At 35.3% G+C, this 58,759-nt stretch overlaps 2 protein-coding genes and 1 long non-coding RNA gene across 3 annotated transcripts; 2 read left to right on the forward strand and 1 right to left on the reverse strand.

Annotated features, from left to right (window-relative positions):
- The first annotated feature begins 19,417 nt into the window (after positions 1–19,417).
- Positions 19,418–27,914, forward strand: LOC140873313 (uncharacterized). Its single transcript, XR_012147997.1, has 4 exons — positions 19,418–19,660; positions 20,188–20,450; positions 22,317–25,861; positions 27,562–27,914. It is a non-coding gene; the product is annotated as an uncharacterized lncRNA (long non-coding RNA).
- Positions 27,915–31,784: 3,870 nt separating this feature from the next.
- Positions 31,785–33,964, forward strand: LOC140873110 (uncharacterized). The gene is given in 6 exon segments (XM_073276089.1): positions 31,785–32,538; positions 32,541–32,609; positions 32,612–32,704; positions 32,707–32,858; positions 32,860–33,326; positions 33,328–33,964. Coding segments are annotated over 6 exon segments (2,172 nt in total).
- Positions 33,965–34,410: 446 nt separating this feature from the next.
- On the reverse strand, positions 34,411–35,636 carry LOC140873335 (uncharacterized). The gene is made up of 2 exons (XM_073276431.1): positions 35,436–35,636; positions 34,411–35,090 (listed from the first exon to the last, which is right to left on the reverse strand). The coding sequence occupies exons 1-2, from the start codon at positions 35,467–35,469 to the stop codon at positions 34,636–34,638; spliced, it is 489 nt and encodes a 162-aa protein (XP_073132532.1). The 5' UTR covers positions 35,470–35,636; the 3' UTR covers positions 34,411–34,635.
- Between the last annotated feature and the right edge of the window lie 23,123 nt (positions 35,637–58,759).

Below are 58,759 nucleotides of genomic sequence, written 5' to 3' on the forward strand. Positions count from 1 at the left end.
CAGGAAGGTATTAAAAGATGTGTTATAAATGAAGATTCCTCTATATTGTGGCATCGGAGATTGGGACATATCTCCATTGAAAGAATAAAAAGATTAGTAAAAAATGGAGTACTTAGTACTCTAGATTTTGCTGATTTTGAAACTTGTGTGAACTGCATTAAAGGAAAGTAGACCAACAAGTCTAAAAAGGGTGCCAAGAGGAGTACAGACATATTAGAAATCATACATTCAGATATATGTTGTCCAGACATGGACATGCAAAATTCGAAATATTTCATCTCTTTCATTGATGATTACTCACGATACATGTATATCTACTTGCTTCATAACAAAAACGAAGCTTTGGATGCCTTTAAGGTTTTCAAGGACGAAGTGGAGAAGCAATATTGTGGAAAACATATTAAGATTGTGAGGAACGATAGAGGTGGAGAATATTATGGTAGATACACTGAGAATGGACAAGCACTTGGTCCGTTTGCAAAGTTTCTCCAAGAACATGATATTGTTGCCCAATATACTATGCCTGATTCTCCAGACCAAAATGGCGTAGCAGAAAGGAGAAACCAAACATTATTGGACATGGTGCGGAGCATGTTTAGTAGCTCCAAACTTCCTAAATCCTTGTCGACTGAAGCTCTTAAGATAGTTGTGTATATATTAAACTGTGTTCCAACTAAGGCTGTTCCAAAAACGCCATTTGAATTGTTTAAAGGTTGGAAACCGAGTTTGCAACATATACGCATTTGGGGCTGTCCTTCTGAAGTAAGAGTTTACAACCCACAAGAAAATAAGCTGGACCCAAGAACTATTAGTGGATATTTCATTGGATATGTCGAAAAATCCAAAGGGTACAGATTTTATGGTCCATCTCGTATCACTAGAATTGTGGAATCAAGAAATGCAAAGTTTCTTGAAAATGACTTGAGTAGTGGGGGTGATCACTTTAAAGAAGATCACATTAATGTACAACCCTCTTATTCAAGTGATAGATTGATTGTTGTTCACACCCCTCAAGCACAAACGGGTATTAGACAACCGATCACTGAAGTTCCACAAACCACTGATCAAATTCCAATAGATCAAGTTGTTAATGAGGATCAACAAGAAATTGTTGATCAACCAGTTACTCAAAATAACAACCTAAGGAGATCTACTAGAATAAGAAGGTCAGCGATATCTAGTGATTATATTGTGTATCTACAAGAATCATATTTTTACATCGGAGCCAAAAATGATCCTGAAACGTTTTCACAAGCAATGAGTTGTAATGAGTCAAAATTATGATATGATGCTATGAAAGAAGAGATGAATTCTATGGCATTTAATGGAGTCTGGGATCTTGTTCAGTTTCCTGATGGTTTAAAAGCCATTGGATGTAAATGGGTCTTCAAAACAAAGAAAGACTCATTGGGCAACATTGAAAGATATAAAGCAAGACTTGTCGCTAAAGGATTCACTCAAAGGGAAGGAATCGATTACAAGGAGACCTTTTCTCCTGTATCTAAGAAATATTCTCTCGTGTCATTCTAGCATTAGTTGCACACTTTGACTTGGAATTACAACAAATGGATGTGAAAACAACATTTCTCAATGGAAATCTAGAGGAAGAGGTTTATATGAAATAACCTGAAGGATTTTTCTCTAGTGATGGTGAGCAATTGGTTTGCAAATTAAAGAAGTCTATATATGGATTGAAACAAGCTTCTCGACAATGGTATTTGAAATTTCATGATGTTATCTCTTTATTTGGATTCGTAGAAAACATTATGGATAATTGTATATACCAGAAGGTTAGTGGGAGTAAGATTTGTTTCATTATTTTATATGTGGATGATATATTGCTTGCAACCAATGATATGGGTTTGCTGTATGAGGTGAAACAATTCCTCTCTAAAAACTTTGATATGAAGGATATGGGTGATGCATCTTATGTCATTGGCATTAAGATACATAGAGACAGAATTAGAGGAATTCTAGGTCTGTCTCAAGAAGCCTATATCAACAAGGTTTTAGAGAGATATCAGATGAAAGATTGTTCACCAAGTATAGCTCCCATAGTAAAAGGTGACAGGTTCAATTTGAACCAATGCCCAAAGAATGATCTTGAACGGGAACAAATGAAAAACATTCCTTATGCTTCTGTTGTCGGAAGCTTGATGTATGCTCAGGTTTGTACAAGACCTGACATTGCATTTATTGTTGGAATGTTGGGAAGATATCAGAGTAATCCAGGTTTAGACCACTGAAAAGCTGCAAAGAAAGTGATGAGGTACCTTCAAGGGACCAAAAACTATATGCTTATGTTCAGACAAACTGAGTATTTGGAAGTAATTGGCTACTCTGATTCAGACTACGCTGGCTGCATTGACTCTCGAAAATCCACTTCAGGATATATTTTCATGCTAGCTAGTGGAACTGTATCTTGGAGAAGTGCAAAGCAGACATTGACTGCTACTTCCACTATGGAGGCTGAGTTCGTATCTTGTTTTGAGGCCACCTCACAAGGTGTTTGGTTGAAGAGTTTCATATCGGGGCTTAGAATTTTTGATTCTATATCTAGGCCATTAAGAATATATTGTGACAATTCAGCTGCTGTCTTTATGGCTAAAAATAACAAAAGTGGTAGTCGAAGCAAGCACATCGACATTAAGTATTTAGCCATAAGAGATCGTGTTAAAGATAAAACAGTGGTTATCGAACACATTAGCACCGAATTGATGATTGCCGATCCTTTGACTAAAGGCATGGCACCATTGAAATTTAAGGATCATACTGAAAGCATGGGACTTGGTTCCTATATGTAAATTTGTTGTAAGAACAAATTAATGAAACTCTGTTGTGATATTTTCATATTTGTTGTGTACACATTCCTTGATTCGAGAAAAATATCAATAAAGTTGGACCTCGAATAAACATACAATAAAAGTTTATTCATAAAGCTTGAGATACATAATACATTGTGATACATGGAAGATAATACTCGTTTATCAGAGGACTTATCGCCATGATTCATGTATTTTGTTTTCTTATATATATTGGCTTGTATATGTGCCAAGTGGGAGAATGTAAGAAAATATGACACATAATTAAAAACGAGATATATACGATGATGGAAGCGGTGACGACCGATGCCGCCATACTTGAACACTGTGCATATGGCGTCTCACATTCAGAAAAGTGAGACATGCAACACACACATATTTTGAATCTCGTGCTCCCGAACTCATTGATGGTATGAGAATTTGCCTATAAATACCGAGGCTCTTGAGGTCCCTAAATACACAACTCATAACAACACAAATACACCATCTGCGAGAGAGTTGGAGTGTTTAGAAGGCTTCAACTGGAGAGGAAAGCAGCACACTTACAAATTATTCGATGGCTGGAGGTAACGCTCGATCTTGCTTCCGCATATTATTTATCATATTCATATATTGTATAAACATGATTATTGAAAAAACTCTAACACCACCTTTACTATACGTATAACACAAGCACTAGAATCATAAATGCACCTATATTTTACATATGACTTTGTTCTTTTCGCAACCATTTGTAAACGTTTATATTACTTTTCACTAAAAAAATGGATAGTGATCTTATAACAATTTCTATTTTCATGTTTTAGTGTTTTACCGAGTTGCACGAGTCTTCAATCATAGAGTCAGACAGCTAATCGGCCAGCAATCAACGCAATATATATATATATATATATATATATATATATTTTGACAAAGAAATCACTTGTAATTTATTAAAATAAAGAAATATCCTTAATTATAAGATTAATCAGCCAAAAACGAAAATTTTCACGCTCCCAAACAAAAGGAGAGGTGGACGAAATAGCAAAATCGGCAATCAACGCAATATTATTTGTGCCGATTGTAGACAACACAAAAAATTTATCTTGCAGCAAATTTAACAGAGAAAACTAGTCTAGGCAACTGGAGAAATAAATAAAAATAAATAACTCAGGACAATTCTCATCATTTCGTAAGTTTTGAAAATATCATAACTTTATGTGAATTACATTACTCAGAAAACTCCAAAAATCAAAAGGAAGATGCATAAGTCACAATTTTAAGAAAACATACACAAGTGTGCTCACCGTATTTTTTTTACTTTTTTTAAACAACCTAACTCATTTTTTCTGAAAAGAAAAGAAATTGTGAAATATTTTCATTCCGTAGATGTTGTCTGAAGCTTAATAATTATATTTATGTTAGAAAATAATATTAAGAAAGAAACAACTTCACCTTGCAGAATGTTAAATAGTCACTGTTACAAACAGTTACATGATCTGTATAATACATAAACAAACACATAGACAAGGATAAAGTGAGCTTTTAGAAAAATTAATATGATTATGTTATGGCAGTGAATAAGTTACTCCAAATACTATTTTAAAATGAACCAACAACAGACATCTTAAAATAAACAAGCTTATGGTGAGTAGTGGCGCTGAAAGTAAACTTTGCGAGCACCTGAATTTCATTATATACATGGACATAAATCTAACATATCATTAGATCATTATTTTATTTAATTTTATGCTTAATCCCCCCGTTTATCGTAATTGAAGCTTTCTTAATTTGTTTTAATAATTTATTATTTAGTATTTGTTTGATATTTGACCTATTTGAGTCAATTAATAAATAGGTGTCGCATGTTCATAGAGGTGATACAAATGCATTGGAGAAATCTGTCCATTAAAAAAACAAGGAAAAGAAGCACAAAATTTTTTTTGATTTTTGCCAATCGAATCGTACATGCAAATTGCACTCTTATAGGTTTTAGTAAATACAATACGCAATTCTTTAATTTTAAACATATAAGCATGACTTTAGTTCAATGTTTTCGCCCAGTAAAATCAAACAGAAACTGGAAAATAATAAACCCAAATATTTTTAAAAAACACATTACAGCAATGAACTAACGTTACTTTACCCAAAAAGTTCAAACTTTTGGATTCAAACTATAGTGAATCACTTCCAAGTTTTAAAGGTTAATAAAAGAAACAGCTTTTGACGAGTTAGGTAGTGTTTGAGAGAGATTCTAAGAAGCACTTCTCAGCTTTTTATTAACAAAAATTTTGAAATTTTGTGAAATTTTATTGACGAGAAGCTGAGAAGTGCTTCTTAGAAGCTCTTCCAAACACTACTTTAATAGAAAGTATTGAATCAGTCAAATGTTGAATATTTAAGAAAAAGTCTAGTGGAACTAAAGCTGAACGTAGGCAGTTCCAATCTACAAAACGGACTAATGAAACACAACCGTTCAAATCCGGAAGTTCAAACAAACTAAAAAGTGTATCAGTACAACCCGATGCGCCGTATCATCAATCAAACAAAACAACCTATCTAGAAGTTGTATCATCAGTAAAAATCAAAATCATGCAAAACATACCTAGGGATGGCAATGGGGCGGTTCGGGGACGGGAATGCCTTCCCCATCCCCATCCCCGAATTCAAATCTGAACTCCATACCCGCCCCAATCTCCATTAATTCTTATCGGGGATTCTCCATACCCATCCCCGCGGGGATCAAATCCCCATCCCCATACACATACCCGAAAATATATATATTTATCTATATTATAAATAAATTTTATTTATTTATATATATATATGTATATATATGAATTAGTAAATTTTATTATATAAAAATATAAAAATTATTACTCAATTTTATAATAAAATACCTAAAATATTTTGGGTCAAATTTTTTATTATAAAACTAACTTTTAAAATTAATAAAAATATTTTAAATACAAAATATTTCTATAAATAAAAATTAATATTTTAAAAAAAATACTATGTATCAAAAATTTATTAAGATTATATATTGTTTTTAAATTTATCAAAATAAATAATATATATTTAGACTAATATAAATACTTTATATGTGTATGTAACATGAATGAGATTCAAATAATATTTTTATGTTATAAAAAACTAAGTTATCATAAAAGAATGTATTATATATAATGTATAAAAAAATATATTAACGAAATAATAATAATACTTTAATTTTAATTTTTTAATAATATTTTAGATTTAATAAAATTTTATAATTAAAATATTATTATTATTATTATTATTATTATTATTATTACTATTATTATTATTGTTATTATTATTATTATTATTATTATTATTATTATTATTATTATTATTATTATTATCGGGCGGGTTCGGGGATGGGGATAGCATCCCCATACCCGCCCCAATATATTTCGGGGATTTTTAAAAATCCCCGAACCGGAACCCATACCCAAAAATACTCCCCAAACCCGCTCCGTTTCGAATTTTCCCTGCGGATACCCGAACCCGCGGGGAAAATTGTCATCCCTAAACATACCAGTTTCTATTGTATAGTACATATTCCATCACACCACACGGACATGTAAATTGAACAATAAGGATCACGACATGCTCAACAACCCTGAATTCAGCGCCAGGTGGGGGGCTGTTTCCAGCATCAATAGTCTGTTGTGGCGGGTGGTGGCTGGTATGCAAAACATACAAGCTTCTACAGTATACTAAAGATTCCGTCACACATCCGTACGGACATGTAACGCAAAAAATAAAGATCGAGGCATTCTCGTCAACCCAAGATTCAAAGGCAGGCGGGGGGCTATTTCCAGCATCATTAGTCTGTTGTGGTGGGGATGTTTCCAGCATCATCCGTCTGTCGTGCTCCCTCTCCCGAGGCATTCTCGTCAACCCAAGATTCAAAGGTAGGCGGGGGGCTATTTCCAGCATCATTAGTCTGTTGTGGCGGGGGGATGTTTCCAGCATCATCCGTCTGTCGTGCTCCCGCTCCCATTTCTTCAGTATTACTCTGACATTATCAAGAATCACTAGATCAAACACGCAAGATAAAGAGATTGATTATATTTTTATCTTCATTTAGTGCACAATTAAATGGATAAAATTTAAAACATAAAAATTTTCATTTAAAATCTAGTAACAAAAAAAACATAATAAGTGCACTAAATATATAAAATTAAAACATACAAATTCTAATTTAAAATGTTAGAAGAAAAACATAATTTATAATAATTTAAAACATAATTAAAATGTGTATTGGATATTGCTGCTTCAATGCTTGCCTTCTTTTTCCCCTTCTGGCAATCCAAATTTCATGCTCATCTCCGGCGACGACGGTCACCACCACTTGTAACAAATCCAGTCACCACTCCTGCCACCGTTACCGTCCCACCCGATACCTCATCTCCGGCGACGACGGTCACCAAATCCAGTTGGTCCCACGATACCTATAACCAATCCTATCACCACTCCTAGCACAACTCACAATCCAGGAGGTCAACCAGTGAGCATTACTAATCCTGGGGCAACATATCCAAATCCAACACCACGACCCCGGTGGTGGCTCAGCTCGTGACCGCCACCAACGCACTCCTAGAACTTTTTTATTTAAATGATAAAACTTTTGGCCCTAAATTTATTTATTTAATTTATAAATTCCATGTAAAACAGTGTTACCACAATAAAATTAGTGCTTAGACAATTTCTGACCTCGGATTCTGAATCGTGGAAACGAAGCTGCTAAGTTTGAAGGAAAAACTGTGACCTTGGCTTTGACATTGCATCTCCTTTGGAGAGAAGAGGGTCCCAATAAACAATTGGGTAGCCCAGAAACTTGACACTTTGAAGAGACACAGCTGAAGCTCAAAGCACTAGAATGAAGAGCCATGTATCAAGTTCCAAAATAGATAACAGGAATGAAATTTCACTTATCCACAAAGAAAAACTTGTTCTTCGGAGCAATAGCCTAGCTCAATTATTGTTGACGTTAAAATCGATGTCTCAAAAAGGGGAAACTCAAAGAGGCAACATCGGACTCATCGAACTGAAAGAATTAGTAAAGTCTTGCAAGAAAAGGGATAACTTTGTTAAACATAATTTACAAAAGTTTTACATAGAAACTCTGTTTTACATGGAAGTATGGAACTGCTAGATTAACTTGCAGGCAAATTTCAAGTTTCCCGTACATCATCAAAACAAGAAATCCAAACGTATATTTGGCGAATAATACGATTATAGGGCGTCGAATATATTCACACGGGTAAGAATAATATGAATTTGAATTAAAATTATATATTGATGATTTTGTTATGGAATAAAAGTCATAATAACCGCTGACCGACGAATAATAATAAATGCCCAAATAATTGCGGAATAAAGTAATCAACAAGAACACAATATTTTTACGTGGTTCATCCAATATAGGCTACGTCCACGGAGCTGCTGCAAATCTTTTATTACCGAAGAAATATTACAAATGTATACAAAACACTTTATCTCACCACACTCAAGCCCCGAGTATTATCGAAAAAATATTTCTCTAACTCACACAAGAGATCACCGAAAAAAATAACTATTTTTTTCTCTCTTTATTCTTTTCTCTAATGTTAATACATAAGATGAAGAGAGGAATGGGATATCATAACCGAAATAAGGGAGCTTTATTTATAGGAGATCTTCTCATTCAGTTTCGATAATCTTCCGATGTGGGATTCTTCTTTCTTAATATTTTATTTAATGTGGGCCTCACCCCATTAAATCTCACCTGCCTAACAATTCTCCCACTTGAAGACTTGATTTCAATCATTGCTTCACACAGTCAATGCAGCAGCTCAGGCCTCCTCGCTTATACTTGCAATCCAACTGAAGTCGAACATAACTTCAGTTTGTCAGTGGTCACCTCCTTTGTGAACATATCAGCTGGATTTTTACTTCCAGAAATCTTTTCAAGCATCAAGATTCCATCTTCCAAAACTGATCTGATGAAATGGTATCGAACCTGTATATGCTTCGTCCTAGCATGATAAACGTGATTCTTTGTCAAATGAATAGAACTCTGACTGTCACAGTGTAATGTGCTATCCTCAAGCTTCTGACCCAATTCCTCAAGGAATGATCTCAACCATATCATCTCCTTGCTAGCTTCTGTCACTGAAACGTACTCAGCTTTAGTAGTCGAAAGTGCAACAATCTTTTGCAACTTGGACACCCAGCTTACTGTCGTACCATCTAATATTACATTTGGGTTATCGGTGAGTTCGGAATATCCGAACTGTCACTTGTCCAATCCACCTTGACACCTGGTTCATGCGGAGTTCGGAAGCTCCAAACTGTTTCGCTCCTTTCGAACTGGTTTGACTACTTTCGAACTGTTCGAGATCCCTGAGACCCTCTTTATCATTTTTGGATGTTTTGGGACTGATTTTCCACTTATTTTTACAAATAAGGATTTCTTAATCATATTTTGCCACTTTTAAAAGTATATATCATTTTCTAACATGAAAAATAAAACTCGGGTTACTACATCCTCCTCATCTTATGGTGCGTTTGGTAGCTCTAATTAAGAAGGATAGTGGGTTATAAAATAAGTAATCCCCCGTTCGATAGACTTTTTATTTAACCTACCTAATAAAAACTACATAGATTGACCTAGATAAAAAAATTAATTAAACCCTTGCAACACCCATGTATTAATAATACCTCTTTCAATCCAATTCGGGTTTTCCATGAATTCCCCTTAGCCGCCTCAATATTGCTGACAAATGGACGATGCTTAGCTGGTTTCTCTCCGAGCTTAACCCATCCGAACGCAAGTATGTCAGTTTGAAGCACCTTGCTCACGATAAGATCCAAGCTTGGTAGATAAATTTTTGACGTTTTCTTTTACGATCTCGTTCTAGAAAATTCGATAAATCAGAGGAAGCACCTTAAATTTTTTTGAATCTTTTATTGAGGAAATTGAATGTAGAATTTTTTTTAAAAAAACTTAACTCAAGATCGAGCGTCAGTCGAAAGAATTTGCAAAAGTTTAGACATCGATTATGCGAAAAGGGAACAATATATGAGTATTAATTATTGGTTTCGGCCATGAATTATTGGTTTCCGCCTTTATCTTATTTCCTTTTAATAATATAGCTAATAGGGGAATTATAGGAATCACAATATAATATATATCTATCACTTCAATTTATCACATAAACCAACACCATACACACTAATACATGTTAATAATCATTCACAACCAAACAGTACATATAATATTATTGAATTTATCCATTTTTTATCAATCAATTTATCAATCTCTCAGTTATCCCATCACACCAACTAAACGCACAATTATAAATAAATTTTTGTGAGGTATACCCATCCAAAAAGTTGATATGAAAATGACATTGATTGCCATCAAACTTAAAAAAATATTTATTCAGATACTTTTCATCAACATTTGCTTCAAATTATATATATCAAAAAGATAAATTTTTGGCACTGGGATTAATTACAATAGCACCGCTTTATCTGCGCGTAGCTTAGTGCATGCATGACAAGGTCGTGGAAAATAAGAATTTCTTAATCATATTTTGCCATTTTTTTTTACCAAATAAGGATTTCTTAATCATATTTTGCCACTTTTAAAAGTATATTTCATTTTCTAACATGAAAAATAGAACTCGGGTTACTACATTCTTGGTAGCTCATATTAAGGAGGATAGTTGGTTATAAAATAAGTAATCCCCCGTTTGGTAGACTTTTTTATTTAATCTATCTAATAAAGTCTACAATAGATTGACCTAGATAAAGGCAAGTTAATTAAACCCTTGCAACACCCATGTATTAATAATCTCTCTTTCAATCCAATTCATGTTTTCCATGAATACCCCTTAGTCGCCTCGCCTCAATATTGCAGACAAATGGACGATGCTTAGCTGATTTTCTCTCCGGGCTTAACCCATCCGAATGCAAGTATGTCAGCTGGAAGCACCTGGCTCACGATAAGATCCAAGCTTGGTAGATAAATTTCCAGCGTTTTCTTTTACGATCTCATTTTAGAAAATTCCAGAAATCAGAGAAAGCACCTTACATTTTTTTGAATCTTTTATTGAGGAAATTGAATGTTGAAACTTTTTCTGGGTTACAAACCTTTCCATTCTAATTATTTGAATACCATAATCCATTGTAGTTGACAGCCATCCAATTTAAAATATTTATCATCCAGAAGCTCCAATTCAACTGTGTTCAACGACAAAGTTTTTTTTAAAACTTACATCAAGATCGTGCGTCAGTCGAAAGAATTTGCAGAAGTTTAGACGTCGATTATGCGAAAAGAGAACAATATATGAGAATTAAACCTATATATTTTGCAGTAAGGGAAGAAGTTCAGAAGCAATGGCTCTCCACCTGCTATCAAACTTTAAAAATATTTATTCAGATACTTTTCATCAATAATTGCTTCATATATATATATATATCAAAAAGATAAATTTTTGGCACTGGGATTAATTACAGTAGCACCGCTTTATCTGCGCGTAGCTTAGGGAGTATTTGCAATAGATTGTGCTTTTGTAGAACTGATTAATTTATAGATTATAAAAAAGTTAAGAAAAATCAAAAGTTGATAGTGTTTGAAAACAAATGTGAAAATCTAAAAATCAAAGTTTGGTAGTGTTTGATAAATAAGTGATTAGAGTGATTTTAACAATGACCTTCTTATTAAAATCATTTTTGGAGAATCATAATCACCACATGACTAGCTTTTGGATTTCAATTAAGTTAAACATAAGCTAACACATAATTTAGGTTTAAGAAACACACAAAAATGATTCTTTTAAGCCAAAAGCTAACAATCATTTTGTTTAGTGATTGCAAACACTCCCTTAGTGCATGCATGACAAGGTCGGGGAATAGCTAGAGACCGGAAAGATCTGCATCAAAATCAGTCATTAAACATCTAGAATGAAGCAATAACTGATCAATGCACAATGCAGAGTTCGAGATCGCATCCATCGCTCAAGGAGAAGGCGGGGTTAATTGCTAGAAATCTCGATCATCGTACGGCAGAAAAGGGATCTTGACACCTCACTGAACTAGCAAAGGAAGAAAAGTATGTACTTTTAAAACGGTGGAATCTCTTATTTCTGAGTTTCAGTCGGTGAAAGAAGAGAAAACTCATGCCATAAACAATGATCAGCTCGCGGCTTCCAGTACATAAACTCTGTTAATAAATGCGTTGGAAAATTCTAGAAATGATCAAGAAGAGAAAAACAATAATGCCTTACATGAAGTTTCTTTAGAAGCTAGAGCTGCCAAAGAAAAAGCTATTTTCGATACTATGAAATTCAAATACAAGATCTGAATTTGGCTCTGAAACAAAAGAGTCGGATCGGAGGTATGAAAGCATGCTTAGTGATGCCCAACAAGATATCGATGGTCATGAAAGTGCAATCAAACAGTCAAAAGCTAGCATGATCTCCACGATTTGACGTTCGAGTGGGAGCAAAAGGAGCTTAATTTGATAAACAGTGTGAAGATATATATCCGATGAAGAGTGCTCTTCTTTGCAAGCTGTTGAATTTGTTAAAAATTGCTGAAGAAGAAGCTTGTATGCATATATTTATATACATATATATCCATTTTAAATTAATGATAAATATTTACAAATAATTTCACGATTTCAGCATTCCATCCATGATATTTGCTTTTCAAAAAATTGAAAATGCCACCTCTAAAATTCAAAAAAACAATAACTATAATTATGTACATAATTAAAAATTTGTAATATTTGCATATATTTATATACAATATATATCAATTTTAAATTACGTAGGAATATTTACAAACACAATATTCCATCAATGATATTTGCTTCCCAAAAATTTGACAGTGCATAATTAAAAGTTCCGTAATATTTGCATAGATTTATATACTTATATATCACACTTAAGATGATAGAAATGTACATAAATATAAATGTAGGTAATTCCATAATCTTTGCATATATTTATTTATATACAAATATATCATTTCATAATATTTGTTTTTCAAAACATTAACAATTTCACATCTAAAATAGAAAAAAAGAAAAAAAAACAATCGTGATTTTTCGGCCCATAATAAAAAAATTCTAACAATAACAAAAACACAAAACATTTCGAATCTTGAAGAGACCCTCGTTTAATGTATAAATAGAGTTAACATTTCTCTTTCAATCAAATTTTCACCACTCGATTGATACACACCAAATTGCTGGTCACAGAGTGTTTATTTCAAGAACGCATTTGACACCTTCTGATCCAAGATTTCACTTTAAATTTCAAAGAAGACTCTATCTTTTGATTGTGTCATATGCAATGATAATCAACAAAAGTCTGGGTCAATCCTTATCTCGTGTAGGATTTCTTTTGAGGAATATCGTGTTTAGGGTCAGTTTGCATACAAAAGTCATTGACTTAAAAAACACTTAAGTCTAGTTTTTAAAGTGCTTTTATTTTAAAAAATCAGAAGCGATTTTAGCGTTTGGATAAATGTTAAAAAATTGATTTTTTAAATAGAAACAGAAGCAGAAGCCAAAAATTCAAAAAAAAAAATTTTAAAAAAAACTTATTTGAGCTTAAATAAGTGTTTGTTTTAAAAATAGCTGTTGCAACCCAACGCCTAAATTTTTAAGAAAAAACCCTTTAATTTTTTTTAAAAATAAGTTTTTTTTTTTGTTGGCTTCTATAACCATACACACTCTTAGTCATGGTCAGTTGTATGTCGCTTTATCTAGAGTTATGAATCCTAAGAGTCTAAAAATATTGATATGTGATGGTAAGAGCAATTAGAAAAATTAAACAATAAACATTGTATTTAAGAAAATTTTCCAAAATTTATAAGATAATTTGTTTGTTTTCTAATAGTATATGATATATAATTCATTTAGTTAATTTGTATTTCAATTATTCATTCAAATGTTCATCCTTACTATTTTTTTTATTATCATTAATTGTATAAAATAAAATCACGTACATCGCATGACATATGCTTTATTTTTTAAATAGTATTTAAAAGTATTTTTTTCACGTTATTATTTTATCATTCCTTGTAAAATTACAATTTTTTATATTTTAATTTTATAGTCAAAATTTTTCATATGATTCATCAATTTAATTATATTACACACGAGATATAGTTCGTGCATTACACGGATAAAATACTAGTAATATTAACAATCAAGTTGTAATCAAATAAAAGAATTTAGTGGACTCGTGTTATATATGCAAATTTCAAATCACATTTATAAAAAAAAATAACAAATTTCAAACACAATTATTAGAAAAATTGAAATTGGTTTGATTTGATCATAAAACCAATAAAATGAATAAGTATTCAATGAACATGCAAGCAACAAAAGTGATTTGCTTTTGTGAATAATAAAAGCAAAAATTAGTTTGTTCGTTTTTAAAATTTTTTGACGGTTATTTTTTTTGTCAGTATAAATTGAAATAAATTTCAACACAAATAGATCGAGATCAACAAATGTATTTGAATACAGATAATATTACCTTTTATATTATATTGTATGTATTGGTATTTTTTATTTCAAATAAACTGATATCATTAAGATGTTGTTGAATAAGTCGAGCTGCAAGAATTTGGTTGTCCCATAATTGTGCATTTTCACTCAAATATAGATAATTATAGAAATCAAACACAATTTGTTAAAATATCCACTCATATAAATCTACAAATGTAAAATGGTAAATCGTCCAACTAATTTTTCAATGCAAAGCCAAAGAATATGATTTCAAATAAGGTTTATAATTAATCCCCACTATTTCACATTTAAATCTCCAAATCACGTTTGTAAATCCTTCAAAGAACTAAAAGTCGGTTAATGAAAAGCAACGCAATATGAGGACGTCATTTTGAAGTTGTAAAAACGTAGGTTATAGCTTGTGAAGTAGGCCGTGACTGAGAACAAATTTGGGTCTATGGTTTTTCAAGGTAAATTATCATTTTTAAGGAAGTTAATTAGTCTAAACATTAAATAGATCAGATTTTTTTTTTTTTGGTTGAATTTGACTATTATTAAATAGTAAGAAACAGTGGCGGAGCTACGAAAGGGTGCAATCGCCTCCCCCCCCCCCCCCCCGAGAAAATATTTCAACCCGAGCACGTTTATAAGGGGTCTACCCGATATGGCCCAACATGTCAAGGTCCATCCCAGTTTGGGCTATGTTGGACTTTGATCAAGGCTGGTCATATGGGCCGAACTGTGTTGTTTTTAATGGGCCGCATGTATCATTTTTTAATTCAAGTAGGACTCTGATATATATGAGATAAGCTTGGATCTTTTCAAATATTCACAAGATAGAGATAAATTTAAAAAGAATCCATTGGATGAAGAGTCCTAGTACATGACATGTTATAATTCGACTAGGTAACTTACTCTATTTTCCCCTAGAAATACAGATACTGTTATGGTTGTATTTATTCATTACTCACTATTCATTATTCATCAACACTCACTCTCACTTTTATATTCACGCACTCATATCTCTCAGTTTTTGCATTAATCATACCCTCTGCCTTCAAGACACTGACTTAGGCATCGGAGGGGTCACGCCGAAAACACTTTCGGCGCCCCCTGACCTAGTTGTTGCTTGTGCAGAACTCGGTGGTACCCAACCCGACCTGCTTCACAGAGGATTTGGAGGATCCATTCTACCAGACTGAACCCGAGGTAAAATTTCGACATCATCAATTGGCGCCGTCTGTGAGAATTTGAAAACAAAGGGTTAAGATGGTGAGTACAAGAGAAGAAACAAATTTTGGATTCTCGCAACGGTTGCATATCAGAAACTTGCGAAAATTATTTAAATTAATTGAACCGTCGGATCGGGTTCAAATTTTATATGCATATTCATTTATAATTTTTCTAGGATCTGAACGGTTGAGATCATGATTCGTAACTTGTAAAATCAGATATGGACCGCCGAACAGCAGCTGCTCACTCGCACAATTTCTGTATATTTTCGCATGGCTTGCGCATCATAACCTTGCAAAAATCATAGGAATTAATTGAACTGTCGGATCGTGTTCAAATTTTGCTGATATATTTATTAATATGTTTTATAGGATCTGAACGGTGGGGATCGTGACTAGAGTCTTGTACAATAGGATTTTGACATCCAAACAGCAGCTGCTCACTCGCACAGTTTCTGTATATTATGAGTATTTATAATTATGTTATCTAGTATCTGGACGGTGAAGATCATGATTAGAATTTTAAGACTTGGGGAAAGGTGGCTCAGACCGCCGATCTGCAACACAATCTGCTTGAATAGTTTGTGAGCAGTGTTCTTGAAAAAGTCATTCTAAAAAATCTAACCGTTGAAATTTTTTGAAATTTTTATCATGAGTTCAAAACATCTTGAAACACATTTTTGACGGTGGAGATCAATTTTTTATCCCTACATCAAGTATAATATGTTATCTTTCTATACATCCAAAGTCATGTCTTCGACAACCCATGAACGAGATAAATATTTCAATCATCTTTATGTTTGAATTAAATTATTAAATTTTTATTTATTATCATTATTAATAATATTGTGAGACATCTTCTACTATCAAAATTACATGTTTGTTTTCTTGTGATAAAATTTGTTGGACTTCTCTTCCCATGTATTTTTGTTTGGGTTATTTTACATCATCGGGCATGCAATCTTGCAGTAAGACCCAATTATATCACATCGGGCATGCAATCTTGCAGTAAGGCCCAATTATATCACATCAAGCATGCAATCTTGCAGTAAGGCCCAATCCTATTATATCGGGCTTGCAATATCGCTGTAAGACCCTATTTTACGATATCGGACATGCAATCTAGCACTAAGGCCTACTCTACGACTTGACACTCAGTAAGCCCAACACATCTTGGCAAACCACAAAAGCACGATAATTTCGGCACTCACCACGCCATTCGTGGTCAAATCAAAGTCCACCTCAGTAGGTCACATCAGTGGTATTCAAAGCCCAGGCAGGTCTGGCACTCAAAGCCCACCTCAGTGGCCTACATCAGTAGTATTCAAAGCCCAGGCAGGTCTGTCACTCAAAGCCCACGTCAGTGGCCCACATTAGTGGTATTCAAATCCCAGTCATGTCTGGCACTCAAAGTGCACCTCAGTGGCCCATATCAGTAGTATTCAAAGCCCAGACACGTCTGACACTCAAAGCCCATGTCAGTGGCCCACATCAGTGGTATTCAAAGCCCAGACAGTTCTGGAACTCAAAGCCCACGTCAGTGGTATTCAAAGCACAGATAGGTCTGGCACTCAAAGTCCACCCCAGTGTACCACATCAGTGGTATTCAAAACCCAGGCAGTTCTGGCACTCAAAGTCCACCTTAGTGGCCCACATCAGTGGTATTCAAAGTCCAGGCAGGTCTGGCACTCAAAGTCCACACCAGTGGTATAAAAAACCCAGACAGGTCTGGCACTCAAAGCCCACGTCAGTGGCCCACATCAGTGGTATACAAAGCCCAGGCAGATCTGTCACTCAAAGCCCACGTCAGTGATATTCAAAGACCAGGCAGGTCTGGCACTCAAAGTCCACGTCAGTGGCCCCACATCAGTGATATTCAAAGCCCAGGTAGGTCTGGCACACAAAGTCCACCTCAGTGGCCACATCAGTGGTATTCAAAGCCCAGACAGGTCTGACACTCAAAGTCCACCTCAGTGGCCCACATCAGTGGTATTCAAAGCCTAGGCAGGTCTGGCACTCAAAGCCCATGTCAGTGGCCCACATCAGTGGTATACAAATCCCAGACATGTTTGGCACTCAAAGCCCACGTCTCCCATATCAGTAGTATACAAAGCCTAGGCAGGTCTGGCACTCAAAGCCCACTTCAGTAGCCCATATCAGTGGTATACAAAGCCCAGACAGGTCTAGCACCCAAAGTCCACGCCCACATCAGTGGCATCAAAAGCCCACATCAGTGGCATCATAAATACACGTCAGTGGTATTCTCCAAAGCCTGACCAAGCTCGGCATCATGTAATCCCATACAACTCGTGGTTATCTTAAAAGTCCGATCCGCTCGGCAACATCAATTGTTATCTATAGCTCTTTATTTGAGCTCGGTTTCATCAGGTTGTCGTCTATTTCTCTTTATTCGAGCTCGGTTCTAATCAGACCTTCATCTAGACCGTTCGTTGAAAACATATCACGCGGATTCAAATCTAAGCCTTCCAAAGGAGGCTCAGGTAGTTCGGGGTCCGGTCTACATTCTTGTTCTAAACTCATTCTTCTTTTAGACCACTTAGGGAGGTACTATTGTTATCCTGAGAAAATATTTCAACCGGAGAACGTTTAAAATGGGTCTACCCGATATGACCCAACATGTCAAGGTCCAGCCCAGTTTGGGCTATGTTGGACTTTGATCAAGGCTGGTCATATGGGCCAACCTGAGTTGTTTTTAATGGGCCGCATGTATCATTTTCTAGTTCAAGTAGGACTCTGATATATATGAGATAAACTTGGATCTTTTCAAATATTCACAAGATAGAGATAAACTTAAGAAGAATCCATTGGATGAAGAGTTCTAGTACATGACATGTTATAATTCGACTAGGTAACTTACTCTATTTTCTCCTATAAATACAGGTACTGTTATTGTTGTATTCATTCATTACTCACTATTCATTATTCATCAATACTCACTCTCACTTTTATATTCACGCACTCATATCTATCAGTTTTCGCATTAATCATATTCTCTGCCTTCAAGACACTGACTTAGGCATCGGAGGGGTCACGCCGAAAACAGTTTCGGCGCCCCCTGACCTAGTTGTTGCTTGTGCAGAACTCGATGGTACCCGACCCGACCTGCTTCATAGAGGATTTGGAGGATCCATTCTACCAGACCGAAACCGAGGTAAAATCCCGACATCATCAGAATCAAATCTGAAAAAAAATAGTAAGGAATAATATATTTTCCATAATATGAAATAAATATATTTCTTGTTAACTACAACACGAACATTAAAAACATAAATATAAACACAAAAAAAATAAGTACGACTAGACCAGGCTAGGCCACCAAACCAAATGAAATAAAATGAGGAAAAAAAATAATCTTATAACATTTCTTTTTTAAAAAAATATGGTTCAAACTCTTCTATGTGAAATTTCGCGTCTAATTCTCTAAATATGTGTGTAACAAAAAAAAAACCAAATTATAAACTTAAGAATACCGTGACAAAAGTTAGAAGAGAAATGACTTCGCATGCAAATACCCGAACTTTGATCAGATCTTATATATTTTTCTGCTCTTTTTTGACAATAAAGTGTGATCAGATCCAATATATTTTCTTGCTTCATTATATTACTGATGCAACGCGATACACATGTGTGCTCTATATTTAATAAATACAAGGATGTAGGCAAACAATAATTAGCACACAAACGATTTCACAAAAAAAGAAAACAGGAGTTTTGAGAAGTTCTAAAACATAAAACTCGTTGTCTTCAAAAGCATAGAACTCGTGAATTACCCATAAAAATTCAGACAAAAAGGGAAAGGCTAAACTCTATAGCACAGTTAACAAGTCACTCTCTTTTCAATCATCTCTTCGCTTCCTCCGCCTCTCCAAATAATAGAATTATGGTGTGGACCAATATGAATCACAAAATATCTTGGAATCAAACGTTACCATTCTTCTCTATTCCGATCGTTCTGTGTTCTATGCCTTACGCTTAGCTCCGGCTTTCGCTGCCCATCGTTTTCTCCGCCGTGAATCAGGCGTTCTACCATCCTTCCGATAGTTTTGCGTCGTGTGGCCTTCGTACGGGTTCGTTCTTCTCTGTTTTTTTTTTTCCCTTTGTTTTACTTCCACCTGTTGTAAAATGTGCTCTTATCTTTTCAGATCTGCGTTTTGTCTACGCTTCTTTAGTGTACAACGCGATCTATGTTTTTAAATTTGTGTTTTTTTTTGTTCAGACTGGACAAAATCGTCCGTCTGACGGGTTTGTTTTTCTCGTTTTTTCCCTCTTGTTTGCTTCCACATGCTACGGGTTCGTTCTTCTGGGTTTCTATTTTCCCTCTTGTTTGCTGTCACATGCTGTAAAACGTCATATATGCTCTCACATTTGCACATTGTTTTGTTTATATGTTTTCGTTCTCTGCGCGTGGGCTAAATTGTTTGCTTTCTTCTATTATTTTTCTTTTTCACAGAGGATTTAAGATTTCTTGACAACGACTGTAAATTTATTGGTTTTACTTAGACTCTTGCTCTGATAAATTATTGCCCTCGTTGTTTTCGGATATACCAAGAATGTCCTGCCTGTAGGTTTGCTGATTCATATGGTTTTTGGACAGAGGCTGTAAGATTGTCTTCATAGTTGCTTGCACTTACATATGTGCTGTAGTAAATTGAAAGCATCGATATCGAGTTAGTTTCCTTCTCTTGTTTTTTCGACTTGTCTTTGTTTCTTTTTCCTGTCCTCCGCATTCTTCTTCTTTTGCCCTAGCTTCGCCTAATATTTATCTTATTTCTTTCTTGCATCATCCTCTAAATTCCTGCGACTTCGATCCTTCTTCGAGGTGTTACTTCTTCTTGGGATTGGAAAATGCCCACTGCGGTAGTTCTTCTCTTTCCTTTGTGTTTAGGTTTTGTTAAATTTTTTTTACACTTTTAGCGGCTGTTTATCTTGATTTTTATTTCGCGCACTGTGTTGTCCTCTGTATGTGCTGTAGTTAGCGTTCTTATTGATTGCCCAATAGATCAAATTGCAGTTAATATTTAAATTGAAGTTACTAAGTTCATAAATTTATCAACATCAATAATGTTATTAGGTATAAAGAGTTTGTCTCCATCAATATTGATAAAGGGTGATGAACTTTGTTTATCCTATTACTTGTGCAACCAAAATATGCTGACTAATGAGGCTGATTAAAAACTTTAGTTGACGGGGCAACTGACTGCAACACTTGCGTCATGCTATATCAGATTTTGATTTCCGACTTCATGAACCAACAAATGCACAAAACTTTTATCTTATGAGTAAATCAGACTTAAAACCTGAATTGGTATTGGAGTTGAAATCTTGGCCGGTACAGAAACTTATCACCATTTAACTCAAAGATTTGAATTTGTTTAAAATTAAACCATAATTGAAAAATAGATTAAATATATTGCCTCAAAACTGAGCTTAGTACCCAAAATCTTAAAAACAGTTGAATCCGATTAAAAGTTATGATCTTAACTTTTAATATTTCAAACAATTTCACAACCCTTGGTGGATCAGTCTTTTGGTATTTAGATTAAACAAAAAAATAAAAGGAAATTGCATTAAATGAAGGTTGTAAGATTATGGACAATAGATATTTAATCAGTTATGATTTCGGTGCATGATTATGCTAGACTTTTGGGTTGTTTGACGAGTTCATTCAAATTTCTTAAATCATTCGGATGCATTTTCATTTAAAAGCCTTGTAAAGAGGAAACCATGCCGAAGTTTCATTTTTATTCCTGATTCTTATGATAATACTCTGGTGACAGATTCATATTTTATTACTGAAGTCGGTCATACTGTGTGTCTCCCTTGCTTTACTACTTTGTGTTGATATAAAACTGGCGAAACTCCATTATGCAAGTTCATTTTGTAGTAAAACGTCTCAGATTGAGATTGAACTGCCTCTGAATGGGCAACGATTTTTGTTTAAACGTCTCAAAATGAGATATATCTCGCTCTTCTCCTCCCAATTTCCCCTGGGCTGTTTCGAATTTCGAGGGTAATTCTCCCTTTAAATTTCTTTTTCCCTTCTTTTTTAATCCTTTGAACCGTGTTATGTATAGTTTAAATTTAATTGTGTTTTCGACGCAGATTGTCGTTCACTCTAATTATTCTAGTATATCTTAAAGCATCAATAATTTGAAATGGACCAATTTCTTGTCAGTATTAGGTAAACAACAAAACACGCGTCTAGGGCTGTTGTGTTCTCGTTTTCTACTCTGCTTCTTGTGCTTGTTTTTTTCCCTTTGGTTTCTTCTTCGCCTCTTCTTATTTGTCGCAGCTTCTTCAACACTCAACAGTGTATGATATCCTCAGACTTCGATCCTTCTTCTACTGGGTTGGCTCTCTTCTTTTGTTTTGTTTTTTTTGTTTTGCTTTTTTTCATTTTTCGAAACTCTCGGTGTGCTTGGGTTTAGTGTTTGTGTTTTCTTTTAGCAAAATCGAATTAGGTTTTAATGGATACAGCTGCAAGCGAGTTAACTTGGCTATTTGTTGAATCTTATTGGCTTTGCTTGTGAGATATGTACAGATATTCGATGTGCTGTTTGAAGGTTAATCAAACAATAAGTAGATTGAATGTGATTTGGGATTTCCGTTCTATATAAATGGTTGCTTTGAAAGATTAGATCTTGAGCGACAATTTATTGAATCAGTCATTTCTTGTACTGTGTTTGTTTCATAAAATTTATTAGTCCGTTTTGGTCGCCTCAGATTCTGCTGACTCACACACCACTTCTCCTCCGACTCCGGCGCATCGGGTTGTACCGGTACCCTTTTTTGTTTCTTTGAACTTCCGGATTTGAACGATTGTGTTTCATTAGTCCGTTTTGTGGATTGGAACTGCCTGCGTTCAGCTTTAGTTCCACTGGATTTTTTCTTAAATATTCAACACTTGACTGACTCGATACTTTCTATTAACTCGTCGAAAGCTGTATCTTTTATTAACCTTTGAAACTTGGAAGTGATTCACTATAGTTTGAATCCAAAAGTTTGAACTTTTTTGGGTAAAGTAACATTAGTTCATTACTGTAATGTGTTTTTTAAAAATATTTGGGTTTAATATCTTCCAGTTTCTGTCTGATTTTACTGGGTGAAAACATTGAACTAAAGTCATGCTTATATCTTTAAAATTAAAGAATTGCATATTGTATTTACTAAAACTTATTTTGTAGGCTAACTGGTGTAAACTGTTATAGGAGTGCACTTGCATGTACGATTCAATCGGCAAAAATAAAAATTTTTGTGTTCTTCTTTTCCTTCTTTTTTTAATGGACAGATTTCTCCAATGCATTTTTATCAACTCTATGAACATGCGACACCTATTTATTAATTGACTCAAATAGGTCAAATATCAAACAAATACTAAATCTAAATAATAAATTATTAAAACAAATTAAGAAAGATTCAATTACGATAAGCGGAGGATGAAGCATAAAATTAAATAAAATAATGATCTAATGATATGTTAGATTGATGTCCATGTATATAATGAAATTCAGGTGCTTGCAAAGTTTACTAGCCACCATTCACTATAAGCTTGTTTTATTTTAAGATGTCTGTTGTTGGTTCATTTTAAAATAGTTTTTGGGGTAACTTATTCACTGCCATAACATAATCATATTAATTTTTCGAAAAGCTCGTTTTTTCCTTGTCTATGTGTTTGTTTATGTATTTATACAGATCATGTAACTGTATGTAACAATGACTACTTAACATTTTGCAGCGTGAGTTTGTTTCTTTGTTAATATTATTTTCTAACATAAATATAATTACTAAGCTTCAGACAACGGAATGGAAATGTTTCACAATTTCTTTTCTATACAGAAAAATTGAGTTTGGTTGTTTAAAAAAAGTAAAAAAACGCTGATCACACTTGTATATGTTTTCTTAAAATTGTGAATTTTGCATCTTCCTTTTGATTTTTGGAGTTTTCTGAGTATTGTAATTCATATAAAGTTATGATCTTTTCAAAACTTACAAAATGATGAGAATTGTCCTAAGTTATTTATTTCTCCAGCTGCCTAGACTATTTTCTCTGTTAAATTTGCTGCATGATAAATTTTTTGTTTTGTCTACAATCGGCACAAATGATATTGCATTGATTGCTGGCCGATTAGATGCTTAGTTTATTAAAAAACTAAACTCCTAGATGCTTATTGATACTTAGTGTTCTTCCACATTAGTTGTCATACTTGTTGTGAGTGAGTTAGCTGTCTGACTCTATGATTGAAGACTCTTGCAACTCGGTAAACACTGAAACATGAAAAAAATAGAAATTAGTATAAGATCACTGTCCATTTTTAAGTGAAAAGTAATATAAACGTTTAAAAATGATCGCGAAAAGAACAAAGTCATATGTAAAATGTAGGTGTGTTTATGATTCCAGTGCTTGTGTTATCCGTATAGTAAAGGTTGTTCGTCGGATTGTGTAGCCCGATTGAAAGAAAACCCCAACAGATCAATCCCACGACAGAATTCTGGTGTTGTGCTAGAGTTGGTGAGCTTTTCTCCCGGTGGGTGATGCCCCGGTTGAGGATTGATCCCAATGTAATTGCTAGAATTAACCTTGAAATTCAAATGACTACAATTTGGTGTCAAAGGTGCATCTTAATAATTTTATATACCTCATGATACATATTAATTATAATTGAAACCTAAAAGGTGCATTCTAAAAACCGTCTTAAATTTCAAAGTCTACACAATTGTAATTGAAACAATCTCATATTTTTGCTTACAAGATTTTCATATGATTCTTACTCTTTTGATGGTTTATATCATTTTCTTCCTAGGACTACTTATTATATCATATAATATTCAACTCGGACAGCGTACATGTTCAGTTCTTGTTTACGGTTTTATTACCATTAGCTGTTTTTCCTGTATACGTGTCTCCTTTGTCAGTATTCTATTTATTATTAACTTTTAAATATTCAACTATCAGACTTAGTTTCGTATTATAGCTTTTTTTCATGGTACTTCTAAGTTCTAAACAAGATTAAAATTAAAATTTACAGTTTTACCTAACAGATTTCCGTTGACCTGTAAAAGTACTTCCCTGTATTATGAAGGTAGTCTTATGATTATCACCCTTTCTTTTTCGGATGCCGCTTTGATCGTGTGACGCCTAAAATCCAATCAACTAAATCGCTTGCATTAAATTTAATAAATATTAGGATTATAATTTTAAGTTTATTTGATTTAAATTCTTTATGTGAGTTATGCGTTAATAAATATTTTTATTATTTATTCAGTGATTTTATTTTACTAACTATTTAACTAATGTTTTTATTTGTTTAACTTTATTTTTCTAAATGATTTTTATTGTGCAACTTAATTGTGTTAATATTTTAAAATGTTTAAGCTTGCTTATTTAAATAATTTTAATTGTTTATTTTATTCAAATATATGATTTTAACTGTTTAGTTTATTTGTTTAAATATTTTCGAGTGTCCAATTTATTTATTTTTAATAGCCTAAGTTTAGCGGTTAGTGATTTTAAATTATTTTAAATAACTAGCTTATTTATTTTAAATTCTTTTTTTTAATTGTCCAAATCATTTTAAAGATTTTTATTTTTGTTTGTGTGTTTATTTAATTTGATTTTTTAAAAACGATTGGTCTAGCCTGCTTAAATTATTTTAATCGCTCGGTTTATTGTTTAAAATTTTATTTATCGTTGCGACATCAAAATACTTATAGTGTTGATTTTTAATCCCTAAGTTGCTAAGTTTGGTGTAGCATTTCTTAAAAGTGTGTGACATTTTTCCCTATCACTCACACATTCAAACTTCTATACATACACAATAAACCCTAGCCCAATTGTCACACACATTTCACCTAAACACACACTCAACTCACGCCTAAACCCACACCCAAGACTCTCGACACAAACACATTCTTCCCCTGCTCTCCATGAGAATCCATCGGCCTCTTCTTCTCATCCTTGAAGCACGGCCGCAGCTCCTCCCCTTCTTCCTTCTCCGGCGAGACAGCCTCTTGGCCAGCTGTGCGAGCTCCTTTTTTCCCCTTTGAGCTCGATTTCAGCTCCATTCCAGCTCATTGCCAACCCGTCGGCTTCAGATTCTTCAACCATTTCTCACCGCCGCAGCTGCCGCTTCTTCTTCTTCACCGACGGAGCATCTTCCCTCCAGCTGGTCGAGCTGGTGCAGCCCCTTAGCACCTCCAATTCCAGCTCGTAGCAGCCTAGGATCGAAGCTCAACCCTCCTTAAGCTCATGTTCGGTTTTTGGTAGCTAGGCAAGGATATGATTTATTGTTTCTCCATGTAGTTTATTATATATTGTGGGTTGCATTTCATAACATTGTTTCGAAAATTTTTCCCTGCACTGCTCGAAGACTTCGTGGATGCCCTGCTCTCGGCTTTTAATTTTTTTTATTGTTGGAAAAATTTCGTATATTATGCTTGATGATTATTGATGCCATGATTTTGGTTTGTTGAAGTTTGAAGTGAGTTCATGTTTGGGATTCAAAATTTCCAGAAGTTCTTTTAAAGCATGGTTCGAACATTTTTCAGAACTGTACTTGATTTGTGTTTGATTTATTTGTTTTGTTGTTTGTGTTGATTTGGTTGGTGATTTAGGAGTTACCATGGACGATTTGTAGTTCACATGGTAGCGACTAGGATGCCTTGAAATTAGCTTGTGGGATGGAGTTGAGGTGCATTCGAGTAATAGGGATTGTTGGGCTCGGTTTTGGTTGGGATTTGTGGCTGCCATTGTTGAGTTAAATCGAGCTGGTTTGGGCAAGTTTTAAAGGGGCTTTGGGAGAGCTTAAAGGTTGGTTATGATACTAGGATAGTGGCTGGAGAATGGATACAAAATCCTAAGTTTGTGGTTGAGTATAGAAATGAGACACGAGCAGAATTTTGAAAAGGAGTGGGCTGTCCAGGAACTGGTTTAAAACAGGGATTTAATTCGGGATTTTGGTTAAGGGCTCGGGTTCGGAAATGTTCTAGGATGTTGGGAATATGTCGTTTCAAGCAGGAATTAATTCGGTTATGTTTTGGTCGAGTTTTAGATTTTTATTTATTGAGGTGCAGAATTTTTGTAGAATAGGTGCTGCTGCCCGGAAATCCGATTTTTATAAATTGGTTGCTTGGGAAATAAAATGGGAGGATGACTTCTTAATTTAATTCTAAGTGTTAGAAAGTGGTGGTTTTGAGTGGAACTGTTTTTGAGTGAGTATTGAGTAAGTTATGAATTTTACGGGCAAACCGCTCAATTTGTCTTTAAGCGTTACTTTATGGTTTAGCTCCATCATCCTTTGGGTAGTTTCCTAAATCACCATCCCGATCATCCATGTGTGAGTCATATGCATGATTATTGATTAGCATATACATCTACGTCATATTTACATATGCATGCTAAGTCTCAAATTTAATAAAGGAAAAAAATATTTTTGAACGAAGTGAGATGGTTGTGACTACATATTCATGTGTTCGTGTGGGGCTGAAAGACGTTTTGGCCTCCCTTACCAATTCATTATGGGTTACCTTACCTTAGAATGTGTTTGTGTGGGGCCGGAGCTATTACCTTACCTTAGCATGTGTTTGTGTGAGCCGGAGCTATTCTGGTCTCCCTTACCAATAGGGCAAGTACGGGTTGGGTTTCATCTCGACCTCCTTGCGGCATTGTGCACTATAGTCATGATCATGATCGCAATCACAGAGTCACAATCAAGGATCTAAGTTCACAGTTACAGATTCAGATACAATTATGCAGTTTCATTGATTATGTTGACTTAGCCATGCATATGTTTCATTTCATGTTCCCTCATTCATTTTGAATTTTATTCACTTGTTTAAAGTAAGGACACAAAACAAAGGTATTTTTAGTATCAGTTATTATTTATTTGTGTGTGCTTGTATTTACGTAGTACCCGTTATCCCCCCATATTCTTGCTGAGTCTTTTAGACTCATTACACTTATTGTTTTCAGGTGAGGAGTATTTCATTGAGATTGAGAGGCAAGACTATCGAGCGGACTGCGATGCGGGCATGGCACATTCCCTCCGACCTATGCTGGTCTTCCGCATAGTTACTAGAATCTATATGTTATGGAACATTTATTTTGTTTAGTTGTCAAATGTATATGTAATGTGTTGATAGCATTGTTTTTGGGCATGTAAACTTTAGATTTTCTAATCTTGTGGATATTTGATATGTCGAACCTCTCTCTTGGGCCTCGTTCTTGTCACGGTCTATTTTCTTGAGTCGTCAGTCATCTATTTCTTTTATTTTATTTTGGTTGCTATCTGAGACAGGTTGGTTGTAATATAAACAGAGAGGTCATGCCGAAATTTTTAATAAAATTTTCTTAAATCCGCATTTATTTAATTATTAGTTAAAGTTGAGTCAGGGTCGTTTCAGATCGCCTCAGATTCTACTGACTCACACACCACTTCTCCTCAGACTCCAGCGCATCGGGCTGTACTGGTACCCTTTTTAGTTTCTTTGAACTTTTGGATATGAACGGTTGTGTTTCATTAGTTTGTGTGGATTTGAACTGCATAGGTTCAGCTTTAGTTCCATTGGACTTTTTCTTAAAAATTCAACACTTGACTGACTCAATACTTTCTATTAACTCGTCAATAGCTGTTTCTTTTATTAACTTTTGAAACTTGGAAGTGATTAACTATAATTTAAATTCAAAAGTTTGAACTTTTTTGGGTAAAGTAACATTAGTACATTACTGTATGCGTGTTTTAAAAATATTTGGGTTTAATATCTTTCAGTTTCTGTCTGATTTTGCTGGGCGAAAACATTGAACTGAAGTCATGCTTGTATGTTTAAAATTAAAGAATTGCATATTGTATTTACTAAAACTTATTTTGTTGGCTGACGGGTGTAAACTGTTATAAGAGTGCACTTAAATGTACGATTCGATTGGCAAAAATCAAAATTTCTTGTGTGCTTCTTGTCCTTGTTTTTTTTAATGGACAGATTTCTCCAATGCATTTTTATCACCTCTATGAACATGCGACAACCTATTTATTAATTGAATCACATAAGTCAAATATCAAACACATACTAAACAATAAATTATTAAAACAAATTAAGAAAGATTCAATTACGATATAAATAAAATAAAATAATGATATAATGATATGTTAGATTTATGTCCATGTATATAATGAAATTCATGTGCTTGCAAAGTTTACTTTCAGCGCCATCATTCACGACGAGCTTGTTTTATTTTAAGATGTCGTTGGTCATTTTTAAAAATTTCTTGAGTAACTTCGTGTGTGTGTATGTAGCATATTGATTGCTTAGGATAGCGTATTCCTGCATATAAAACATGACTACATTGTCATCTCAATTTTAACATAGGTCCATAGTTGGAACAGCTTATAATCTCATCATTTGGTTATGACATTTATTTATATAAATTATAATAGCCGTGGATTGAAGTGATCAAATAATACTGAATGTCATTATTTATACCTGATTAATTCCAATTTTTCCTTGTCTAAATTTAGCTCACAAATTATTCGGTGATTAGCTAGGTTGAATAATAATGCCTATGATTTGTACAATATAGTAAATGTTATATGAATTAGTTAAATTTCTTTTAACCATTTCAGCTGCCATGGACAATCTAGTATCCATGCTACGACTGATAGTAAACTATTTTTGCATATCATATGATTCACTCGTTAACGTGTATCAAAATAACTTGTAATTCAGGACATACAAACCATTATTGTGAGTTTCGAGCAATACATATATTGTGATTTGATAAGGTTGCATTTACTTGCTATGATAAATATATGATTATATTAATAATCCTATGCAATCACATGTTTACTTGCTTTTTGAGGGTCCGTATTAACTCATAAAGCACATTACCTAATTTAAACTTTAAACATTGATGATTTATCAAAAATAAATGGTGTGATAAATAATCAATATGTTTCTAATTGAAAAAAATTACACTAATATCCTTAATTTATTTTCCAAAATATAATATATGAAAATTCCATTTAAAAAAATTATATAACATTGATATAAATTTCAAATACTTTAAGATATATTAATACATTTCATTTGATTTAAATATAGAAAGGTTAATTTAAAAATTATAAAATATGAAAAAATTCTAATAATTTAATATATGATTAATACATTTCATTAGATTTTATCCTTATTCATGTGAAATTTTTTTAAATCAATTTATTAATTTTTATTTTAAAAAATAAATAAAATTTATACTTAAAAAATTTGGTCAATTAAAATAATTTACATATGGATTAATAATAATTTACATTCTTCAATAAAAATCACAATCCCAATTTTACAAATAAAAACAAAAAATAAGATTATATAATATACACAAAAAAGCAAAAAAATTGTAATTCGTCATTTAATCATTATATCAATCACAAATTGATCCATTAAAGTAAATATGTGATTGTTTATGCATCATTATTCAACGTTCTATAAAATTAGTTTAATAATATTAGTATTATTTATTTATATATAATTAATCTCACTAAATAAACACAACTTAATAGTAACAAATTAATCAGTTGTGCTAATCACCTCAACGGATGGATTTAGTAAAAGTGAATTAATTTTTTTTTGAATGAAAAAGTGAATTAATTTAGTCACCTATACATAAATATAGCTTAAATTACTTTCCATATATTATATGGATGGTTTAATAACAACCTGATGGTACGTACCTAAGGATCTTTAGTGCTTTAAATTTGCGATTAAAGCGGTGTACTGTTGTAACTTGTCAAGACAAATTGTAAATCACCATATTTATGTCTTGCCAATTATTTCGACATATCTTGTAAATATTAATCAACATTTAAATCCTATAGCTGATTAAACCGTATTAAGTACTATAATTAAAATCAATATAGTCTTCTAGTGCTTCTAAAGTTAAATCACAACTATGTTGTAGAAATTGCCACCCTATGGGTAATATACCAACAAAAGTATATTATAACACTAGAATATGATAGTCCGTAGAGTGAGCAAATAATATTGAACGTCATTAAATTATAATTTCTATTTTCTTACTATAAATATGTTTATGTGGTCCAACAACACAACACAAAGTGATAATATGGTCACCACATTGCTCACAAATTTCATATAACAATTAAATAGGTATGGCAATATTATATATGACTCAATAATACCAAACCACCCAATCCAATATATACTATTCCAAGTCCTTAATCACGTCAACGATGTTGACAACAAAAAGCCATCAAGTTCTCGTTCTAGGGCAATTGAATAATGTTATATTAATTGGGTGGTTTGGTATTATTGAGTCATATATTGCCAAATTTGTTTAAAGTTTATTAGACAGTAACGTATTAATTCCTGCATGACTAGCTACATTGTAGCTATTTATAGTTCTGACCAACACATGTACTTTTGCATGGGACTCTGACCAATAATTCAGTATCAACTAAATGATCTATGTTAGACTTTGAACAATAATTTGAACAGATACCCAACAATTTACTTGTTCTCTCATTAATTTATTCTGTGAAATAAATGAGATCTATATGAAAATGATCTGCTCTAAAGAGACCATAATCGAGTCATTTTGAGCTGGATATTTGGTAAAGAGTGGTTAACATACGAATTCAATAAAATTGGTTACTCATTCAACATTTGATACAACTTTATATAAATATATATATATATATATATATATATACATATATATATTAAGTTACTACTACATAATGGGATAGCATAGCACGTATTTACTATATATGTTATATTATTCCAACTAAAGTCAATTCTTTATTCAGCAGTACCCAATAGTTTTAATTTTTTACGAATATGGTATATATGAAATAATAAATAGAAATAAAAATGTAAAAATTAACATAACATGACAGGATTTGATCAGGTTTGAAAACTCAATGACTGCAAGTGTACAAAGTGTACACATAATGTATTCTCAGGTCATTCTTCGGCCTTTATATAGGTCCAAGAATTGTAATTCAAATGAGATCCAGCTGTAGTATTTGCTTTGATTGGCAAGTTTCCATTAATTGGAATAAAAGTTTTTTTTTAAATTCAGTCTATTGTTGCTTTTTCAGAATGCATGCATGTGGGTGGGTTTTGTAAGTTTTCAATATATACTAGATGTGATTATATAGTGTTTGCAAGCTCTAAAAATAAGTGATTATGGAGATTTTCTTCACAAATTTGTCAAAGAAGAGAGACAAAAGATGGAAAAGGACCAGCCAGATTTTAATCGATGAGGATTATTATGCTCGGGTAGAAGGTAGAGAAATAATCTCAAATCTTAGTAAGGCAGCTGGGTTGGCCACAATGATTGCTGCTATGCGTCCCGATATTGACAACATCGATGAGTATGTTAGGAACACCACTGCAAGAGCTTTCAGTGTTGTTGCCTCTGCTCTTGGGATCCCTGCATTGCTTCCATTCTTGAAAGCCGTGTGCCAGAGCAAGAAATCTTGGCAAGCTCGTCACACAGGTATCAAGATAGTACAGCAGATTGCCATTCTAATCGGCTGTGCTGTTCTGCGACACTTGAGATCACTGGTTGAGATCATTGAACATGGTCTTAATGATGAAAATCAGAAAGTCAGAACGATCACTGCTCTGTCATTGGCTGCACTTGCTGAGGCTGCTGCCCCTTATGGTATTGAAAACTTTGACTCAGTTTCGAAGCCTCTGTGGAAAAGTATAAAGTCTCACCGTGGGAAAGTCTTGGCTGCCTTTTTGAAAGCCATTGGTTTCATCATACCACTCATGGATGCGATATATGCCAGCTACAACACAAAGGAAGTCATGGTTATTCTGATCCGCGAGTTCCAGTCACCTGATGAAGAAATGAAGAAAATAGTGTTGAAAGCGGTAAAACAGTGTGTGAGTACTGAGGGTGTAGAGCCAGATTATATCAGAGACGACATTCTTCAAAGTTTTTCCGTAACTTTTGGGTCAGAAGGATGGCCTTGGACAGGAGAAACTACAAGCAGCTTGTTGAAACACTGTCGAGATTGCGAACAAAGTCGGTGTTGCTGATATAGTGGGAAGAACCGTTGAGGTCCTGAAAGATGAAAGTGAGCTATATAGAAGGATGGTTTAGAAGAGCTATTGACCGATGGGATTCTCTATGCATTTCAAGAACAGACCAGCGATGATGCTAACGTGATGCTTAACGGTTTTGGTGCTGTTGTGAACACCCTTGGTCACAAAGTGAAGCCATACCTTCCCCAGATTTGTGGTACCATAAAAATGGCGGCTTAACAATAAGAGTGCTAAAGTGAGACAGCAGGCAGCAGATCTTATATCCAGGATTGCAGTGGTTATGAAGCAGTGTGGGGAAGAACAATTAATGGGACACCTTGGTGTCGTGTTGTACGAGTATTTGGGAGAGGAGTATCCTGAAGTTCTGGGTTCGATATTGGGCGCTCTCAAGGCTATCGTCTATGCTATTGGGATGACCAAGATGACACCGCCAATCAAGGATTTGCTCCCTCGGCTAACTCCTATCTTGAGGAACCGTCATGAGAAAGTTCAAGAAAACTGTATAGATCTTGTTGGACGAATTGCTGATCGAGGGGCTGAGTTTGTTCCTGTAAGGGAGTGGATGAGGATTTGTTTCGAGCTTCTGGAGATGCTCAAAGCTCATAAGAAGGGTATCCGTAGAGCAACTGTGAATACTTTTGGTTATATTGCAAAAGCCATTGGGCCACAAGATTCTTGCAACATTGCTAAACAACCTCAAGGTGCAGGAACGTCAAAACCATGTGTGCAAAACTGTGGCCATAGCAATTGTTGCTGAAACATGCTCACCATTCACTGTTTTACCAGCATTGATGAATGAGTATCGTGTGCCGGAGCTCAATGTTCAGAATGGTGTTCTTAAGTCTCTTTCCTTCCTATTTGAGTACATAGGCGAGATGGGCAAGGACTTCATATATGCAGTGACTCCATTACTCGAGGATGCCCTCATGGATCGAGATTTGGTTCATCGGCAAACTGCTGCATCAGCAGTCAAACACATGGCCCTGGGAGTTGCTGGTCTGGGATGTGAAGATGCTTTAATCCACCTGATTAACTATGTCTGGCCCAACATTTTTGAGACGTCCCTTCACGTCGTTAATGCTGTCATGGAAGCTATAGAAGGGATTAGAGCGGCACTTGGGGCAGCTATTGTACTGAACTATTGTCTTCAGGGACTCTTCCATCCGGCAAGAAAGGTTAGAGAAGTTTACTGGAAAATCTACACTTCCCTTTACATCGGTGCTCAGGATGCTCTTGTCGCCTCTTATCCCGTACTAGAGGACGAAGAAAGTAACATTTTCAGCAGACCTGAACTGCATCTATTTGTCTGATTTGGTGTATTATTTATTTTGGTAAAGAACTTGCGCTATGTGTTGCATAATTTGGAGATGCTGGTGGCTCTCTAGTGGAATTTGTCATGTCACTGTTCCCATTTGTGTTCGATGATTGGATTTTGAAATGCTTTGATTCTCCTCGGAATAACCAAGCATTGTAAACGACTATGTTTGCGGTGTCTATCGATTTAACCGGCCGAGCCAAAATAAAAAAAGCAGCCTATTGACCTCTGTTGGGTGTATTTCAATAATCAATACAGTCAGATTGCATTATTTCAAATTTACGAATTTCGATTGCAATTTTATTGTCAACAGTTAAACAATAATTAAATTGTAAATCCATACTTCAATTATTAACATTTTATTTATATAAATATAATAAATTTCAAATAACTCCGTTATTAAAATAACTTGAAATTTATTTTAATGAACGTGTCATAATACATTAACATGAAATGAATGAATTTGAAGGTTATTACTTTTACTACTGTGAACAACTAAAATAATACACTTGAAATCCTATTATTCTAGCGCAACCTCAGATATGTTTTAGAGGGTTATATTTCAGAAAACGAAGTTTAAATAAAGTTATTTCCTTATATTTGCCTCCCTCGTTTGGTGAGCACCAAGATTAGTATGACATAACATGAAACACACTGAAATTTAATCTATTCCACATCAAATCCTTTCTCCTGAAGTTCAGCGATAACCTCATTCTTCATTCTCAACCACATTTTCAAAGCCTCCTGCTCGAACTTCTTGTCCTGCAACTCTTTCTGGAAATTGCACGAATCACGATCGTTTTCGATTAAGCCTTTGGGGCCAATGGTGGTGCCAATCATCCCACCTTTAGCAATGAAATCATTCATGGCTTCCTCGTCGCCAGGGTATGGAAACTTGCGGCGCTCGTAGAGATGCGCTAGCTCTTTCTCTTCTTTCGGCCTCGGCTTCAGGGACCACCATCCGAAAGGCGAGGTCTCGTTCAATAGCCATGCCACGCCGAAGAGTGTGTAGGTGCAGAGTAGAGCTTTGCCAACTTGTTTCCAGAAATGGTGATCTTCTTTCCCCAACCCGATTTTCCTCAAGTATTTATCGGCCTCGAATGACTTCGCCAGTAACAACCCTTTCAAAGAAAAGATTAAGAAACATTCTCGCCGAGGCATTTGGTAAAAAAAGTAAAAAAACTTTCGACTGGGCAATGATATTCTTTGTTATGACACTCGAAACAGCCAAAAAAAAAAACGAGAAGATCAAGAAAGAAAACCATAGAACTTCAAATTTTACAAGCCCAGATAACACGTTTAATTGCGTAAAAACTTAAAAGTTATAGTCTTGCTTGGTTCTACAAACATACCCCGTAGACATTTTTTCGAACACTTCATAGGCGAGCGTTTTAATTGGGATTTGGGATTCATTAAATGCACTAAAAAAAATTCCAAATTGAATCAGAAGTTGGCGAATTAATTACCTGTTTTAGCATCTCGAAAGCGTTTCCGAACCATGGATGATCAAAGGAGGTAAATCAATGGTCGCCCAATGAAAATCGTCTGTGATCGCTTATTATTTCTCCAAAGGTGGACCAACTTTTTTGCAAAATCTTTTAAAAAAGAAATAAGAATGAATGGTTATATTTAATTGGATATAAGGAATTAAGGATTTCGATTTTTATTTATTTATTATTTTAGTCCAAGAAAATGTTTGTTATTCAAAACTCAACATATGATTTTAAACTCCAGAGCTCGATATCAAATGTTAAGTAATTTAATAATCAATCAAAAGTAAGTTATGATACTAATTTTTATTAGTTTAGAGCTTATCCTACATTGAATTGGCAATATATTTTATTAAAAAATTAATAATATAGTTTTGTATTGTTAGACTCATTGATTACATGTTTGAAACATCGTAACTATTTTGGGCTTATTGTTTATTATTGACATGATCAAGAATTCGATTTATTTTTATCATAGTCAGGATTGATTTATTAAATGACAATCCAATAGAAAATCTGTACTTAAAACTTAAATATATAAGTTTCATTTAAAATTTTATGAAAATGGAATGAGAAAAAATTCACTATGAAGGAATGAGAAAAATGGAGACTGATATCTTGTATATTCTTCCTTCAAGCTTATTCAAGATCGTGTGAATGTGGGTATTAGAGAAACAAACATATGAAGGGTCGCAGAATGTGGCTGGAAGCAAATTTCCTAATTATTATGTGCCATATGCATTTGGATCTATACTTTATTATCTTGATGTTTTCGTTCACAGAAGAAAAAAGGGGAAATAAATAAGGATGGTTTGGGAAATAGAATGACAAGCATTTAACATAAACAAGTGATAACTAACTTTTCTATTACATTATATGCGATAAGAAAACAACTAAATAATATGATGACTAAGATTTATAATTTAAATTAATATATCGTAACTCAACACTTGTCAATAGTTACTGTTGACGAACTTACTTGTGCTGAAGTGGACAAAATTTGTCACAACATTTGTCATAAATTATCTATGGCTCATCCTATCTTACATAATATATGAAAATTCACTTAGCCTACTATATTTTATCTTATATATATTTATATGATTAGTTACTTGAAGGTACGTTACCCGTTAACATGCTCACCCGTCGTATTATAATTTTTCACTACTTTCTCTTTATTAACTACAAGTTCGGTTTGTAGATCAAATCCAATGGAAAACAATCCTCATTTTACTTTTATTGACTGCAAACAATGTCAATAAAACTATGTATTTCAAAAAAAAAGTAGGAGAACTGATAAAGAGATTTTACTAAGATATGGGCCGTCATCTTATGAAAGGTGCTTAAGATGGAATCAAAGCTTTCTTTCCTGCTTATATTATGCAATTAGTATTGAGACATAAGTATCTATCAACAATATCCATCAAAACCAATATGTACATTAAATGAATAATAAAATATGTCTCTTGTAGTATAAGAATGCTTGGTTGTAAAGTATATGTGTAAACCTATTAAGATCTTTAAACTGCACTCTTCCTCCCTTTTACCTGTAGTACATAAACCACATGGTTGTAAGTTTTTTCTACATCTAACCTATCATCTTACATCAAAACACTGTTAGGTGGCAAGTGTAAGGTGATTGGTGGGATGATGGCGGGTGGGAGTTTATTGGTTGGAGTAGTGTGCATTAAATGCTACACGTTATTTCCATTCTATGTATCTCATTCCAAAGCGAGAGAAAAAGAAAAAGAAAGAGAAAAGAGTTTCTTGGGTTTTTTGAGTGTTTCTCTTGAGTGAGTTAGAGAAGTATTTTTGTCTTTTCCACTCCTTGATTTGGATCTGCCACGCCATTGGTTAGAACCTTTTTCGCTACTCCTGCCTCTACTTCTGTTTTCGAGATTTAGGGCAGATCTCAATGATGTTACTTCTCCCGAATCCATCCTGCGAACTTCTTCACCAAGGATTCGATCTCTGATTTCAATGAATTGTAACTTTTCTTTTCCAGCAGAATTGCTAACCGCTGCCCGCATCGACTCCCAAAAATTTGGTAAAGACGCCAAAAGAATAAGTGCATGGATCTCATCCTCAAACTTGATTTCAACCAATGTTAGCTGGAAAAAAATCGTGTTGAATTCATTGATGTGTGCCGCCACCGAAGCACCTTCATTCATCTTCAAGTTGAATAACTTTTTCATGAGAAACACTTTATTATTTGCTAATGGCTTCTCGTATATGTCCGAAAAAATGAACATCATCTCCTCTGTAGTTTTTGCCTCTGCCACGTTGTATGCCACATTCTTTGTTAGGGTCAATCGTATTACCCCTAACACTTGTCGGTCAAGAAGCTCCCACTCATCATTCTCCATCTTTTCTGGCTTCACCCCGGATAGAGGTTGATGTAGCTTCTTTCTATACAGATAATCTTTAATCTGTAACCGCCAGAACGTGAAATCTGTATCGTCGAACTTATTGATTCCTGGTCCCGATCCGTCATTTCCGACCATCGCTTCACTTGCCTTAATAAAATTTCAAAAAATCTTTTCTAATGTGAAAGATCAGACAAAGCTGCAACCACAGAGTATACTTAGAATTTTAAGAAATTTTTCACCAAGGCTCCCAGACACCGTCACAGCTCTGATACCAGTTGTTATGGATTATGCCGGAGTGATCATGACGATAATAATTGGGAAATAAAATAATCAACAAGAATACCAAAGATTTACGTGGTTCACCCAATATAGGCTACGTCCACCCCTCTACATGACTTTCAGTTGCAGAGACATGTTAGCAGCTGTGGATGCTGGAGCTAACTCAAGTCTATGGCACTGTAGACTTGGACATATGAGTGAGAAATGAATGAAGATGCTGATGTCAAAAGGAAAACTACCGAAGTTAAAAATTGTCGAACACAAACTGTGTGAAAGTTGTGTTCTTGGAAAACAGAAAAGGGTGAGCTTTTCGAAAGGCAGTAGAGAACCGAAAGCAGCAAAGTTGGAGCTGGTTCATACTGACGTGTGGGGGCCATCTCCTGTGACATCCTTTGACGGCTCACGATATTATGTCACATTTATCGATGATTCGAGCAGGAAGGTTTGGATATATTTTTTAAAAAATAAATCTGATGTCTACGAAACCTTTAAGAGGTGGAAAGTCATGGTGGAGAATGAGACCAACTTGAAGGTGAAATGTTTACGATCTGATAATGGTGGAGAATATGAAGATTTTGAGTTCAAAAAATATTGTGCACAGAACGGGATCAAGATGAAGAAAACCATTCCTGGTACACCTCAACAGAATGGTGTGGCTAAAAGAATGAACAGGACCCTGAATGAACGTGCCAGGAGCATGAGATTGCACGTTGGACTGCCGAAATCATTATGGGCTGATGCAGTTAACACTGCAGCGTATCTGATCAACAGAAGACCTTCGATACCACTAGATTGCAGAATACCAAAAGACGTCTGGAGCGGCAAAGGAGTAAACCTTTCGTTCTTGAAAGTGTTTGTGAAACGACCACTGACTCGAGGATTTTTTTTTTAAAATATAAATTTAAACACCACATATATGCCCATACATATATGCGTCATTACTAAAAATAATTTTGTTCCACGTGAAAAAATATATAATAAATTGATTGAAGTCTAGCATTTTTAAAATATCTGAATAATTTGAAAGAAAGCAAGCGCGCGAAATACGACATCTCAAAATATGAAAATACATAGTTCAAAATACCCAAACATAGCCAAATCATAACGTGAGAGGTAAAATAGCAAACATACACTGTAAATAGTTCAATACAATCCTCAGGATAGTCTCATAAAAGTGCGGAAATAAATACTGCAATGTTCACGGGCAAGCCAGCTAGCAATGGATGCTCAAAGGTCCTCGCCGCCAGTCGCGACTACGTCATCAACCACTGAATCAAACTCACCTGCACCATTTAGATCTAGTGAGCCTAAAGGCCCAGCATGCACTATAATATACATATCGAGTACTACTAAATAAAACCACATGCAAGCACATAACGTACATAAAAATAACCTGAGAATTTTAATGCATTCATGAACGTAAAATCATATGCATAACACTTAATCGTAACATAATCGTATCATAATTACATAAACATAAATATGGCATGTCATAGTCATAAAATCTTTTCTGTGGGTCATATCAGTGAAGTGTAACCTAATTCGATTTATCAATCTATAACCAGCGTACGTGGCGACAAGAGTCACCGAACCTGTGGGGTTTCCCTACGCCTCCTATGCCTCGTCACCAAACCTCTGGGGTTCCGAAGGCTCATAAACATAAGTGTCGCAAATCACATTAACTTTCCAAAAAAATTATTTTCTTCACATGCCATTAACTTAACATAAAAATGTATGCATGAATCTTGAATTAAAAATATCTTTTTTTTTGTTTTTTTTTTTTTGAAAACTTTGCTCGTAAATATATATTTAATTCATTTTTATAAAAATAATATTCATACCAAAATATACACATACGCCTATTAAATATATATTTACGGACTATTTAGTTTATCACAGCTGATTCGAGTTGCTGCCCCAAATCTTAAGCCTTGATCTATGTCTGGCTCATCTAAACTTAATAAATTTCTTTAACCCAAATTAATACCTCCGGCCCAAACAATTATTTACTTATGCCCTATTAAACAGATTGGGCCCAAATTAAGATAATTTGAGCCCAATAACTCAATAATTTCCTAAGCCCAATTTATATTATAGTTTAACCCATAACTGCAATATTTAGGCCCAAATAAATATACTCTAAACCCAACTAATCTAGTTAAGCCCATTATAAATATTTGGCCCAAAACCAAATTTAAACCCAATACAATTGGACCCTAATTAAATTAACCCGACCCAAAATAACAAAAACTGCCCCGGACCCAAACTCCTGGCCCACCCCTTGACCCGGCCAACTAACCTATGACCCAGCCCAACTAACCAAAACACATGACCCAAAGAAATAACCCAGCAAACCCTCAGCCCCTCTTCCCGACTACCTCGCTCAAGCCAAGTCCAGCATCACACTCCCCAGCCTCTACCGATTCACCAGCGCACAACCCCCTTTCCCGGCCTTCCACCTCCCTGCTCCGGCCTGCCATGGCCGGAGAAATGCCGGCAGGACCTCCCCAAGGTCCTGCCGAACCAGCCTCACCCATCCACGGCCCGAGCTTGGGCTCTCAGGGCTGAGTCGTGGCTTTAGAAATGAGCAGACCCGCATAGCTCTTCGGCGCTCCTGCTGCTCCTCAACCACGAAACCATAGGCCCACCCTATTCAATCACTTTCTGCCCTATCCACCATCAAGACATGACCCAAAGGTCCCTCCTAGACCACTAAACCATGCCCACAACAGCTTGAACCAGCAATAAAATGGAAGAAAACAGAAACGTACTCATAATGCATAAATCGAGAAGAAAACACCTTATGCTACATTCGAACTGCCAAACCACAAACACAAGATTCGCACACGGTTTTAAACATCTCAATCAGTACTATATGGATCTAAATGGCGAGAGAAAATAAAATTGAACATGCCTTATTCAACAAAATAAAAGCATAAAAACGGAGCTTGCGACGAGCCGATCGATAAACCATAAAAATCTTGAAATTTGATAAAAGATTTTGTGTGATGCGTGTGAAATGTGGGAGGCGGCACAAGGGTTCTTGTTTCTCAGAGGAAGTCGTGAAGAGAAATAAGAAGGCCCAGTAGGGCTTTTTCTCAGACGGGTTTTAAAATGTAAAATCATGGCCCAACTAATTATTTGTTATGGGCTTCTAAACATTTTTAAGAAGTCTAGCCCTACACCCATATTTTGGACCATTAAAATGTTAATTTTCGAAATAGTAAGGCCCAAAAATTTTAAAGTGCCCTTAAAGCCTTAAAATGGCCTATTTAGATGAAAAATGGGCTTCCTAAATATTTATATATATATAACTTAAATTTTTCTATAAAATAAACCTTAAAATAATTATTTTGGGCTCTTAAAATTATTAGGACAAACATTTAAATAAAACTTTTATCGCGGTCGACCACCGACCGGCTATGCGCTCAAAAATTAATATTTTTCTTCAAAAAAATTCATAAATCTAAGAATACTCGGATTTAAAAATCCTAAATAAATTTAAGACACAAAAATATGATAAATAAAAGTAATTTAACCCTTAATTTATTTTATAATTATTTAAATTTTATTTATAATATTAAATTTCTTAATTATGCATACGATTTAGCGTGAACGAAATTCTAGGCGTTACAGTTTGGTTGTCTCTCATATGTTCACATCGATTCAGCCAATAGAACGAAACTTGATCCGAAATCAAAGAAGTGTTTATTTATTGGTTATGGAGATAATGAGTTTGGTTATCGGTTCTGGGATGACCAAAATCGAAAGATCATTCGGAGCAGAGATGTCATTTTCAATGAGCAAGTTTTGTACAAAGACAAGTCAGACATTGCAGCAGTGAAGTGGATTCTCAGGTATTTGAAAGGTACTGCTGATTTATCTTTATTCTTCAGGAGAACTAATCAGAACTTACAAGGATATGTCGATGCCGACATGGGTGGTGACCTAGACGGCATGAAGAGTACTACTGGATATGTGTTCACATTGGGTGGTACGGCAGTAAGCTGGGTGTCCAAGTTGCAAAAGATTGTTGCGCTTTCGACTACTGAAGCTGAGTATGTTGCAGTGACAGAAGCTAGCAAGGAGATGATATGGTTGAGATCATTCCTTGAGGAGTTGGGGCAGAAGCTTGAGGATAGCACATTATACTGTGACAGTCAGAGTGCTATTCATTTGGCAAAGAATCCTGTTTATCATGCTAGGACGAAGCATATATAAGTCCGGTACCATTTCATCAGATCTGTTTGGAAGATGGAATCTTGATGCTTGAGAATATTCCTGGAAGTAAAAATCCAGCTGATATGTTCACAAAGACGGTGACCACTGACAAACTGAAGTTATGCTCGACTTCAGTCGCTGAAACGACCCTACACTCTAATCTTAAATAAATAATAAAAGAAAATTCGGATTTTTTAAAAAAAAATTCGTCATGACTTGTTTGTAAGTAAGTAAAACCTATCTGTCACAGACAGCAATTTTAACCAAAAGCAATAAATGCGGTAATCATAACTACTGCGATAATCATAAGTACGAAAAGGAAAGGCAACCCCCACCTGGTTGCCAAAATAGCAATAACATGTTTAACAAATAAAACTAAAGCACATGAAAAAAATGCATCCTGGCTATTACAAAAAATACATAAGTTTAAACTCTTTATTACATCATAACTAAAGCGGAAACATAGCAGCGACGGTCTTAGGGCCTCGCACCGCCAGCGACCTCATCCTCAAGGAACCAGCCCCTCGGTCTCAATGAACTGCTCCTCACCTGGCAGACAAACAAGCGTAGTGAGTCTAAAGACTCAACAAGTATAAACATTGTAATAACAAGAGTTTAAAATAACTGCATTACTACTCAAAATACTATACATAATATACTTGAAGCTTAAACTGTAAACATGCGTGAAGTAAGGGAAATGAGACAACATGCAAGTACGAACTCACACCAACTCATGCCATGAAACTTATGAACTTTCTTGACTTAACTGGATTGCATGCATAACATAAAACTGAATAAATTGAGACGAGTCAACTGATACTTGAAACTTTAACTTTTGCTTTTGCTTTAGAACTTAGATCCTCGAATTGTGACTCAAATTTCGATCATGATCATGGCTGCAGTGCACTATGCCGGCAAGACGCCAAGATTTCTCCCGACGCGATTTGCCCCTTTACTTTCCTTTTTGGTAGGGGAGCCGAGATGAACCCGGCCGCTTACTACACGTCTCTTTTGGTAGGGGAGCTGGGATGTCTCCCAGCCGCTTACTACACGTCTATGGAAAGTGAGTGAGGCATCGCTCAACCCACATTGCCCTGTCCAGTCACAATCAACTCACTTTGTTCAAAAATATTTTCTTTCCTTCCATGACTCGACTCAAAATACTAGCATGCAAGAACTTGTAACGACTTCCTTTGAAAATATTGTTTGGCTCAAAGATGAAACTCACGCACACGAATATGAAACTTAAGAAATGGAAATCAACTCAAAAATATGGGTGCAAGGTGGGTGAGTGGTTGTCCCTAGGTGCTAACCCAACCTTAACTCAAATTCTCACATTCAAGGCAACTACCCGAGCAATTGCACCAAAAGTCTCTTAGCTCTATTTCGACTCCGCTTGAACCGACACTCTCCAAACACTACCAACTAACCAATGGACCAATTTGTAACTTCATTTGAAAGCCCAAGCAAAAAGATCAAAAACTAAAATTGGACAGCCCACTTTACTCCTAAAAATTCTGCACCGACACCCTAACTTCAAAAATTCATAACTTACTGAAATCTTAACCGAAATGAGCCCATTTTATACCGACACGACCACAACATCATGAACTTGACCTATAACTAGCCCTAACCCTGCCCAGACCTCGGCCAAATCCTCCCCTGCCCCAAAACCGAACTGCCCTGTCCTAGTCAAACTCACTCTACAACACCTCTACCTTGAGAAAACACCACCAAGGCCTATTTCCTTACCCCCACTTTCTTCCAAACCACCAAACACACTCCATAACATCTCCTAGGACTTACCACAAACACCTAGGCAGCCCCTTACCACACTTCAACTTCACAATTCAAAATATCAAGATTCTGCACCGAAAAGCCTTCAATCTTTGAACAATCAATGAAACCAATTGCCAAGCAATAAAATACACCTCACATGCTTCAAAAAAAGCCCAAAAACATGCAAATTTCGAAATTTAAAGAGCATGAACCTCTGAATTTTGAAAATTAATAATTGTAACCAAGACCCCTCATGCCTTCAATCATAAATCATCATGTAACTCTTTAAAGTCCAAAGCAACTCAAATTTTTGAAAATCACACATGAACCCTACTGAAAATCTTGAAAAATTCGAACCCTACAACTCACAATACAAGACATTTCGAAATTTAAACAAGGGTTTAGCATAAGAACATAAATAGCTTGCTAGAATGCCCAAAGAAATGTTTATACTTGCCTTAACCCCTTTTTTTACCAAAAATTTCGAAAATGGGAGAGGGGAGGGACGACCAGCAGCTTATCTTGACCTCCAAGGTGGTCTTCCGGCGATGGCAACGGTGGCAGGAGGCGCGGCGGTGGCTGGACTTGGAGGGGAGGTGTGAGACCTCGATTTCAAACAACTAATCTCGGGATTAAACAACAATAAGGCATACAATAACCAAAGGTTAAAAGCAATAAGATTTTTTTTTTTTGAAATAGTGCCTCGCTCGATCGGTAAGATCTTACCGATCGAGCGAGCCAAAAAACCCAAAAGGTTCTGCCCGAGAAAACCAGCCCTCGCTCGATCCGTAAGATCTTGCGGATCGAGCGAGCCACAAAATTTCCAAAACAGAAACTGCATCAAAATGCCCTCGCTCGATCCGCAAGATCTTGCGGATCGAGCGATGACAGAAACAGAGCAAAACAGCAGAAATCATGCTAGAACTTGAGTCCAAAACCAACAACATTTTATCATGCATTACAATCACAAGTTCTCCAACTAATACATGAAATTCTAGGGTTACACAACCGCTCAAAAGTATTGGATTTGTAACGACAAACTTTCAACACAGCTCGCATAAACAATACAATAACATAACGAAGTACGATATCTAAACATGTTCAAATACAACTAGGTAGACATGCTGACACGACTTCTAAACTGAGTCTCACTACTAGCTCTCCCTCTTGTTGCTAACCAGGCCTTCGCTGACTTGGTCCTGCCCCACCTGTTGCCAAGTACACATACAAAACAAAGCAACAGCCGGATAAACCGGTGAGAAAGATAATCCCAGTAAAAGCAACATAGCAAGTAATAAATTCAATAAATATGCTTTCAAGGTAACAAGTAATCAATGTTAACGTAATGAATGCATGTCTTTAAAACGGGTTATCAAATCTGATAAACGAGGGATTGCTGCTGTGCTTTTGGGATCCCGAGGATGAGATCACGTAACAACTCACCGACTCTCCCAATCGAGGTGGTGTCACGTATCCCACTCCTCTAGACTTTGAGCAACCATAATGAGTATGCTAGCATTAGGCGAAAGGACTACGACCTAGGCCACTCAATCATAGTTCCCAAACGTCTAAAACAAAAAGGGCGGTTCTGCCCGCTGTAAACAAAGTAGGCTCAAGATGAATGCATAGCATAAATATAAGCAAAAGTCACATAACGAAACTCAATCAACCAACAAATACAAGTTCCACATGCTAGAACAAGTATTGATGCAATATGTGATTTAAAAGGGAAAACTCGAGAACCAACAGTCCCGAGTATGCTATCCCGCGACGATGACTACTTTTACCTTTCAAGGCAGTAGTTCCAACTTCTGGAAAGCTACAACAAAAGAGTGTATCAACATCTATACAACCTAATCAACAAACGACGACTCAAGGAAAACTCTTTACCGATCTTCATCCAACTCTGAAACGAACAAATGCTGTTAATCTTGGGCTTGACAAGCTCCAAACGAATCTGTTCAGATACCAATAAATGATCAATAACCACGATCAACTTACAAGCCAAGATCACAACTCAAAAACGGTTCGAAATCCCCAAAACTCAAACCGACAGCATAACGGCTATAAACTGAACAAACCGGAAACGCAAACAGCAGTTCAATACCGATAACAACTCAATTCAATGCTAATACAACAACAACAAGGCAATCCCAACAAATCTCAAAACCCACATTTTCGAAAATGGCTTCCAAAAATCATAACAATTCCGAACGTCGCTCTATTTCAAAACCGACAGATAATAAACGATCAGAACTCTGTCGAGAACAGCATACACGAATTTAGAACGATTCTAACAACATCCAAAAACTAGAATGTATCCGATCGTAGAAAAACTTACGATATAACGGAGATCTCGCTGCAGTGATCGCTAATCTGCCTTCAGAAATAATTTCTAACGGACGGATCGACTGGAAATCAAAATCACAAAGCTTGGAAGATGTTTTGGGCGCCTACAATGGAGAGGAACCGGCTAAGGAAGAAGATGAAGACTTTTCCAATCAATTCTAAGTGTAGATAATATATAAAAATCAATATTTGTGTATTAGTCCCTGAAATTTCCAAAATTTGCAAAAAGGACCCTGATCAAAATCAAGTCGGCTCGTGAACTCTGTAATCTCCGATTAACTCAAATAAACTCATTTAAGATAAAAAAAAAAAAAAAGGGCGTTACAATTCTCCCCTACTAAGAAGAGATTTCGTCCTCGAAATCAACGAGAACCACAACTCATAAGATAGAATAAAGAACTAAAGACAGTAAGAAGAACTCACGTCATCCGAATAACTCGGGAAAAAGCTGTCTCATGTCAGACTCTGTCTCCCAAATCGCTTCCTCGACTCCGTGATGGCTCCACTGCACTTTCACCAACGGAATCAACTTGGTTCTGAGTTGTTTCTCTTTTCGATCAAGGATCTGAATCGGTCGCTCAAAGTAGCTCAGAGTCTCGTCTAACTCGGCTTCATCAGGCTGAAGGATATGAGAAGGATCTGGATGATACTTTTGCAGCATAGAGACATGAAAAACATCGTGAATACCAGATAAAGACGGAGGAAGTGCAAGCCTGTAGGCAAGATCGCCTATCTTCTCGAGAATCTCGTATGGCCCGATGAATCTTGGAGATAACTTCCCTCTCTTACCGAATCTAACGGTGCCTTTGAACGGAGAAATCTTAAGGAAAACGCGGTCTCCCTGCTCGAAACTCAGAGGTCTACGTCTGACGTTCGCATACTTCTCCTGTCTATCTTGAGCTGACTTCATTCTGGTCTGAATGATCTTAACCTGCTCAGCCATATCTCTAAGCATATCCGGTCCCAAATCTGGTGACTCGGACAAGTCATCCCAAAACAACGGAGATCGGCATTTCTTACCGTACAATGCCTCAAAAGGCGCCATACCGATACTCGCTTGAAAGCTGTTGTTGTAAGAAAACTCGACAAGAGGCAAATAATCCTGCCAACTAGTGCCAAAGTCTAGCACTGCCGCTCGCAGCATATCCTCTAACGTCTGGATAGTCCGCTCTGACTGTCCATCCTTCTGAGGATGATAAGCTGTACTCAGATGCAATCGAGTACCAAGTGCCTCCTGAAGACTATGCCAGAAGTGCGAAGTGAATCTAGGATCTCTGTCTGAAACGATCGACTTCGGCACACCATGGAATCTCACAACATTGCTAACATACAACTCAGCCATCTGATCATGACGATACGTCATTCTGTACGGAATAAAACAAGCAGAATTCGTCAATCGGTCGATCACTACCCAAATAGCATCGCATCCTCGAACGGATCGTGGTAGCTTCGTGACGAAATCCATGGAAATGTGATCCCATTTCCATTCAGGAATAGATAGACTGTGCAACAGACCTCCGGGTCACTTTCGCTCTGCTTTTACCTGCTGACAATTCAAACACCGAGATACAAACCTCGCTACGTCGCTCTTCATTCTCTTCCACCAAAACTGAATCTTCAGATCGTTGTACATCTTACGACCTCCAGGATGAACGCTGAACCGACTGCAATGAGCCTCTCGGAGAATACGCTGTCTCAACTCCAGAATATCAGGCACAACAATACGGTTATTCACCAACAAAACATCATCTCTAACCTGGAATTCAGACTGATTTCCCGATCTGACTTTCTCTACTGAAACCTGAATGCTCGGCTCAGCCTTCTGTGCTTCTCTGATTGCAACAAACAACTCCAGCTCGGCTTGAATAGCAAACACTCTGATAGTCTCTCTATCTGTTTCAAACTCTAAATCAGAAGTGCAACAATCATCGATCAACTGAGAAACACCAATAGTAGAAAGAGATAAAGAACATAGCTTTCGGCTCAAGGCATCTGCAACTGCATTCGACTTTTCGGGATAATACTTGATTTCGCAATCAAAGTCTTTCAACAGATCTAACAATATTCTCTGTCTCATATTCAGCTCTGCCTGTGAAAACAAGTACTTAAGACTCTTATGATCAGAAAAGATCTCAAAAGACTCACCATAAAGATAGTGACGCCAGATCTTCAGAGCAAATACAATCGCAGCTAGTTCTAGATCATGAATCGGATAACGAGTCTCGTGCGGTTTCAGCTGCCTCGATGCATACGCTATCACATGCTTATGCTGCATAAGAACACAACCCAAGCCTCGGTTAGAAGCATCACAATAGACTGTGAAACCTCCAGTACCCTTCGGAATAGAAAGAATCGGAGCACCGGTTAGTCTCCTCTTCAGATCAACAAAGCTAGCCTCACAATCTGCAGTCCAGACAAAAGGCGCATTTTTCTGAGTTAGCTGGGTAATTGGCTTGGCAATAGACGAGAAACCCTCGATGAAACGACGGTAATAACCAGCTAAACCCATGAAGCTTCGGATCTCCGGCACTGAAGTAGGTCTAGGCCAATTCATAACCGCTTCAATCTTGCTGGGATCGACAAAAATCCCATCTTCAGAAATAATGTGACCGAGAAAGATAACTCGATCTAACCAGAATTCACACTTAGACAGCTTGGCAAACAACTACTCAACTCGCAAAATCTGCAATACGGTCCTCAAGTGCTCTGCATGGTCAGTACGGTTCTTCGAGTAGATAAGAATATCATCGATAAAGATAATGACGAACTCATCTAAATAACGCTGAAAGATACGGTTCATCAAACCCATAAAAACCGTTGGAGCGTTAGTCAAACCGAACGGCATGACTATAAACTCAAAATGACCATACCTCGTCCTGAATGCGGTCTTAGGAACGTTTTCCTCTTGCACTCTCAACTGGTGATAACCTGACCTCAGATCAATCTTAGAGTAGACAGAAGAACCCTGCAGTTGATCAAAAAGGTCATCTATTGGGAGTAAAGGATACCTGTTCTTAACTGTAGCCTGATTCAATTGGCGGTAGTCGATACAGAGTTGCATAGAACCATCCTTCTTCCGAACAAAAAGCACAGGAGCACCCCAAGGTGATACACTAGGTCTGATGTACCCCTTGGAAATCAAATCCTTAAGCTGCTCCTTCAACTCTCTCAATTCAATAAGTGCCATACGATACGGAGCTTTTGAGATAGGTTGAGTACATGACACTAAGTCAATGTTGAATTCGATTTCTCGAATAGGTGGCAAACCTGGAACATCTTCCGGGAACACATCAGCAAATTCTCTAACCACCGGTAAATCTACCAAAGCTGGGCTAGATTTCAGTACGTCAACTGCATACACCAAAAATCCTTCTGCACCTTTCTGTAGCAAATGAGTCATAGATACACTGAAATCAAAGGAATTCTAGATCGAGAACCCTTACCAAAGAATTTTCACTCGTCTGCCATTTCAGGTCTGAACCTGACAACTTTCAGAAAACAATCGACTGTTTCCCTGTACTTGGTTAAAGCATCTATACCGACAATACAATCAAAATCTGACAGTCCAAGTACAATACAGTCGAATTCTAACAAATTTCCTTCAAAACACAGTTCACAGTTCCTGACTAATCGGACAGAAACAATTCCTCCACCCAAAGGTGAAGTAACAGCTACTACTGTAGGCAACAACTCAGTAGGCAAAGCATGCAATAACACAAATTTCTCAGAGATAAAGAAATGGGAAGCACCTGTATCTATCAAGACATGAGCAGAATAACCGAAAATCGAACAGTTACCTGCTATAACATCATCAGGTGCTGCTTGAGCCTGATCCTCTGTCAGAGCAAAGACTCGTGCTTGCTGTCTCGAAGGCTGATTTGCACTGGTACTACCTCCCTGTCTGTTCTGCTGCTGCTGAGGTTGGAAAGAGTGAACTGCAGAAGACTGCCTCTCAGGCTGAGCTGCAGGTCTAGACGAACTCCCACTCTGAGCTCTATCTCTGTTACGCTGTAGGCACACTTTAGAGAAGTGTCCCGGTTGCTGACAGGTGTTACAATTGCCAAAGACTCCCACACACTGATCCGGTGAGTGTCTTCCTCCACACTTGCTATAGTACAAGGATGATGATCCAGAGCTCTGTCCTGAACCAAACTGTCGGGAACCACTGGAACTAGACGAACTGTTCCCCTGCCTTTTGAACTGTTTACCTCTTGCCTTGTACTAATCCTTTCTGTTTCCCCCACTGCTACCTCCTTCATACCTCTGCTGCTGGTACTGATGCTGAGATGGTTGATTCTGATACTGAGACGATTGGTTCTGATACTGCCTCTGCTGCTGAGGTGCCACCTGATTACCTCTTTGCCTCCACAAGCCTGCTTCTACTCCCTTTGCGTGATTCATGGCATCCGCAAAGTTGTTAGGCCTGTTGGTGTTAACCAATGTGAAGACGTCGGGGTTCAACCCATTTATGAACTTGATCTGCCTTAGCTTCTTCATCTCCGGCAATTAGTGGTGCAAAATGCAACAGACTATCAAACTTGGCGACGTACTCTTCGATGTTCAGATTTCCTTGCTTCAAATTTGCAAACTCTGCTCCCTTATCCTTACGATACGAGATAGAGAAAAACCGCTTATAAAACTCAGATTTAAAAAGAGTCCAAGTAACTTCCGTACCTCTACTCTCTATTGCTTTCTTTGTCATGATCCACCAGCTCTTAGCACCACCACGCAGCTGATGAATTACTAACCTGATTCTGCGGTCATCGGTGTAGTCAATGGAATCAAACAACTGATCAATATCATCCAACCAACTTTCACAGTCAACTGGATTTTCTGAACCCATCAACAACGGCGGATTGAACGACTGAAACCTCTTCAGCAAGGTTTTCATAGGCGTTGCTGAAGCATCCAAATGATCAACTTCAGTGCTAGCTTGCTCAGTCGCAGGGATAACTGGCGATGTGTTTATGTTTATCACTTGACGAACCCATTTGATAATCAAAGGTTAGGACACGAGATATCTCAATCGCTACAATCAGTGCCCTTACAACCGCTTGGAATATCGGATACCAGTCGATAACAGAAACAGTTATATCTCAAGTAGATCATGCTTTATAAATTAAATCACATAACCATGTAACTCAATAATTCTCAATAATAAAGCATGCTCGCATGGAATTAAGTACACAGTTAAAATAATTCAAACACATGCGAGGAGCCAATACACGCAGACTCGATCTACCCCGCTCACTCTAGTTCAACCAAGAATCTTAACGCTTTGATACCACTTAATGTGAGACCTCGATTCCAAACAACTAATCTCGGGATTAAACAACAATAAGGCATACAATAACCAAAGGTTAAAAGCAATAAGATTTTTTTTTTTTTGAAATAGTGTCTCGCTCGATCGGTAAGATCTTACCGATCGAGCGAGCCAAAAAACCCAAAAGGTTCTGCCCGAGAAAACCAGCCCTCGCTCGATCCGTAAGATCTTGCGGATCGAGCGAGCCACAAAATTTCCAAAACAAAAACTGCATCAAAATGCCCTCGCTCGATCCGCAAGATCTTGCGGATCGAGCGGTGACAGAAACAGAGCAAAACAGCAGAAATCATGCTAGAACTTGAGTCCAAAACCAACAACATTTTATCATGCATTACAATCACAAGTTCTTCAACTAATACATGAAATTCTAGGGTTACACAACCGCTCAAAAGTATTGGATTTGTAACGACAAACTTTCAACACAGCTCGCATAAACAATACAATTACATAACGAAGTTCGATATCTAAACATGTTCAAATACAACTAGGTAGACATGCTGACACGACTTCTAAACCGAGTCTCACTACTAGCTCTCCCTCTTGTTGCTAACCAGGCCTTCGCTGACTTGGTCCTGCCCCACCTGTTGCCAAGTACATATACAAAACAAAGCAACAGCCGGATAAACCGGTGAGAAAGATAATCCCAGTAAAAGCAACATAGCAAGTAATAAATTCAATAAATATGCTTTCAAGGTAACAAGTAATCAATGTTAACGTAATGAATGCATGTCTTTAAAACGGGTTATCAAATCTGATAAACGAGGGATTGCTGCTGTGCTTTTGGGATCCCGAGGATGAGATACGTAACAACTCACCGACTCTCCCAATCGAGGTGGTGCCACGTATCCCACTCCTATAGACTTTGAGCAACCACAATGAGTATGCTAGCACTAGGCGAAAGGACTACGACCTAGGCCACTCAATCATAGTTCCCAAACGTCTAAAACAAAAAGGGCGGTTCTGCCCGCTGTAAACAAAGTAGGCTCAAAATGAATGCATAGCATAAATATAAGCAAAAGTCACATAAAGAAATTCAATCAACCAACAAATACAAGTTCCACATGCTAGAACAAGTATTGATGCAATATGTGATTTAAAAGGGAAAACTCGAGAACCAACAGTCCCGAGTATGCTATCCCGCGACGATGACTGCTTTTACCTTTCAAGGCAGTAGTTCCAACTTCTGAAAAGCTATAACAAAAGATTGTATCAACATCTATACAACCTAATCAACAAACGACGACTCAAGGAAAACTCTTTACCGATCTTCGTCCAACTCTGAAACAAACAAATGCTATTAATCTTGGGCTTGACAAGCTCCAAAAGAATCTGTTCAGATACCAATAAATGATCAATAACCATGATCAACTTACAAGCCAAGATCACAACTCAAAAACAGTTCAAAATCCCCAAAACTCAAACCGACGGCATAACGGCTATAAACTGAACAAACCGGAAACGCAGACAGCAGTTCAATACTGATAACAACTCAATTCAATGCTAATACAACAACAACAAGGCAATCCCAACAAATCTCAAAACCCACATTTTCGAAAATGGCTTCCAAAAATCATAACAATTCCGAACGTCGCTCTATTTCAAAACCGACAGATAATAAACGATCAGAACTCTGTCGAGAACAATATACACGAATTTAGAACAATTATAACAATATCCAAAAACTAGAATGTATCCGATCGTAGAAAAACTTACGATATAACAGAGCTCTTGCTGCAGTGATCGCTAATCTGCCTTCAGAAATAATTTCTAACGGACGGATCGACTGGAAATCAAAATCACAAAGCTTGGAAGATGTTTTGGGAGCCTACAATGGAGAGGAACCGGCTAAGGAAGAAGATGAAGACTTTTCCAATCAATTCTAAGTGTAGATAATATATAAAAATCAATATTTACGTTTTATTCCCTGAAATTTTCAAATTTTGCAAAAAGGACCCTGATCAAAATCAAGTCGGCTCGTGAACTCTGTAATCTCCGATTAACTCAAATAAACTCATTTAAGATAAAAACATGGCGTTACAGGAGGGGTCTGCCGATGGGTTTGGGAAGAAGAAGGAGAGAAAGAATGGAGGGGGGAATCGACTTGTGGGGTTGGGAGTGACTAGGGTTCAATTAAAATGAGTTGAGATTTTTAAAATGTTGGGTAATGTGTGTACAAGTGTGTATATGTATAAGTGTAAATATTTTAAAGTAGGTGTGTGTGTGCTTTTAAAAGTAAAACTTATAGTATAACTTTGTAGTACAACTTCTCCTACTACTTACATTAATAAAATTCCTAAGTTTTAAAAACCCCTAATCACAAATATTAAATTGAGTTTTACTAATCCGGGTTTATGAAAATTCTAATTTTTGAAAAAGTTAAACATAAGCCCAATATTGCAATAGTAAGAAAAATTATTTCTGATACCCGGATATTCCTAACTTTTGAATTTCCTTCTAAATTTTTTCTCCTACCTCCCTACTAAACTTTTAAAATAGAAATTCTTGGAATTTACCGCCAAAATCCACCATTTCCAAGCGCCGGAATCGGAAGCCATTGTCTCAAAAATTTCAATAATAAAGAACTTAAAATATTTGAGCACTTAAACTTTAAAAAAAAATTAAGCAATTAAAAAAAAATCATAATTATTAAAAAGAATTTTAGGCACTATCTTAAAAATTAAAATCAACACTTTAAATATTTTGATGTCACTGCAATAAATAGAATATTTAAATAATATCGGAGCGATTAAAATAATTTAAACAACTAGACGAACGTTCAAAATTAATTTAAATAAATACACAAGCAGTATAAAAACTTTTAAAATGATTTGGACAGATAAAAAAATTTAACTAAATAAGCTAGAAATTTTAAAATCATTTAAATGAATAAACTAAATAATTAATTAAAATCATTTAAATAAGCAAGCTTATACCTTTAAAATATTTAAAATAAATAAGTTGCACAATAAAATCATTTGAATAAATAAATGATATTCTAATAACACGTAATTCAAATAAAGAATTTAAATCAATTAAACTTAAAAATAATAACCATAATATTTATTTAATTTAATATATGCGAATTAGTAGATTGGATTTTTAGGTACTACAGTCGGACTGCAAGTATGAAAGAGAAAGCAAGAGGTGCTGCATTGACCGTGTGAAGCCATGATTGAAATCAAGTCTTCCAGTGGGAGATTTTTTAGGTGGCAAGTGTAAGGTGATTGGTGGGATGATGACATGTGGGAATTTATTGGTTGGAGTAGTGTGCATTAAATGCTACACGTTTTGGGAGTTAGAAAAAGAGAAAGAGAAAAGAGTTTCTTGGGTTTCTTGAGTGTTTCTCTTGAGTTAGTTAGAGAAGTATTTCTCGGTAATACTCGGGGTTTGGGTTTGGTGAGATATAGTGTTTTGTATACACTTGCAATATTTTTTCGGTTATTAAATATTGCAGTAGCTCCGTGAACGTAGCCTATATTGGGTGAACCACGTAAATCTTTGGTGTTCTTATTGATTATTTTATTCCGCAATTATTATCGTCATGATCACTCAGTCATAATCCATAACAAACACATCACACATCACACATACATAAACCATTTACTTGTTATTTGTTATACATTAACACAAATTAAAATATAAAATAACACTTATAAAAATATAAACGCATCTTTAATTTCTTAAAAAATAAAAAAAAATCATACATTACACTACAAACCTGGGTAAACACTCCATGAATTTAGATGACAAAGGGGCTCATAGTGTAAATGAGAGCAGCAGAGGTCAACCTCTTTCAAATATACATGATGTTTGGTATTATATTAGGTTATTGGGCTGTAAGAAGTGGGCCTAACCGTTTTATATTTTTTGGAATTGAAACAATAGGTTGAAGAATCGTGCCCATTATCCGCAGCACGTGCTTGGGCTAAATATGCTAGTTCTAATTCCCAATCCATGGAATAGAATCATAGATTGATGTTTGTAATATCCCTTATTTCTTACAAGAAGTTGTATTCGCAGATATTTTGGAGTAATGTAATCGGTTTATCTTATATATAAAAAAAGAAAACATGCCCATTAAAACTAAGCATGTGTACGTTTAATTTATTTTATTTTATTTTTGTTGTGTGTAGTAATTAATTCTATTGATTTCATGATATTTATTAGGATTTGAAATTAGGGTGTGTTTACTTGGCTTGAAAACAATAGGATAAGCTTATTAATCCAACTTCATCCATTGTTTACTTGCAAAAAAATCAAATATCTCAAAACTCAAGACCCGTCATTCAACCCTAATTCATGGTATTAGACATTCTTAATTACACAAGGGATAACACATCCTAACCCATATTTGTGGAAAAAAAAATACATATAAATCCTAATCTACCCTCCAATTATTTTGTTTCTCTCCCAATTTCTTTCGGTCTCTCTCTTTTTTATAACTCAATTTATCAATTTTATTATTTTTGAAAAAATACATATTTTTATACCTAATAATTTTGATAAATGAAAATGTCTCCGTGTGAATCAATAATAATTTAGTTCAAAAATAACTCAATCCAAATTATATGAATTCAAAATCAAGCATAAGATTGTATATCATAAGTGGAGGGTAAAACCGTCTTTCATCATTCAATCAGCATTTCAATCCCAAAATTAATAACTCGAAGTAAACATGTTATTTTTTATCCATCATTATTTTAAATCCTTCAAAATCATTTTAATAATTCTAATATGATTTATTCACGTGTAATCCTTCAAAATCATTTTGAAACGTGATTGATATTTGATGAGATTTGATATAATTAAATAAAATCTTATAAAAGATGGAAGTAGTTATTAAGATTTTTTTTTGAGGTAGTAGTTATTAAGATTTTGGTTATATCTACTTATATAATTCAAAACTTATATAATTTTAAAAATTAATACATTTACTTTACTATTCAATTAAACAATTATTTTAAAATCATATACAACCATTTTTAAACAATTACTTTTTTTCGAGAGTACAAATACAATCTTGATCTAAATTACAACCATATAAATTATATGTTTGCACTACAGATGAAACTTGAGCGTAAACTTGAAACGTGCTTCTCTCAAACAAAAAAATTACAAAAAAAATTCTAAATCTAACTAAATAAATTATAAAACTAATCGCAGTTAGAGGAAATCAATTATTTTTTTGTACATATTTTTAAAAATTATTTCGGAGATCAATTAATTTTTTACATATTTTTTAAATTATTTAAATTATTTCTTTTCTTATATACATCGATTAAATAATAAGAACCTAATTTATCATAATTTATTGAATTTATCTCAATTTTCTTTTCTTAATTTTATTTCGTATTAAAAAGTATATATTTTTTTTTTACTTATATTAGTAAATATTTTTTGTTTTTTTATAAAAAAATACCATGTCTAAAATATATTAAACCAACTCCGGAACAATTACAGAGGAAATTAAAGTAGGAGAGAGAATGACACACAAATCTCTTAGCCAAAGCATGAGTAGTCTGATTCGTTGATCCATATACAAAAACAAACTGGCAAGATGAGAATTATTAGTTAGGATTTTACAATCTTTAACTATTAAGCTTAAAATAGATGAATCGCTCTTCGATTAATCTATTATTTAGAAAAAAATCAACAATAAATTGTGTTTTAAGCACAATAAATGATTAAAATAATATTTGATGATTTTTAAAATTAAAAATATTAATCAAATGTTTTTTTAATGTGATTATTCTATTTTCTTTCTGTATGCGTAATATTTAGTACGTTTAATTTTTGATAATTTGTTTTAACAGAACTTATTTGAGCAAAGTATAATACGAATATAGGCTATAGCGGATAATTTCATCCCAAATGATTGATATAGTGAGCCGAGCTATTTTCTATCAATGTAACATAGAACCTCGTATGAACGATATATGTAAAATCAACGGCCGCCAAAAAACAGAACACATATAGTCAGTGATTACGTGGTTTTAAATATAAGTTTGATTAGCAGTAAACGGCGGATCCAGGATTCCAAATCTACTTGGGCTAGATTAAGGGTCGGGCTCCTTATTAGGAATGGATATATATATTAGTATCGAACCTCTTAGACGATGAAGGATTGTCGATTCTTGACTTAAAAGAATGATATGATATTATTTTCTTTTTCCTCATTTGTTTTGACATTAAAATAATCTAATAAAAACTTGAACAAACGACAAAAAATTAATTTTGTTACGAAATTGAAAATTACAATTCTAAAAACGACGAAGAAGAACTCAAAATGAATAAAACAATCATAGTGATTAATTATGTTTTCGAAGGATGGTTCTTAAAGAAGATTTTTTTGGTGGTTTGCATACAATTTGATCGATGATGGTGATATTGTTTTATCAGGTACCAAAACTTAGTGTGAATGAGGTAATTATATTCTTAATTTCTCTCCATTTATGCACAAATTATCTATTTTAGATTCTCTGTCTTATCCATTTTTATTGTGTTTTGGTGGTTTTTATTTTAGGATATGCTTTTTCGAAAATTGGAATACCCATCATTCAATGGAACTGTTGTGACAATGTAGAAAAGAGAGACTCACACGTTTTATTGGTTACTTTAATTTGTTTTTTTTTTTGTTTTTTTTATTTTTTTGCCAAATTCAATTATTAATCTTTTAAAAGTAGGTATTTTTCATCACTGTTAATCATCTTAAAAGTATGTTTCAAGTCTTAAAGATTTATTGGAAGAGATGACTTTTAATTTATTTGAATGTATCCATCTCTACGCATGTATGAGATATTAACTTGAATAATTTCCTCCATGATGGTTGCTTTCGATTTTCAGCAAGAGCAACAATTTAATAATCTTTTCAAATTGTAGACATTTGAAGAAATATGTTTTGCTTCTCCTAGAGTGTGTGTATTTGATATAATTTGAGAATTTTATGTTATGATGGTATAGAAAAACTTATGCATGAAGAA

Source organism: Henckelia pumila, unplaced genomic scaffold, assembly GCF_033568475.1.
Source record: "Henckelia pumila isolate YLH828 unplaced genomic scaffold, ASM3356847v2 CTG_525:::fragment_3, whole genome shotgun sequence".
NCBI classification, from domain to species: Eukaryota; Viridiplantae; Streptophyta; class Magnoliopsida; order Lamiales; family Gesneriaceae; genus Henckelia; species Henckelia pumila.

What these genes read in the sequence shown, in the direction of transcription:
- LOC140873335 (XM_073276431.1), bottom strand. Translation starts at nt 35,469, where the DNA reads ATGGTTCGGAAACGCTTTCGAGATGCTAAAACAG. An exon ending in CTTTCGAGATGCTAAAACAG is followed by an intron (nt 35,091 to 35,435) that starts GTAATTAATTCG and finishes TTTCTTTGAAAG; the next exon opens with GGTTGTTACTGGCGAAGTCA.